At 42.3% G+C, this 72,089-nt stretch overlaps 1 protein-coding gene and 2 pseudogenes across 2 annotated transcripts; 2 read left to right on the forward strand and 1 right to left on the reverse strand.

The window, feature by feature from the left end:
• Window positions 1-16,171: 16,171 nt before the first annotated feature.
• On the forward strand, window positions 16,172-18,575 carry LOC102018046 (annotated as a pseudogene).
• A 1,222-nt stretch (window positions 18,576-19,797) lies between these two features.
• Window positions 19,798-21,694, forward strand: LOC102015680 (annotated as a pseudogene).
• A 2,595-nt stretch (window positions 21,695-24,289) lies between these two features.
• Window positions 24,290-48,898, reverse strand: Nsfl1c (NSFL1 (p97) cofactor (p47)). Of its 2 annotated transcripts, XM_005414707.2 has the most exons (10): window positions 48,708-48,898; window positions 46,462-46,559; window positions 40,669-40,743; window positions 38,643-38,648; window positions 37,906-38,071; window positions 37,248-37,340; window positions 32,351-32,460; window positions 31,832-31,969; window positions 27,112-27,276; window positions 24,290-25,564 (listed from the first exon to the last, which is right to left on the reverse strand). In XM_005414707.2, exons 1-10 carry the CDS (start codon window positions 48,810-48,812, stop codon window positions 25,402-25,404), a joined length of 1,119 nt encoding a protein of 372 aa, XP_005414764.1. In that variant the 5' UTR covers window positions 48,813-48,898; the 3' UTR covers window positions 24,290-25,401. The 2 variants fall into 2 exon arrangements, with proteins under 2 accessions (XP_005414764.1, XP_005414765.1); XM_005414708.2 differs by lacking the exon at window positions 38,643-38,648 and having other exon boundaries at window positions 48,708-48,897.
• Window positions 48,899-72,089: the final 23,191 nt, after the last annotated feature.

Raw genomic sequence — 72,089 nt, forward strand, 5'->3', positions numbered from 1 at the left:
GGATCTCATCCTACTGAGAAGTTTCTGCATATCTAAAGAAATCACCATCAGAGTAAAAAGGAAACCCAGAAACTGGGAAAAAATTTTAGCTAACTGTCCCTCAGACAAAGGGCTTCTATCTAGAACATATAAAGAATTAAAAAACATCAGCTCCCCCCTCAAATTCAGAGACCCAATCCAAAAATGGGCAGTTAAGTTGAACACACACTTCTCAGATGAAGAAATACAAATGGCAAATAAATACATGAGAAAATGTTCAACATCAGTAGTCATTCAAGAAATGCAAATTAAAACAACGTTGAGATTTCATCTTACCCCAGTAAGAATGGCTAGCATTAAGAAATCAACCAATAACAAATGCTGGTGAGGCTGTGGAGAAATATGAACTCTCTTCCAATGCTGGTGGGTATGTAGACTGGTGAAACCACTGTGGAAATCAGTTTGGAGATTCCTCAGCAAACTAGGTCTACACGTCCCATTCAATCCAGCTATTCCCCAGCTGGGTATTTCCCAGAAAATCTGAAAACAGCGTATCACAGCAATATATGTGCACCCATGTTCAATGCAGCACAATGTGTAATTGCTAAATTGTGGAAGCAACCCAAATGTCCATCCACTGAAGAGTGGTTTGAAAAATTGTGGTACTTTTATATAATGGAATATTACTCAGCTATAAAGAAGGATAAACTCCGGCTTTTATAGGTAAATGGTCACAACTAGAGACCATACTCATAAGTGAAATAAATCACACCTGCATGTGTATGCATTGTATTGTCTCACTAGTATAAGACCTGAAAAATTGAATAAAATCTAGGAGATGTGATTGTCATTGTGAAACGAAAGGAAAATGCTCAAAAGTAAAGGGCAATTAGGATGTGGGAAAAGAGAAAGGAAAGAAAGGGAAATTATGTACATATGTATATACAGGATAGCTAACCTAGTTGTACTACTGTCATCTATTGCTCTACAGAAAGGAACAGTTAAGGATTACTTGTTTGATCAATCTTATGTGTATCTGTTTTCCTGAGAAACCACTTGGAAGATATCAATAAGTAATAGAACAACCATTGTTAATTTCCTACAACTTTGTAACACTTTTTTGTTTGTATTGCTCTTATGCTATTTTGTAAATGGGTGTCTGTTAATATGTTTTCCTTCTTTTACTTTTTAAAATAAAATTTAAAAAAGAATATAAGCAGGAAGGAAAGAAGGAAAAAAGGAAGGCAGGCTGTGGGAAGGGATGTTGGAAGAAGAAGGAAACAAAGCTCAGAAGCAATCTTCCAAAATTTGGCAAGATTCCACATTCCTTTTCCCCAGTAGAGAGATTTTTCTGTGTTCTACCCTCTCAAAACAGAGAGACTTCACCTACCACAGCAATGGGAATGCGCTGATATGCCACAGCCCAGCAAAACCATGGTCAGGGCAAAGACCAGGAAGTTTCTTTTCACTAGAACAAGGATGACAAGGCTGGCAATTATGATCTGGAGAAGCATGAATGAACTGGGAAGACAAAATGAACTGGGAACATCAAGGAGATGGTCAGGGTGGTGCCAGTGTACTGTGAGCTAAGGAGCCCCAGTCCTTTCCCTGGCTCTGACACTGGACAAACCTCATGGTATCCTGAGCCTTACCTTTTCCCAGCTATGAAATGGCACCAAGTGTATCTAGCTCCAAAAATAGTGGAATTTCGCAGTTGTCAAAGTAGGCCAAGGACTAATATAGAAGAAGAAATGTTGACATCTGTCAAAATTGTAACAGAGGACACAATAAGAGCAAGACAAAGATTGCACAATATTTTCTATGGTTTCCAAATTTTATGATATTTTTTAATTTTAAAGGGTAAAAGAAGGATAACATAATAATAGGGGGGCTTACCAAATTACAGACAAAGTGGTAGGAAATTATCAATGGTTATTGTTTTACATATTGTTATCTATAAGATAGTTTCTCAGGAAAACAAATAGACAAATAATAGTGAGTTACAGACAAAAGAGGTAGGAGATTATCAATATTTGTTGTATTATACTTTGGTATATGATTGTTTTTATACTTAGGAGAAAACCCACCTCAGAATAGTTAGTTGTTGATAGTAATGTTTTGGGGCTCAGCTGTTTACTTCCTGGGCTCCTTGCAGGTGGACTGACAAAAGAAACCCATTCTGAGATGCTGTTTCCCATGTCAGATTGATACAAATCCAAAGGACTGATAATGCCTTTCCTCCACCCCAACCCCACTGACCAGGCTGAGGGGAAAAGTACACAGATCAATGCAACTGTGGGTGGCAGGAATCAAGAAGTTTAAAGGAGTTGACACAGGAGAAGCACTTAGGATGTCAAATGCCTGGTCCACAGTAAGGGCTGGATGATGCTAGCCAGCATCGTTGTCACTCCTGTATCACCACTTAGCTGATGGGGCACTGATGCTCAAAGAAGGAGTGTGGGTAGAGCCAGGATTATTTCCGGTTTGTTTAATACCAAGTCTATGCTGCTTCCAACTGCTGGATGAGGCCTTACAGACCTCCTAGGTGGCCCTGGGCAAGTTTGTGAGAGGATAAACATGAGCATGCCCTAAGGTCTGCCCTGGTCCTTTGCCTGTGGAGGAGTAGTGAGGGAAACAAGTGTTCCTGGGGACCCCAGCAGGTGCACTCACCAAGAATCCCACCAGTATGGTAGTTCTCTTTCCAAACTTGACCAGGAACTACTGCCAGAGGGGGATGGAGAGGGAAGCCATGATCTATAAAGGAAAGAGGGGCAGATCCTGGGTGCACATGCCCCTGAGGAGGCAGCTTTATCAAGGTCCGGTGTGAGTCCTTAATTTTCTGCTAACTTCCTGGGTGGCTGTGGCTAACACATGCACTGTATTCCCCCCTCCTTAGTTTGCACTTGGGGAAACATGCCTCCCTCCTTTGGTGAAATTTAGATGTCAGTATGTAAAGGGCTGGGTTAGTTCCCAATCTCTACCATGATTCCTCGGCCCTTTCTTCTTATGGCAGCCACAGGGGCCGTTTGAAATAAGTTGACTTGTGTTGCTCCTTTGCCCAAACCCTCAGAACTTACTATTTTATGTCCAGCAAAGACCAAAGCCCTCACCATGGTCCACAAGACCTATTATATCTAGCTGCTACCTACTCTCCATGTGAACTGTCTGATCTTAGGGCCTTTGCTTGACAGGCTTTCCCCTGTATATGCACATGAATTATCCAAAATATATTTACTGATAGCCCCTGCATGGCTAGCCCTGTTCTAAGCTCAGGGGATGATCAGAGGTTACTTTCATGGAGCTTCTGGAGAAAGACGTGAATATATGTATTATGCCAAGTGAATTACAGCCTACAAAGGAAAAGAAGGCAGGGTGAAGGAAAGCAAAAGATGAACGGCCTTAGTTTCAGAGAAGGTCTCTCCAAGGAGAAGGCATTCAGCAGTGAACTTAATGAGGTCAATGGAGGCTGCCACGAAACAGACACTTGGAAAACCATTCTTGGTAGAGAGAACAGTAGGTGCCAGGGCCCTGAGGTAGAAGCTTGTTGCATTAGTCTAAGACCAGCCTGAAGATCAGGATTCCTAAATAGTGGGATAGGGTGGGTCTGGCTGAAGTTTTCCAGTGAGACCTTTGGCTTTAAATCTAATGTGATGGGAGCATGGAGCCAGGGAGAGCCAAGATTTGATTTTTTAAAAAAGTTTTGAGAGCCTTTCTCACATTTTAACAACATGAATTTTTTGAAAGGTGGGGTTATTACTTCCATTTTAAAGAGAAGGAAACTGAACCCCAGAGAGAGATAGTGGTACTCTCAGTGGGATCAGCTTAGCCAGGATTGGATCTGGGGCTCCTGGCTCTCCTGAGGCAGTACGAGTCCTTTCAAAAAGTATCTGCATCTACCCCCACCTCCTACCCTAAGCAATCATGGCAATAATCACCAATAATCTGCAAGAATCCTCATGCCTTGGACCTGAGGCCACTCCTGAAGCTGTCATTGTGGCCAAGAGCCTGAAGTTTCCTAACACTTCCTACTACCAAAAGTACCACCTCCCCTTTTACAGATACCCCTGAAAGCCAAAGGAAACAAGCTCATTTCAGGCCTGTTCTGTGCTGTGCACTGCCTAGCTTATCTTCTCCAGGTTTACCACAGCCCAGGGGAGTGGGAATTTGGGGAGAAGGCTTAAACTCTGAGAGAAGACACCTGCTGAGATCACCAAGCTGAGAAAGGCCCACTAGACTTTGCCCCTGGTATTCTGGCCCCAAGGCTGGTGGCCCAGTACCCAGCTTGCTTTCCCTAGATGTACCAGTAAGATGATCACCAGGTGCTAGAAGCTTCCATTTAGTCCTGCAGCATGAGTACAGAAAAAGGCAAAGATCCCTTGAATCAGTTGGATGAGGAAAGGCAGAGAATGATAGACATAATGACATTGCTGGTGATGGCCATGTATAGGTGGAGCTCAGCTGTAAAATTTGGGGGTGGGCCCTGGAGAGAAAGAAATCTGGAGAATATTGGAGAGGTGGGGAAACTCCCAGAAGACCTCCATGGACCCTGCCCATACCAGGGCTCCAAGCCATCTTACCTTCCTGAGGTTGAAGTGGCCAAAGAGGGGTGAAGACCTGTCTCAGTTTCTCCTCATGTAAAACAGAAGTTGCTCCCTGCCCACGTGGAGACCCTCTTGAGATTAAAAGATTGAAAGAAGGGATTATTGAGTCATTACCAATTGGTCCCAGGGACCCAGAGAGTGATGGGAAGTAGCCCAAGTCACACAGGGATGATTGGCTGAGTCAGAGTTGTTGGCAGGGCCTCTCTTTTTCACCTAGAAAGCCAAGGTAAGGAAGAAGCTGCAGAGCAGCAGGGTATGAGGGTGATGGCGGAGGATATGCTGCAGGCTGAGCAACAAGGACAGCTGAGATGCCACCAGGGGGCTGAGAAGCCCTGGGAGGGGAGAACTGCACCGATTTGGCAACAGTGTCCAGGCTCCTGTGGTCTTATTTGCATTCCCTCCTCTTGTAGGAATAACAACCAGATTTTACTTTGGGGATTCCCTCTCACCCATCACCCCCCGAAGCTTCCAAGGCCCGGACAGTCAGTGAACCTCATCGCCCTGGCTACAGTGTTTGGTTCGGGAAAGGTCACATGATGCAATCTGAGCAATGAGTACCATCCCTCAGATTCTTGTTGGAAACTCTGTGAAAGAGCTAGGCTGAAGCATGCAGATAGTAGGTACTGGTGCACATCTTGTCACCACAGGGGAAAACTTGCAAAGAGGCCTCTATGACCATAGCAGGTCTGAAAGCTTGAGGAAGGACAGATTTCTGAGGATGCTGCCTGATCATCTGGACCCAGCCATGTCTAAATGCCTCTCAGTAAAGGAAAATGTTCTCATTTTGGTTAAGCCTGCCTGAATTGGAATCAAAAGATTTCTGCCACAAAGCCCTCATGGATCAGCATTCTTTTCTCATAGGTGTCTTTCACTATTAGAGAGTCTAGGTTTTTCAGGAAGATAAAGGAGGTAAAAATGCAATTCCTTTTTTCATTCAATCTCTATTTATTGATTACTTGCTATGATTTGTGCTCTAATTGTTCCACTTGGAGCACATGAGAAGGTTCCACCTATGCTTATCTTAAAAAAACAACATGACAAAAACAAATAAGCAAGCTAGTGCATAATGATTACAAAATGACATGAAGAACAAATTGTTAAAAAGAACAAGGTGGGGGGTTACTTCAGATCAGATAGTCAAGCTGAGATTTGAGGAAGAGAAAGAGCAGCTAGGGAGGTGTCTGGATGAAGTGTGTTCAAAGAGGCAGAAACAGCATAAACGAAGAACTTGAGGCAGGAATGGATGATACATTGAAGAAATAGAAGGAAAATCAGTGAGGCTGGGGAGGGTGGGGAAGGGAGGAGACTACAGTAGAGAGAAGGCAGGAGAAAACCTGGCAGGGACTTGTGTGTGGCATTAGATATAATTTGGTTAGGGCAAGCCATCATTCTTACCTGATTTCTACCCAGGCACTTGGGGCCTCTGATTAGGGACGTTACTTTCCTAGACTCCCTTGCAGCTAATGGGGTCCATGTGACTAAATTCTGGTGTAATGTGTGCAGTGTCCAGGTTCTTCCTCTAAAGGGCAGGGAGATACCCTCCTCATCCCCTTTTCTTTCAGAGATGATTGGCATGTGGGCTGGGTCCGGAGCTGTTCTTGGACTTTGGCAGGAAGGCAACACCTTAAGGACAGCAGAGCAAAAAGCCAGATAGAGCCTGAGCTCCAATAACTTCATGAAAGTTGTACTATGGGTTGACTTTTTTTTTTTTGAGAGAAAGAAACATCTTGACTAGTCCACTGTTAATTTGGGGCCTACTGATACACTTGAATGTGGCCTGAGGAGGAGGAGGGGAATACTTAGCATAGTGGCCTCAAGGAGTGGGCTGGAGAGGGGACCCTGCGGGACTGTGGGGGTTCTTGAGATGGTTTAAGAGAGCTGTGAGGCCAAAGCTATCTGCATACTAATATTGCAAAGCCATTTTCCCTTTCCCTTCTCATTCTCTCAACAGTGTGTACTGGCATTTTTTTAAATTAAAAGATTTGTTTTTGAGACAGGATTTTGCTATGTTCCAGGCTGGCCTCAAACTCAGCCTCCTAGGTTGCTCGGTGCTGGGATTACAGTTGTGTGCCATGACACCGAGCTATTTTTTAAATTTCTAAATGAATGAGTATTTAATTTTTCTTATTTTAATTTCTAACATACAAACATGAAGAGATAAACCTACATCAACAAGATGCTCTTTTGTATCTTTAATAACATGTGCATGAAAAGGGTCATGAGGGGGAACAACTGATATTCTAGGTTGCAGGAATTCAGTTCATTTTTTTATTTAGGAGATTTTCTATTTATGTTGGGCTTACTTAGGGAGCAGCCCCATCATAAGTAGAAACATTATATTAATTTTTTTTCTTCCACACAGCAAACATATACATTCAACAGACTAATGACCCCAATCTACAGAAGCACTGGTCTCTTCAGGAAACCATGGCACTCAGAAGCCAAACAGCTCACCCCATTATTCACTATTCAGTTAGTTGGGGGTTTGAACTCCAGCTTTTTGGCCCCTGAGTGCTCTTCTAGAAGCCAACAGATCTGCAAGCTTATGTTCACAAGCCCTCATCTACCTTTCAAACATGTAATATATGTGGCAGATAGTTTCTTATTTTATATAATTCTACTTTTTATAAATGCTGGCCATGACTCAGTACATGGTCCCTTGACCTGCTCATGGGTTGTGACCTGCTATTTGAAAAGCACGGGATGGAAATAAGTTTGCCTACAATGAGACCTAATATCTACTTACTAAGTACTCTTCTAAGTGCCTTAAATGATCTCATTTTCTCCTTCCTGATGCACAGCACACCTATGAGCCTATTCGACATCTCACAGTTGATAGAGACAGCATGTGAACCATGCAGTCCATGCACATCATCGTCATCGCACTGGGCAGCCTTTTTATGTAGGGTCAGTTGTGCAAGGAAAATGACAGACACATGGGAAGAGACAGCAGGTAGCATGGGCGGTGTCTGAGGCAAGGCAGAACACCTGTGACTCTTTTAAATGGGGAGGAACCACTCCTCTGTTCTGGATTTTTCTGCCTGTGAGAAGGCAGGGCTGCTGGTGCAAGAACTCCTGATTACTGGTTGGTTTATTTATTTCTGAGGCAGGATCTGGTTCTGTGGTTCAGTCTGACCTGAGACTTGCTATGCAGCTCAGGCTAGCCTTGAACTTATGATCTTCCTGCTTCAACCTCCGGAGTGCTGGGTTTACAGCCTTGTACCACTACTTTTGGCTCGTGTGTATATTTTGTGATAAAAGGTAGATTCACATACCATAACTTCTGGGCTTATATCCAAAATTAAAAACATGTCAGAGCTGGAAGAGACATCTGCAGTCCCATGTTCACCGCAGGATTATTCACAATAGCCAAGAGGTGGAATCAACCTAATGACCATCAACAGATGAATGGATAGTTGTGGTGCGGATAGATAGATTAGCATTATTCAGTCACAAAAGAAGGGAATCCTACCATCTGCTACATGGATGAAACCGGAGAACATTCTGCTATGTAAAATAAGTCAGACAAAGAGAAATACTTTGTGATTTCATTTATATATGGAACCTAGGAAAGTCAAGCTCACAGACAATAAGAGAGAGGCTGCTGGGGGATGGCGGGAAAATAGGAAGATGTGGGTCGAAGGTTATAAACTTTCAATCATAAGACGAATAAATTCTGGGGAACTAATGTACAGCATAGTGATTATAGTCAGCAATTATGTACTGCATACTTGAAATATGCTAGGAGAACAGATCTTAAATATTCTTAACACATTCACACACAACGTAGTAACTAGTTGAGATATAGATGTGTTAACTAACCTGATTGTGGTAATCACATTATCACATTGTATACGTTAAATTATAAAATTTTATTTACCAATTATACCTCAATGAAGCTGGGGAAAAATAATTCACATACCATGGCCATACTTTAAAAATGTGTAATTTATTGGTTTTTAGTATATTTGCAGGGTTATGCAACTATCACCATACTAATTCTAGTATATTTTAATCATCTCAAAAAGAAATCCTCATTCCTCTTTCCCTCTAGTCCACTATAACCATTAATCCTCTCTGTCTCTGTCTGTCTCTGTCTCTGTCTTTTTCTCTTTTTTTCTTTATCTCCTTGGTACTGGGTATTGAACCCAAAACCTTTGCCCTAGGATACAACCCCAGCCTTTTGTATTTTTTATTTTGAGACAGGGTATCACTAAGTTGCCCTGACGGGGCTTGAGCTTGCTATCATCTTGCTTCAGCCTCTTGGAGTGCTGGGATTACTGGCATGCAACCACCATTCCTGGCTACCACTAATTTACTTTCTGTGTTCATAGATTTACTGATTCTGAAAATTTCATACCAATAGAATTATAAAATATGTGACCTTTGGTGTTTGGCTCCTTTCACTTAATGTTTTCAATATCCACCCAAGTTGGAGCACGTATCAGGACTTCATTTCTTTATGGCTGAATATTCCCTCGTATGGATTTATCTCATTTTGTTTATTCATCTATCAGTTGATGTACATTGTTTCCACCTTTTGACCACTGGAAATCATGTTACTATGAACAGTCATGGATAAACTTTTGTTTGGATACTTATTTTCCATTCTTTTGGGTATACAGCTAAAAGTGGTATTGCTACATAGTGATGACTCTATCTTAACTTTTTGAGGACCTGGAAAACAGTTTTCCAAAGGGGTCACGGGCAGCAATCCATGAGATCTGACTACTCCCCTTTCTTACCAGCCCTTGTTATTGTCTGTCTTTTTAATTATAGCAGGAGGGCCTGGAAGCAAAGGCAAGTTCCGTGCACCACAACAGGTTTATGGGGAATAAAAACTGGCTCTGTCCTTGGGGTCTGAGAGGGTGGAGTGCAGGGGGTGGCAGAGTCCAGCTGTGAGTGTGGACATAATCTTGCATAGGATGGTGGAGGGACATGGGGTTGGAAACTTAGGGGTGGCTTCAGGCTCCAACAGAGAAAGATAATGTCTAGAACCCCCAGCAACTCACAGATAATGAGGGCTTGCTCTGTGCTAAGCACTCTCCCACAGCATCATATTTCATCTTAGCATGAAGTTGTATCCAAGAAGCAGAGGAGCTGGGATGAAAAACAAAATGATTCAGCCCCAAAGTCCATGTTCCCAGGCTTAATGCTGTGCTGCCTTCTGTGCAGGGGCAAGTGCCCAATACTGACTGAAGGGATGGACCCACCCCCTAGGTGTGTGTGCCACCCAGACAGGTTGTACTGTGAGAAGTGTGAGGATGAAGTTGTGCTCTCATTGTCCTGGAGACGGAGGTAGCTGATGCCTTAGCACTTTATGACTCTGGGATTGTTTCCCAACCTCTTTGAGCTTCAATTTCTTCAGCTGTAAAGGAGGATGAGTCTTTATCTCATTGGGTATTCAATAAGAGGAGGAAATGTGTGAAGGTTAGTGCAAAATAAGAAGCACTGGGCAATGTCAGCTGAAGGTTTCTGTCCTCATTCCACTGATGGGGACACAGAGAGGGTAAGTGACTTGCCCAAAGTCAGGCCAAGAGTTGATGAAACTGAGTAGGTCCTCAGCACCCCTGGAGATGGGAGTAGACTTTGCACAGGGAGTAGAAGAGTCAGTCAGAGGCCAGGCACCCTCTAAGTGCATGGTGTTAGTATTCTCAAGGCTACACTGCACCCCAAGTAACAGCCTAGCCTGCAGTGCTTGGTCCTATGTAGCCACATCAATCTTTCAAAGAACCCCAGCTCTTTCCTGCCCATTATATCATATACACAAGTTCTCCTGGGAGCTGGGGGAAGCCCCACTGTGCGGTGCGCAGCCTCAGGCTCCCCGGCTCTCCTCTCCCTTTCCTGGGTATAGGAGAGACATAAGACCCTGCTCCCTCACAGGGCCACCTAAGGCAACAAAACAGAATCTCATGAAATGCTATAATTTGGATCTAGAATGACCCCAAAGGCCCATGTGTGAAAGGCTTGTTCCTGAGGGTGGGGCTGTTGGAAGGTGGTGAAACCATAAGTGGTCTCAAGGGGGAGATCTTAGGCCACTGCAGATGTGCCCTCAAAGGGGACACTGGGACCCAGATGCTCTTTTCTCTCTCTTTACTTCTGGGTCATGAGGCCATGTGCTCCTGCCATGACATTCCTTTTCACAGGTCCAAAAACATTGATGCTTGGCTGGTAACCCTGATATGTCAACCTCATTGGATTAAGAAATGCATAGCAGATCAGTAGTACATGCTCCTGGATGTTTTGGCATGGGTCATGGAGGCATGGCCTTGGATACAATATATGGTCCCTCATCCATTCTTCTCTGTCACTGTCCCCTGTTCTGTTCCCCAGCTGTTATGAACCAAGCAGCTTTGCTCTGCCATGCCCTCTGCCATGATATTTCCACCTTGGAGCCAGCAGACTATGGACTGAATCCCCTCAAACTGGGAGCTAAATGAAGCCTTTCCTACTTTAAGTGGTGAGTATCAAGTATTGTGTCCCAGCAAGCTGTGGGCTTGTGTGGGCAAGCTGACTGATATAAGTGTTAACTAACCACGGACTGAAATTTTAAAAACTGAGCTAAGTAGACCTTTCCTCCTTTAAAATTACTCTTTCAGGTATTTTGTTTCAGTAACAGAAAGCTACTAACAGCAGGGAAAAAGTTGTAGGAAGAGTTGGCTAGAGCATCCAACAAAGGCAGGGAATTATTGCTAAATGGAAATTGCAGAGGGCATCACCACATGAAATACACTAAGGATACTACATATAATGACATTTGTGTGTAAAACCCAACAGGACACCATAGACATTTCATGCCTCTCAACCATTGTTCTCTGCTATGGCTGCACATTAGAATCACCCAGAGAATTTCTTTTTAAACTTTTTGCTATGGAAAATTTTAAACATATTTCCAAATAATGAGACCACAAACATCTAGGTATCCACCCGAAGCTCTATCCATCTTGTGTCATTTATTTACACTTTCCTGGTTGTTATCCTAGATTATTTTAAAGCAAATACTAGGTATGGTGTCAGTTGTCTCATGAAAGGGTCAGTGTTCTCTTACTGATGATCTGCCAATATCAAACTCATCAAACTTAGTAATTCCACAGTGTCATCCAATTCAGCTGACACTCAGATTCTCTTTAGGCTGCAGTTCTGCTATTGAACAGTGGGTTGGTATGAATTCATCTAAAACCCCAGGCTGCATATGTGGTTTATGCTGTCCTATGCTTCCCTCCTCTTTGCCTCCCTTCCTCCCTTCTTGTCTTCCCTTTCACCATTGTTTTGTCTGAGAAAGTGGGCCATCTGTCTTGGAGAGTGGCCTCTTCCCAGTGTCCTCTTGTCCCCTCTTGTCCCCTGTCATCCTACACACTGATGTGAGATGGAAGGCTTGGCCAGATTCAATAGCAATGTTCTTGGGACAGCACATCTGTGAGACAGTGTCTTTTCCTACTGCACTGGTTGTCGTAGCCAGTGTTACCTCCATCACGAAGTTCCCAAGTTTTCTCAAGTGCACATACTCATTATCACCCCAGCCTGAGCCAAAATGTCTGGGGCAGGGCTCACAAATCAGGTTTTTGTAAACACTTCCCAAGCAGTCATAAGGCACAGCCAGGAATGAAAATGGCCCAAGATAGAAATTCAGCTGTGACATGCTTTGATTTCATTCTGCCATTCTCTACTGGTATGGTCAGGAAAGGGATGCCCATTTCGGGCCTCAGTTTCCTACTTTCTTGAGGTGGGTGCATGTACCATCTAAAGGCCTCAGAGAGATTCCTTCCACTTACTGGATGCCAGTGTGAATCATCACCCAGTGAACACTTGTCATCTTTGCCTTTGTGGGCTCACTGTCAGGCAGATCAGCACCATGGCCCAAAGAAGTGGAGTAACTTGCCAGAACTAATGAAGTCGGAGCAGGAGTTCTACACAGGTCCTCCTGCCTGGTGCTGCTGGGGTAGCTGAGGTAGTAATCACCTGAAAGCTACCTAGGCCAACGAGCTGGTCTTTGATTTCTCTTACCTCATTCTGGCTTAGATGGGAAGCTGTCTCAGATGCTTGGTTCATTTCCTAGACAGGACTTGCAGCTTTAACCTCAGCACCTCTAAGTCATCTGAGGGATGGTGATTCCCAAACTATTTTTTAGTTACAAAGGTGTTTTCCTAAGGAAATTTTATGAAAAGAGTTAGAACACAGAATGAAAATTGGTAAATTTTCATGAGAAAGCAAATGCATGGATCTACAGAGGCCAGGGGAGTGAACTCTTAAATTCCTGGTCCAGAGGGGCCAGCTACTACTATCACAGTCCCAGCGCCTAGGCTAACAGGGCCCAGCCAAGGCCTGTGGCTGGAGGTAGTGGCAGAATGTGTCCAATATTTTTAAGTCTTTGTACACCAGACCTTCTGCCTTTGGTCATATAAATGAACACTATTAAGAAATAGAGCAACAAGGAGCTGTGGCCTTGAAGGTGGGAAAGCCGAGGACCACCAAAAGTCAGTCCTGTGTCCCTCAGAATGTAAAAGGCTCCTGGGCCAGCTCAGGTACCATTTCAAGGAGCTGTTTGGAGCATTCTGGGACAGGAAATAAATAGGCCTATCTTTGCTTTTAAAAATTACAAGAATAAAACTAGCTACTATTTCTCAAGAACTTAATATATCTGTAACCATCTCTACAACAACACCTCATTTTACAGATGAGAAGACTGAGGTTCAGGAGGTTAAGTCAGTGCTCAAGGTCACACAGCAAATCAGGGGTGGAGTTAACATTGAAACCTTATAATACTGGTGTCCTCTGTCCCATGTTCTGGACACAGTCATGCAAATGCAGACAAGCTTGACTCTCTCTGGGCCTATCTCCTATATGAGGAGAGAGTGAGGCAGAAGTCCAGGTGTTATTGACCTGGCCCTACCTCAGATTCCATCCAGAATCTTCCCCACAGTTAGTTACATCACCATCAGCACCACCACCATTATCTTTATCAGTATCACCACTGAGTCTCCCTGAGTCGCAGACTAGCCCTGGGCCATTCTGCACAGGTGTGGAGGTGGGCCGGTCTGACAACAGTTCTTGCCTGGGGTTCCTTGAATCCCCAGCCCCACTACTGTCCCCCAGCAACTGGCTGGACCTTAGCATCTGCCTTGCTCTGCAGTCAGGTGTCTTACTCCGCTGGCTCTGCTGTCACCAACTCGCATTCACTCTCCTGGTCTGGGTGGGTGGTGGGTTGCACGGGCTACAATTAGCTGCCTTTGGGGAATCACTCAGCAGTGCCTGGCACTGGCTCCAGGACTTACCTGGCGCTCACTGATGTGGCTGCAGGACTCGGGGTCCCTGGCTGCAGGACACGGGGTCTTTGGCTGCAGGATGTGGGGTCCTTGGCTACAGTGGCCACAGGGTTGGAAGCCCGGACACCCTCCATGGTATTTCCTTGGTGGGGCACAGGTGAGCTAATCTCCCCAGATGGGGCCGTGGCACCCCTGCACTCTCTAGCAGTCCTCCCACTCTACCACTGCCCTAGAGGAAGAGGTACCCTTGGCCAGTTCCAGGCCTTTTACCTCTAAGCAGTGTCCCACCCCACGAGGCCCAGTTTTGTTGTTCATTGTGTTATCACCTCAGTGGCTGATACACAGTACTGTAACTGCTTTGGAGATATCTGGTGAACAGGTGAATAAATAAGTAAATAAATAGAAAATCTAGATACTGATTGAAATTGGATGTTTAATTGATGAATTCTTGAGTTCTGTATGTTTTATCAATTTAACAATTAGTCAACAATTGTGACCTCTGTTCCACATGATAAGCCAAAAGCCATCTGGCAGTGTGACGATGGATGAGCTTGCCCACTGCCATCCCTAGTTATATACTGCTGACCAGGCTGCCCCGGCAGGCAGGCAGGCAGGCAGACACACACACACACACACACACACACACACACTCTACCTCCACTAACATCAGACTCTTTGATCCTAAATAGTATTTCTCCTGCCTCCAAATTGTTATCCATGCTGTTCTCTCTGTGCTGTCTCCCTGTTCCCTGCCACCAGGTACTTACATATTCTGATATATCAGCTATGAATGCCTCTGTCAGTGTTGTATTACTTCTGCTCCAGCCCCACATCCTCTGTGAAAGGGACTCTCGCCTACTATGTGCTCCTATAGGTGCCTGGGCTACTCTCACTCCAACTGTCTGGACATCCTACTTCAGTTCCCCTAGGTTTTTCCAGGGCCAAAGCAGTCCCTGGATGCCAACCTGGCTGGCACGTTTTAAATAAAAGGATGATACTTGACAAGGGTAATGGAGATCACTCTAGGTGAGCAGCTCATAAGACCTAAGAAGTCCAGCACAGAGAGTAGAAGAGAAGCTGACCTGGAGGCGGTAGAGGGGCTGAACTCAAAGGATAGTATTCTACTTTCCCCACCCATCCGTCTCTGTCCTGCTGGGGCCTACAGCAAATCCTTCCTTCCTTTTTTGTCCCTATTCCCCCAGCCCTGGTGCCTTACCCATGAGCCCCTCCTTTCTGCTGTCCCTCTAGTTCTCCACTTGTCAGCCTCCAGCTCATATTTCCACCATCTGGTGCTGATATCTTCAGTGGGCTGTTTTCCCAGGAGTTCTCACCTTATGACATAGGCCAGTGGTGTTGAACTTATGAAACGTGTGCTACAGTGGGCCAGTTATATCATTGAAAGCTCTAAAAGGTTTGCCATCCTGACATAGGCTATTGACTCTTTGAGCCACAGCTGTGTGCCAAATCCTGTTCTCATCAATTAATTCCTTACACTTTTACAACATCTGGAATATTAGGTGCTGCTAATCCCATTTACAGGCTGGGGAAATTGAGGCACAGAACAATTAAGCAATATATCTGAAGTGTTGGGACTCTGGCTGATTCCAGAGTCTACATTAACTGTTGTCCATAAGTACTTCTGAGCAAGGGCTGGGTGTCACCAAAGAAATGGTCTAACAGTACCAGGAAAGGGTCATAGCTTTCTTGGTCCAGATCTAAATCCCAACTCTACCACAGGCTGGCCGCATGCCCCAAGTAGGACATGACTGTGTGACAGCTTGCTTCTTCATCTGTAAAATGGGATTACCTCTCCTATCTCTGGGACCATTATCAGGATGAAATGAGGTAATGCATGTGACATACAAATCCGGGTCTGGCACTTAGCCCTGTCTAATGAACAGCAGCTAGCATTGCCCTTGTTAGCTATTAGCAACACACTTGTTCATATATTTAGTCTCAATGGGTGCACACAAGCATTTATTGAATAAACAGATGAATGGCTAATAGTTCTTAGTAATAGCTACTAGTTATTGAGCACCTGCAATGTGCCAGGCACTGTGCCAGGTGCTGTCCATCAGAGCTCCCCTGGCCCCTCTTTTAGTCTCCAAGAGCTTGGAGCTGCTGCTGACAGAACCAAGAGCTCTGCATGCTAATGTGTCCTTATTGCCAAGAGTGTTCTTCTGGAGTGATGGCCTCTCTGGACCTCCAGTATGCTCTTCTCACAGCTGTAGATAAAAGCTGAATTTAGTGAGACCATAGATACATCAATTTATAAAAGAAACCTAAAGTAACAAAGGTTTAAATGCCCTCTCATGTAAGAGGCCAGTCTACGATAGTATCTCTGCTCTATAAAGTTGTGGCAAGCACACTCCATCCCCAGGGAGCAGCACTTTTCTCTGTGGATGCTTCCCTATTATGTCTGCCTCCCAGCCAGAGGAAAAGAAGAAAAGAGTTGGCCAGAATGTCACCATATGGCTATTTCTAGCCATAAAGGAGGCTGGGAAATGTAGTCTTTGATTTAGGTTAAAAATTGGAGTTGAAATTCATAGAATTACTCACAACATAATCAATTTGGCCGTGTGATAATTTAAAAAGTAAAATTACTTAGAGGCTGACAAATAATACTCATATGGGTAGTTAGTTATTTATTATTCTGATGTCCCCATTTTGCAGATGAGGAAAAGGAAGCCCAATGGGCTTGTGTGACTTGCCTCAAGTCTCAGGGCTACCAAAGGCAGAGCTGAGATCCTGATCTTGGCAGTCTGTCCCAAGTTCATTCTGCATAACCTCTTCACTGACTCAAACAGGGGGCATGAGATCAGATACTTCTGAGTTGTCAGGCAATGATTGTTTTCCTTAAATTTCCTAGGAGTTTTAGAAATTATGTATTTCTACATATTGTAATGAGAAAATATAATTTTTAAAATTCAGAATTTCAAAAGGTGAATTTCTTAAAATACAAGGGGGTTGATTCTAAGTATCTTCAGAGAGAGAGATGTTTTAGAACTGTAATGAACAGGAGTCCACAAGGAGCTGTGACCCATGTTCCTAGCCAGGACTCCCGCCCTTCCACCTGCAAGCTGCCAGGTCACATCTGTGTCCCCATTAGCTGCCAGGCTTGGGGCTGCCAGTGTGGACCCTGAAGTTCTTAAGATAGCCTCTCCCACTGCAGCAGCACCTGCCTGACTGCCCTGCTTCTCCACACCAGATTTCCTGTACCTCATTTTCTGAGTCTGAGGTGAACTGTCTTTGATGAAAATAAGCTGTTGTGTAGTCATTGATATCTGTGTTGGGGAAACACAGCACACAAGCAAGAAGATTACAGCTTCAGTAGTAAAAAATTTTTCAGGTCAGAGACCAAGAAATCTTGTAGTTGCTTATGTCATTCCTTCTTCAGACAGAAAAATACCAAAAAGTTGCAAAGATCTCTTCATCTTACTAATAAAGCCACTAACAAACTAAAATGTCTGTCAACATCAACCACAGTATTTTAGACTAGTTCTATTGCTGCAAGATGCCTCATCTGATTGCCAAGGTTTAGGTCAAGGGACATGGAATCAAAACAGTTATATAGTCAGCATCGTTGATGTTGTAGAAGCACTTAATTGGCCTCCAGAATAACCCACCAAATACTCTTGCTGTGAGCTGGGAGAGTGGACCTAGTTTGATGTAAAGAATGACCAGTATATTGTCAATCCATCTAATGAGGTGAATTATCTGCAAGATATATTGGATCGATTCATTAAAAAAAATGTGTTGTCTATCCTGAGTGTGAGAGCCCTAAAACAGATCTGCATGTGAATCTGAAGAAACAAATGATAAGGTAATTCTTATAAAGCCTGTGGTTATCAAGGCATGCTTGACACACATCATAAGCTCTGTACATTCATTCTCAAAAGCCCACCTGAGAACAGTGACAATGGTACACAAAAGAAAAAAAGGAAAAGAGAAACAGGTCAAGGCAAGAAAATGGCTCTGTCTCCAGCAGTAAGACACCACCATTATCACCATCACCACCAAATGAAATCAGTCCTCCCTAACATGCTGTGGAAGAAGAGGATGATGACTGGGGGGAAGACAAAAACTGAGGAAGCTCAGAGGCCCAGAATGAATGAAATAAGTGACCATGCCGAAGTCTTGACACTCAGTGATGATTTGGAAAGGACTGTAGAAAAGCATGTGAATATCCTGTTTGATTTAGCTAACGAAAAGAAGTAAGAGGATATTATTGATTCATCTGACAAGTTATTGCTGAAGCAGAAAGACTAGATGTAAAAGCCACTGATCTTGTTGAGAATGAAGTTCTTTTAAATTAGAGAACAGACTGAGAAATACAGGTGCCTTTTCCCAAGATTCTGTCACAACAGAAAAGCTCAGTGGTATTCTCTTCATGTTTTCAAGTGTGTGCTAGCAATGCACTGAGCTCAGTTCCTCTCCAAGATTACACATATCTTGAAAAGGTGTATGTGCAGACCTTTTAGAAGAGAAGTTAATCTCAGCTGGTTGAAAAAGGTCTCTAGGAAGTATTTTTGAAAAGAATTTGGCAAAGACATTCATGTCAAAGCAGAGCCATTTATAAAATGGTTGAAGGAGACGAAGAATCTTTTGGTGGCAAATAAGATGAAGGTGAGAACACTGGGATGGTGTATTTGAAGACTACTAGTGTACCAAAAGTTGAAACTGTGAAGTCTGACAAGGACAATAACACTGACATTGATGCCACTTAAAAAGATGGGTGCCACCTAGCTTAACAGTGTAATGCTGTGAACTTTTCTCCATTATCAGGCAGAAGTGCAACATATATGTGCAAAAGCTAAAATGGCTTAACATTGTTCTACACTTTGTCTATTATTATATGTCTATATTAAATGGTCTATAAATAGTAATTAAGCCCAATGAGACATCAAAGAGTATACACACCCATCAGTGAACAGATGTGGTTCGCTTATTTACAGCATGTTTCTTTTGGAAAAACTAGTGGACATATTTGAGTTACATTTATACAGTTATAAAAATAAAGATTTGACTTTGGTCATTCCAAAAAAAGAATTTTAATAAATAAAGTAAGAGAAAGTTATGTTACTTGGGCCATTCTATCAGTAAGGATAAAAGAGCTAAGACAGCTTAAAACCTGTCCCATTGATGAAGAGAACTGTTTATACCACGCAACGGATCCCAGGCATCTCCAAAATACCTCAACAAGGAGTACACCCAGCAGTGAAGATGCTATGCTCATCAGAAAAGTCAGTGCTGTCTACTGGATAGAAGGAAGGAAGGAGTACTCTAAAGAGTGTGTTTTTCTTTGAACACATGAATAACAATATCCATTAATTTCTGATACCCACAAAACATATTAAGAAACATAAAAAATAAGATAGAAAAGCAGTGACCACACCAATAATCTCAAAGAAACATCATCAGCTCATATGCCTGAGATTTAAAAGGCAAAATATTTTACCAGCTCACAAGATTGATCATATGGGGTTAAGAATGTGAATATCCTGTAGCTCAGAATAACCATAATTTGCATGGATATGATGACTAGTTACACAAACATACAAAATGAATATGAAGCTGATATTGGAAACATTTTGACACTATATGCACAAGTAAACGTTGGGGAGTACAAGCTTTGAAATAAAATATAGTGTGCTCAAGTTTATTGCAAAATTATGGCTGTGTATTTGCTGATTGTGCACAATAGACATGTTGCTTAACTTCTCTGACTCTCATCTATAAAATGAAACTAAAAATAGTACCTGAGTCTCAAGTCTGTCAGAAAGATGGGGTCACTACATTAGTTGGGAAGATGGCAGTGGCAGTGATAGTAGAAAGTGCCTGAAGATTCGAAAGTTGCCAGATCAGATCATTGTGAGAACCAGGAGCTCAAGGGTCCTGAAGGAATTGCTACATCCTTAGTGCATGACAAACATCTAGCTTTGTATTTGCTCTATCTATAATGTATGATGACATGAACAATGCAACCTATCTTTGGAAAAGAATACCACCAGCAAAATCTGCTAATTCGGAACTTGGGAGAATGTGGTCAGTAGGAAAAAGTACCTGCAGAGAAATTTTTGTGGGATTTTTTAAAAGATAGATCTCATTGTATAGTTCAAGCTTGCCTTGAACTCATGGTGAGTGATTCTCCTGCCTCAGGTTCCTGAGTGCTGAGATTACAGGCATGCCCCACCACACCTGTCTGTCATGGGATGATATGACATTCAATGCTCATTAGTGGCCAGAGATGGTCCAGCCAAGTCATGAAGCACTTAGAAATGCAACACGCAGATGACCCTTTGCCCTGGTCTCTTAAGCATGTATCTCAGTAACGGCTGAGTTTGAGTTCCTTGCAGCCTTCATTGGATTTCCTGTGGAAGAGGCTATGAAAGGCATAGCAGAGCCAGTTTGGCAAGCCAACTCCATTGCCAGAATGGTTCTACCAAGAAAGCCAGTTGCAGGGGCCCAGGTTGTTTCCCGTAAGTTTATTCCCTTATCAGAGCCAGACTGAGTTACACTCATCCCCAGTGAACAGCAGTTAGCCAGCCTGAGCAATTACAAGGCTTTCTTTGAAAACTGATTTACCATCCTGAATTCAAGATTCATCTTTAGAAGCTTATCTACTGACAGAAATGTAAAATTTTCATTTTAAATTTAATGGATGAAGTATCTCAGCATTCCTTATTATGTGATAAAATACACAATACAGGGTCCTCAAACACCATTCTCAACAGTTGTTGAAACACATCTTTCACTGTAATATTTAACAATTTGGAGCTTAGCAGTATTATGTGGCTTAGACTTCCCAGTGACTCATAAAATAACTTTCCTGTTTCATGTAGAACAGTGGTTGTCAAGTCCCTTTTCCCTGCCCCTGCACATACTAACATACCCACCTGGGCCACTGGATGACCACTGTAGTGATTCACTTGGGGTCTGAGGACTGTCCTGGAGGCAGTACCTGAACTGCTGTGGATTGTGATCCAGTCTCTGGAAAATACACTCTCTTCTCTCCCCATGGAGAATCATCAATGCAGAGTACAGAAATACAGTTGAACTAATAGATCATTTCCTTAGTAACCTAGCTTGTTAACTTTGTATTTTTTTCCCTCAAGAAGCCTCATCATCAAAATGTGACTTAAACTTAACACATTCATAAGAAGCATCAAGTTGTAATATTTCCTTTCAGAAGGATTAGATATGAAAAGGTAAGTATGGAATGTTTTGTACGGGGGAAAAAAGCTACTAAAATAAGTGAACAATCCCACAGGCTATTTTTTGCTTGTATTTATCCCTTGTTTCATGAGATCAACCTTTTGGAGAAATACTGGACAAGTCTCATGTTTTGTGTGACAGCTCTCTGAATATTTGAGGTTATCTGCAAGGTTGAAACATCCTTATTTCATTTCTTCAAAAAATATTTGAGTTCTTTAAAAAATGGCACCTGCCTCTTTAAGATGTGCCCGCTTCAATGTTATGAGGATTAAGTAGATAATACATGGAAAGGATTTAGAAAGAACTAAATAATAAATGGTAGCCATTATTAACATATACACCTACTACACAGGAGGAATCTATTGCTCATTTACCTAGTTAGTTTGTTGGTGAACTCCCACAGTGCACCCTGCTGGAAAATCTAAGAAAAAAGCTGTGGCATCCACTGTAGGAGAGTAAATTGGTCAACCCTAATTCCACTGTCCTACTTCTAGGAATTTACTTTGTTTATGCATTTGCAGGCAGAAGCTGTCCTAATGCAGCACTGTTTGTAATAGTAAAATACTAGGGACGGGGCTGGGGATTTAGCTCAGCGGCAAAAGCGCCTGCCTGGCAAGCGCAAGGTCGTGAGTTCGGTTCCCGGTACCGGAGAAAAACCAAAAAAAAAAAAAAAAAAAAAAAAAAAAAAAAAAAAAAAAACTAGGGACATCTGTAGGTTCTTCCCAATGAATGACCTCCCAAATGGAAAAGATGTAGACAACGGTGGGCAGGCTGCCTTTGTGAACAAGAATCATTGCAGATTCTCTGACTCCAAGACGCCAGAGATGACAAAGACATCATTAATTTATGTGTCCCTAAGAAAGGCTGACTACTGCTGATTAAACTGGCACACTGCTCAGAACATTTTGAGAATTCACCTACTTAGACATGAATTTCTATCATGTATCAACTTTGGACATAAATTAAAAAGGAGAAATATAGTTAAAATCAATGTTAGTTTTTGGTGATGCTAGGTAAGCCTACTTATATTCTGATTCAAGGTGTTAAATATGGAAAAGTAGTGTCTTAAACTGCACAAAGTATTAATTTGGACTCAGGAACCCTAGAATGAAACCCGAAAAACTCACTGTGGAGGGAATTTCTCAAGTAAGGATGAGTTAGAAGGGAAGAATCTGAAACTTAAAAATTTTTTTGAATACCTACTTTTTAAAAAGCCATTCCACTGTTGAAGTCAAGACTTTGAACTTAAAGGCACAGTTTCTCCCATCTTCAGGGACAGGGTCGCAGGAGAGACACGGAAAGGGCCGGCTGGCTTCCTGTGGCCAGGGCAAATGGTGTAAAACCCTCTCTAGAGTGCATTTTATGGGTTTGTCAGAGTTGGTCCAGTCAGGAACTCTTGCCCAGACTTTTGTGGAGGTCAAAGGAGAGTCTTTGGCTGGGTGCTTCTCATACCTTGGTCCTGGAATCCATGTCTATGTTCCACCCGGTTTCCTCTATCCTTGCAGAGAATCTGACAGTCTGATTTGGCTGTCTCTTGGGGCCCACTTCTAACTTCTGGGAGATGCTGTGTTCCCACACCTCACAGACTCCTAGGGTCCAGTATCCTCTACCATGATGGAAGCTAGCCTAGATCACTTGGGAAGGATGACAAGATTTGGGATGCATCTCAAGTGATGACTTGCTGCTGGAATAAACATGGCATGAGGGATGAGGAAACAGAGAGGTAAGGTCACATACAGTAGGAACTGGCTCAGACTGAGACTTGGTTCAGATGCTACAAGTCAAGGCCATGTTTTCTACTCTGCTTTTCTGGCCTGGGAGAGGGAGCTAGGAGGCCAAAGCAGGACATGAGGCCGAGCCAGGACACAACCAAAACCATTTCAAAGAAAGACCTTTTATTTGGGCCTGGGAAAGGGTCCTGAGGCAGCAGTTCCTTTAAAATGGCTGGAGTTTAGGATACAGGAAGCAGTAGACTGCATTTATTATCAGCTACTTCCCTTGAATGAGCTCCAGGTCTTTAAGTTACAGGCTGGGAAGGGTACGGTTGGTGGGCAGGAATGTGCCTGCTGGCCCTCTGAAGGCATTTTGGCAATGCCATCCAGTGTAAAGATGTGTCTAGCTCCTGCCCCCAAAACCTGCTTTCTCCCAAGGCTATCTCTGGAGGAAGCAACTAGGTACACAAAACTTTACCTACAGGGTTGTTTGGCATGGTAATCACACGTCTTAGAAAGGGCATCGTGACAGCTAATTTGCCTTTTTCAGTGATGAATTTGGGACATCCTTCCACCAGTACATGTCCCAGTCATTGCAGTACACCCTTAGTGAGGCCCTTTAATACCAGATGGTTCCCATAGTCACCAACTAGTGCTGGGGATGTCCCAAAATCCTCCAGTTGAGAACTGTCCTGAATTTAGAAGCCTGGGGACTGGTAGCTGAATATCCTATGAAAGCTCATCTAGGCCACCAGAACAAAAGAATGGGGCCTGGAGCCAGATCAATGCAATTTTTCTTATATTAGGTCAGGCACTGGGACTGTCTCAACTGCAACCACAGGGCAAGCTACATCAGCTGTCATGCTCCCTTCCCAGAGTGGGTGGAACAAGAGGCCTCTGCAAACCATTCTAGATGATGCAGGTGTAATTGGCAGGTTTAGGATCTCTTCTGATATGTGACTAATATAAGCAGAAACCAGGAGGAGGGGTAGGGCGGGGACTCAAGAGTGTGGAAGCAGGACCTAGGGGTGGGTGGAGTGCATGTACCTGACCACGGGTTCTGGAAGCTGAAGTCACCATGTACCACTTACCAGCTGTTACATGGGCTTAGGTTCTTGCAGTAAAACATGGAACCTGTGCAAAGCACTACAGTACTTATAGTGGCTGCTGTCAATCTCCTTCCAAGCAACTCATTAAAAAGTACAAAACTCTGCCGTCTTCATTCTGATTTTTAATGGTCAAGGTGGCAATAATTTTGTTTTCTAGATCTGTACTTACCTCCCAATTATTGCCACCTGCTACAGAAAACACTGGGGCAGGTACTACAGCTCTAGCAGGCTGCTGCCAGTTTGGCAAGTTTGGGATCGAAGCACCAAGCCAAGTTGAAACTACCATCTCCCATGGCTATAGGTGGATGCAGCACTGGTTCCTGGCTTGTAACAGAGTGAAGCCGGAAAGTGAGTGTCTGGTGGTGACTACTTGCAAAGAGAGTTGAGGCGCAAGATGGCTCAAAACCAGGTTGAATCTAAGTCTGTGGTTCATTTAATAGGGCAGTAGGAAACGTTCCATTCAAACATCAAAGGTCCTTCTTGCAACGAAGCCAGCTTAGGGGTCTGAAGGGTTTTTATCAGGCTATGACTACAACCTTAACTGCTGCAAGTCAGAAAGCTGAGCAAAGATGTGAAGTGAAACTTGCAACCCAAAGCTACATTCTGATATTACACTCAATCTCAAAAACTGCCAGAAGCCTCTCACAAACAACACAATAAAAGGCACCCACAGCACAGGACAGTACTGATCTCTTCAGCATCTTATTTGCCACATACTTCCAGTGAATAATTTACCCACCTCTTAGGTCCCCTCAGACTTCTGCCTATGGAATAAATAAAGCAACGGCAGCAACTGAGAACCACCAGGGGATAGCATCCTTGGATGATGGGAAGGGAAAGGGCTCGGCAGGTGTAGTAGAACCTCAGAGGGCCACAGCCTAGGAGTGTGGATATACCAGGCAGGGCTGAGTGAAAGGTGTATGGGGAAGCATTTATTTTCACTCAAAGAGGCTGTATCCATTCAGCTCTGACCTCTTCAGGGGACTTTTGGCACTGCCAATTTTTGTTAGGGCAAGTGACATATTCATATGGGAGCAAGTGGCTGCAAAGCCTCTTTCCATACATCTCATCTTCCTTCCCTTCAAAGAGAGCATCCTCCAGTCACTTTTTGGGGTTACAGAAGGGACATGTTAGTGGGTGAGGGTTGTGTGTGTGACAGTAGTTTTTATGCAGAGAGGATGGAAGAACAGCTCCCCACCATGCTCCCAAGGTAAATAACATTTTGTAGCAATCAAGATTTGCTCCAGTGGGAGTGTTCCCATACACATGCTGGTGATGTTTCTTCAATTTTTTTTTTTTAAATTTTTATTTTTTTTAAAGTCCACTGATCCTCACAAAAACCCAGGAAATGCAACTAAAGAAAAACTAATGTCCAACCAAAATCTAGGAACCCAGAGCTATGGAGGAGACATGGCACTGGAGCATGGCCCTGGGTATGCACAGGGGCAGGAGGGGTGATCCCCATGGGGCATGGCTGCCAACTGCAGGAGACACAGGAAGGAAGGGGCCCGAGGCTGAGCGGTTATGTTAACCGCTGCACGATGACAGCATTGAGTAGGTTGGCTTCCTTCAGTGTTTGGCTCTCATCAGCCAGCTCTTTGTTCGGAAAGGTAGTCATGAGGACAAAGCTGGTGGCAGCCATGGCCGGCCGGGCATCCACGATGAAAAGTCGGATGTCGCTGATCCTGAAGGAGTGGGGAGCAGGTGAGCAGTTCCATCTCTGGTGCCCACAACCCCCACCCCTGGAAGGATGAACAAGAGTCTCTTCCCTGCCCAGCTTCACCATGAACAGCCAAAGCAATCATTTAGAAGCACATCAGACCAGTCCTTCCCCTGCTGATATCTCCATTTTCTTTACTGTGGTCCCAAGGCCTACCTAATTTTGTCCTCCTTCCCTTTATTCTCTTTTTTCTCCTTTTAGTTTCTCATTAGGCCATACTCCCGTCCCAGCCCTCTTTTCACACACTCTCTTGCCTCCCTTCCATAATCCTAGCCACGCTTCAGGCTGGACTGACAATTTCCTCTGCAACCTTACCCTGCTCCTAGTTGTTCTTTGACCTTCCTTTTGTAGCACCAGTAAAGTGTGTAAGCACACAATTCTAGGATGACCTGATTACTGCCCCCTACAGACCACAAATTCCTCTGGGGAAGATAATATCTCTTTTCTATGCCATAGGAGGCACTCAAATTATGTCATCAATCCTCAGTTCCAGGAATCCCCTGTCTAGATGTTGCTTATGCCTTGAACCTGGTGATCATGAGAATGGAGTCATCTGAAACTATTTGTCCCTAGAGTGCTTGAACAGAAGTTTCCTTCTGCTTGCAAGCCCCAGGACCTATGCCATCTACAGTGTGGTCCTTGTGCAAGATACATGCAGCCTGAGATGGAGCAGACCAGGCCCTCTCACCCACACTCTGCATGGGCTATGCTCCCTAGGCTGAGCAGCAGTTCTGCTGGGGTTGACAAGAGAAATAAAACTGAAGTGAGTAACTCTGGCCAGTAAGATGGGTCACTCCATCTCAGAGAAGTACAAGGAAGGATCCAGATATTCCTCACACTGGCGGCTCGATGCACACCTCTATGAGGAACCCAGTCAACATCCAATGAGTGCCAAACCATTCACTGGCCCCACAAGTAGATCTTGGCTTGGTTGGCCCACTACAGATAAAACTTAAACACCCCTGCTCTACAGAAAGGAGTTGTCAAGTATCTTTATTAGCTACAATCCTCCAGCACCTCTCCCATTAGTCTCTTCTTGTGGCGCCTCAGTTTCCCCATCTTTGAAATAGAGGCAGCAGTTTGCTCTGATCCAGTCCAGACAGTCTCAGAGAGTAGAGCAGATCTCAAAGACCAGACCAACAAAAACCTTAACAGCCTTGTGGTTTTCAGAGACCCCTGGAGGGAGTGAGGTGGAGGAGGCCAGGTAGGTGGGGTGTGAACACTGCACCTTCTCTTTGCCATTAACCACAGCAGTTCTAATTTGACCTCTTTTACACCTAGGCTTTAGCAGAAGACTGCCTTTGAACAGAGTCTAGTGGTTTAAAAAAACCAAGGATGAGGAAGGGGACCATAGGAGAGATACGAGCAGTCCTCAGTCATACTAACAGAGAGCGGGAACAGGACCCAAAGGCACCAGACTTGCAAACTCTCTACCCTTTCCTCCAGAAGGGCTGCAGGTGTGCAGGTGTCTGGGATACTGCTAGAAAATCTAGACCAGATGATACAAGGTACCTGTGGCTGTGGTTAAATTTCTGTACCAGCCTCCCACCATCGGCAAGTCGTATTTGGATGTTGGTAGTAGGCTCTGACTCGTTGATTAAGACAGAAGAGCTGGCTTTGGCTTCATTTTCTGCTTGCTGGGCTGGAGAGCTGGTACTCAACACCTGGGGGGCCGTGCTGAAGAGAGAGAACATTAGGGTTGTGTAGCAGGGAATTCCTTCTCACATTTTTACTGAGCATCTGCTGTGTGCCTGGCTCATGTCTGGTGTTGCTGATGCAGTGATCAGGATAGACTGAAACCTGCCCTTGTGGGACTTACAGGTCCTGAAGAATTCACTTCAGACCCCAAGTGTGGATGCTCGCTCCCTCACTCCCCAAGAAGCCTTGGGTCAGGGACTCACTCACTCTTCTTCCTCAAGTGCTCACCTGAATAAGTATTGTACGCAGGAAGCCTGAGGCTGGAGAAACAGAGAATAGGACTGCGGGGCTCAACAGCAAGGCTAAGTATCAACTTCTATGAAGTGCTGAGGGTAGCACTCCCAAGTTTACAGCCAAGAATCCTGGATACAACCTGGCAGGCTACCAGTTGTGGTGGACTCTTCAAACCTACATCCCCATGTACACGTGGGTATGTCTCATATTCATGTGCCAACTATGGGTGTGTGTGTGTGTGTGTGTGTGTGTGTGTGTGTGTGTTGTATGTGGGAGCGCGATGGCAAGATTTCTTAAAGGGCAAAAAAAATGGACTCGTGCAGTGAAGAGGACATGAAGTCTGCTAGTGGTTGGAGCTTGATCTTAAGAATCATATAGGCCAGGATTGTGTGGCCTTGCACAAATCAGTCAGGTTCCCTTAGTTTTAACAAGGGTAATAACAAGGACTTTTAAAAGGATTAAGGCTACCTGCCTTGCCTCAGTCAGCTTTTGTGAGGACTAAAGGGGAAAATTCCATCAAGTACTGAGGGTGGTGGACAAATACAAAGTGAACATAAACTCTCAATTCACAACAGTGAATTGAAGCCTTCTCTCTTCTAAACACCCATTCACCTCATTCTTATCTTTTCTCTTAGCAGACCTGGCCTACACCTTCACAGGAGAGAGGAAGCATTAGTCTGACTTTTCCCTCAAGCCCCTAATTTTATCAGCCTCGCTGCCTCACCCTTGCCCTGATCTTTATAATCTAAAAAGTGCACATGCAGCAAATCCAACTGAAAATGCTCTCTGGAATGTTTCATAGAATCCTAGTTCCTTGAGGCTGGCAGAGGACTAAGAAATGCCACGTAATATTTTAGTAGCACCATCGAGTATTAAAGGTTTCAAGAGATTGTGCAGTGAAGGCAAACAGTGAACCACCAGGTCCTGCACTTTACACTTGTTAACATCTTGCAGAAATAGTATTTCAAGGATCCTAGTTTGTGAAATGTTGCCTAGAAAACATAAAAAGCAAAGTAAATATCCTTTTCTGTGAATGTGAATAATATGAGCTGAGGGAACTAGGAAATGGAATGCAGAGAATGCTGGCCACATCAGTGTGTTGAGAGAAGCTGCTCTGTACATCAGCCTCACAGGATGAGGACTCAAATGTAGGCTGGCACACACAGGCAAATTATGTGCTCACAGCCTTGTTTGGAAACAGTGGAAAGTTACAGATTACACATGTAAATGTTTTACAGCTACTAATACTGTTTGTTTAGTAGTTTTATGGGCATAAGGTCCACTCTTCAATTAGATTACAGGGAGCCAGTCTGATCCCTCAACAGTTTGTAACAATTCTAAGTATGTAACAGGTACTCATTGAAGCTATTGCCTACCAGAAAGAGATGACCACATTTTCAGTGAGACTTAAAATGAGGAAGCTGTTATATTCAAGTAGCAGACATCTGTTCAGGTAGAGTAAAGGAAGGGGAAAATAGGTGTGACATCTATACCTACTTTGTTCAGGTGTTGTATAGGGGGCTTTATATTAGCCTCCCTGAATCATCATGACCACCCTTTCAGATAGGGATTATCTCCATTTTACAGATGAGAAAAGAGAACCACATGCTATAGATCAGTTCTAAAAATTTTACTTATCCAACAAACAACTTTCTCCCTTTATGTATTTTTCTATATATTCCCCCTAGCCAAGACTCTGTTGAGATTTACTTTATGGAACTAATATTTGTATTGAAAACACATCCTCAATCTCCTCCCCTGCTCCTGGGGGAATCTAATGCACTCATCAGTTAGGAACTTATGACCTTTAGCATGTCACTAAAGATCTTGATGTCTCCATCTACTTCTCTGAAAATGGGAGATCCTGTCCTTACCCTCTCCTACTTTTTAGTGTATGGCACCCATTATTACTAAGGACAGTAGGTGGACAGAAACTTTTCAGGAGTACTACAAGCCATCTTGTCCCAGCTCTATTAACCTATGGCCTTGAGAACAGGCTCACTTTCTAGGGAGTTAGTGTCTTTGTGTAAAACAAAGAGCTGTTTGCATGGGGATGCACACCTGTAATCCCAGCAAATAGGAGACTGAGGCAAGAGGATCATGAGAGCTACACAGTGGGAGTCAGTTGTGAACTTTCCCTTATAACTGATGTGGAGGTAAAAACTAGATACCGTACCACATTTTTAGAGGGCAATTTGACATCTTATAAATATGATGATCTTTTGAGCCAGCAATTTTATCTCTAGCCCAAGATTATAGGATATACAAAGATTTAATTACAGAGATATTCACTGCAATGTTCATGGTACTGGCAGTCTGCTTATGTATTTCAGCAATGACTGGTGAATTATAGCACATCTCTGTAAGAAACAAAACCACATAAGCATAGAAATGAAAGTACAGAAATACATGTACTTAATGAAATGACATCTATACTTCACTGATTAGGCAAAAAGCAGGGGACAAAACAGCATGCACATCAGTCAGCTTCCTATGATTATAACAAAATACTTGAGCTATCTATAAAAACTATATTTGGGCCACAGTTTTGGAGGTTCCAGTGCAAAATAGGGCAGACCTACTGTCTCTGGGCCTTTGGTAGGCACGCCACGTGGTAATACTGGGGAGAGCCTGGCAGAGCAAACTGCTTACCTCATGGCCAGGAAGCAAAAAAGAAAACAAGAGGAGCATAATCCCCTTTGAAGGTATGTCCCCAGTGACCTAAGGACCTTCTACTAGGCCCCAGCCTCAAGGGTTCCAAAACCTCCCAATGGTGCCACCCTGGGGGCCAAGGCTCTTAAGAGTGGGCTTTTGAAGGACATGTACCCAAATCACATAGCAGCATGTTTACAAACATGCACACATGTATAAAACTAGAAGGATATGTTCTCAGAGACTAACTAAATATTTCTGGGTGTTATGATGTTTAGAAACAATTTATTCTTTATCTGGATTTCCTATTATTTTACATTTATAAAACAAAATAAAACAAAAAAACAGGTGTCTACAAAGCTCACTGAGGCTGACAGGGACACTAACTTTGAGCATGGCTATTCTGGGCCAGCCAACAACCCCCATTTGGCAGGTGAGATGATGAAAGCAGGCTGACACAGCTATGTTGGTTCTGCTAAGTCACAATCTCTTGGTCTCGAATGCTCTGAGCTCTGACCCTTGCTCTGAGGAGGTGTGAATGGACAACAAGGAGGTAGGAGATTTCTGGAGAGAATCACCCATAAGAGAAGTCTGAGCTGCTGACAGACCAAGCACTGATCCCTGAGGAGTACTGAGGAGAGCAAGGGCTGTTGCTAGCTTGAGAGCTGCCAGCCTGAGGGCAGAAGTGTGGGAAAGAATGCTAATCAGAAAGCCTAGGTTCTGCCAGTCTACCATATGAGCTATGTGCTCAAGGGGCAGTCCTCAAAGCCTAAACAGGCTCAGCTTTTCCTCTAAAATCAGGACTTTCTTGGCAAGGAATTCCATGCTAAATATCTGTCATATACATGGTTCCCTCTGAAGAATACTAACTACTGACCCCATGGCCATGGTCAAAGATGGAGGAACCCTGAGAGAAGGCAGCCTACCCCTGGATGGCCAAGGTCCTAGTGGAAGAATTCTGCTCATCATGGTTTATCAGTGACTATTAACTAATCAGATCCAGCTGGAGTTTGAATACAAGATAAGAATGACTTGGCAGAGGGTTAAGAAGTGGGAAGATAGGACAATGGTAGAGGACATTGGCAAAGACTGTCAGGCGGGACCAAATAATAAAGAGCTGGTGGGCTGCTACAGTGGTGGAACACTTACCTGCACGAACAAGTGTCTTCGACTCCTGATCCTAAGCAATGCTACTAGGTGGCCTGGCTGGGTGGGAAAACCTGCAATTCCTTATCCCTGAGTCCCAGTTTAGACCTGAAGTCATCAAGGAGATCAAACTTTCCCCAACACTTTTGATAACTGAGCCAAAGCACCAATTGTGTTACTGGTCACCAAGGGCAGTATTCTATATGCATCAGTTCTTTTATTTCTTGCAACAACAATCCTAGCAGGTAGGGACTCTTTTAATCCCAACTGATAGCTGAGGAAACAGACTATCAGGTCCAAAGTCACACAACTACAAAATGAAGGAGGGTCTTTACTTTGAACTTTTAAACTCCAAAATTCACATCCTCCATATTCTTCTTTCCATAAAAATAAAATTTGAACTACTCTGTAAACAGGTATCCCCACTGCTCTAGTGAGAACACAAGGTCTGCTGGGCCCTGTCTATTGGGACTGTCTGGGGACTACTGGTGCTGCTTCTTACCTGCCAAGTTTCTGGCCTTCACCAGTGAAGGCTTTGAAAGCTCCCTTGGGCTTTACAAAGTCCTCGTCCCGATGGTCTTCCATATCCAAGTTCACCTGCCCACCATGAGCTAACCTCCTCAGCTCTGCTGGCACCTCCCTGTGAGGGAAAAGGCAGTATTGGGGTTCACAGCAAGTAGGATATTTGCCAGGGATGTGGTGAGAGAAGAAGCCTCTCAGTTCCAATGCTGAAAACTACTAGGCGCTGGCTACTCCAGTGGCTACCTCTGCTTTCTTTCTTACCTGCTTAGTCACAGTAGACACCTACTTATTTGGCCACTTAGCTCTGCCCCAGGCTAAAAAGGGAAAAATGAATAAAGTTTTTAGAGCAGAACTGTGAACCTGTGTCTCAATCTGTCTCATCTGTGCTAACTCTGCTTCAAAAATTTTATTTCTCACATAATAAAATGCTCTGTCTCTTCCTTTTTAACTTGGCATCTTATTCACTAATTTGGGACTCAAAGAGGGCTTTTCTGCTCACCCTCTGCGGATAGACTCTAGAAACTGGGCATTGGATGGGTCTTGGTAGCTTCTGAGCTCGCCATTGTCCAGGCTGAATCCACTTTTCCAGAGCTTCAGAACAACATGAACCTATGATGACAGGAGGCAAGCAGTTAATATAGCCATAAACTTGTAGAGTACACCAACCTGAATTTGCAAGATAGTGAGCTTTTACTATGTCACCACATTGCTATTATTAAAACACAGACAGGCACACACATATATACACACATGCATGCAAAGGGAACTCAATTAACAACCAACCAAGAATTCATTAACCTAAAATAGGATGGTGATATGGCAGAGGCTAGTAGCATGGGCAGTGTTTTAAGGAGAGCTAGGTTTGTATCTTGACATTGCCATTCATGAGCTGGGTAGCTCTCAGCAGGTGACTCAATTGAGGTTAAGACTCCCTTATCTGTATGGCTGCAAGTATCTCTGGTATATAGCTAGTGTTCTCGCTCATCTATTCATGAATACTTTGCACTCATTAAACATGGTATCTACAGCTGGGTGTATGGTATTATGTGTCTGTAGTCCCAGCTACTTGGGAGGCTATGGCGGGAGGATCACTTGAGCCCAGGTGTGCAAGACTAACCTATTTGAGATAATGAGACTCTGTCTCAAAAATAAACAAAAGCCCACTCCGCTGATTCTAGCCTCTGTGAGGCTGAGGCAAGAGGAATGCAATCTGGATCCCAGCCTGGGCAACTCTGGGCAATACTTAGCAACTCTGTCTCAAAATAAAAAGTAGTAAAACATGGGCTGGGGATATAGCCCAGTGAGAAGCCCTGGGTTTAATTCTCAGCACTGAAGAAACAAGAAAGAAAAGGGCTAAGAAGGCTAAAACAAGGAATGTAAACATGTACTACAAATGTGTACTAACAAAAAAAAAACAATACAGTCTGTTTAAAAAGTGAAATATACAGAAAACAAATATGTCAACTGAAATTAAGAAAAAATTTTAAGTTGTTCATTTTTATTAACAAGTAAGTTTGACTGCATCATACCAAATGCGGAAAACCTAAAAGCACTCCCCCTAATATCAGGAACAAGATAAAGATGTCCACTATCACTTCTACTCAACACAGTACTTGAAACATCAGCCAGAGCAATTAGGCAAGGAAAGAAATGAAAGATATACATACAGGAAAGAAAGAACTCAAACTATCATTATTTGCAAATGACATAATGTGCTACATAGAAGACCCAAAGAACTCCACCAAAAAATTCTTAGAATAACCAATTTCAGCAAAAAAGCAGGATACAAAACTAACACACAAAAATCACTAGCATTTGTGTACAATGAATGGGATGAGAAGCAAATCATGAAAACAATACCATTCACAGTAGCCTCAAGAAAAAAATAAAAAAAGAAATATCTAGGAATTAATCTAACCAAAGAAGTGAAAGACCCCTACAAAGAAAACTACAGTAACCTGAAAAGGAGACTGGAGAGGACATCCAAGACGTCCCCTGATCTTGCGTAAGCAGAACAAATATAGTCAAAATGGCCATATTTCCAAAAGTGTTACACAGATACATGCAGTTTTAATCAAAATACCAATAGCATACTTTATAGATCTAGAGAACACAACCCTGAAATTCATATAAAACCAGAAGAGACCCAGAATAGCAAAAGTAACTGTCTTAGTTACTTTATTGTTGCTGAGACAAAATACCTGACACCCAAAGTTAAAGGGGGAAAGGTTTAATTAGCTCAGTTTGTAGAAGTTTCAGTCCATAATTGCTGGCTCCAAGGCAGGGTGGTTTGGCAGACAGGCACCACAGAGGAGGAAATATTTCATGGTAGAAGACAGCAAAAGCAAGTAAGCAAAGGGATCCACAGTCCTTTCCCTTATATCTTATCGAGGGTACTTGGGGGAGTGAGGCGGTAAGCCCTCACAACCTTTATCCTAGTGCCCTTGACCCTAACACTGCACCATGAATCAATTCTAGGTGTCACACACACTAGATCCAACCACCTCTGGAAAAGCTCTACCTATGATTGGATGAAGCTTTGGGGGAACATCTACATATAGCCATAACAGTAACTGTGGCAGTAAGAGCAAAGCAGGCAGCATAGCAATACCTTACTTCAAGCTATACTACAAAGCAATAGAGAAGCTGGGCGTGGTGGTGCACGCCTGTAATCCCAGCACTGGGGGGGATTGTTGGGAGGATTGTTGAGAGTTCAAGGCCACCCTGGGGTACAATGTAAGCTCAAGGCCAGGCTGAATTGCATAGTGAGACCCTGTCTCAAAAAGAAAAACAAAAGACAAAGCAATAGTGATAAAAGTGGTATGGTACTGAAACAGAAACAAACACGTGGATCAGTGGAACACAATCGAGGATACAGAAACCTCACCAGACATACTCAACTATCTGATCTTTGACAAAGGAGCCAAAAACATATGCTGGAGGAAAGACAGCCTATTCAACAAGTGGTGTTGGGAAAACTGGTTTATCTATTTGCAGAAGAATGAAACTAGACCCTTATCTCTCATCATATACTAAAGTAAACATGGATTAAAGATTAAAACAGAAACATTAAACCTTCTGGAAGATAAAATAGGTAAAACATCTGAAGACATAGGTGTAGAAAAGGATTTTCTAAATACAATATCAATCATACAAGAAATAGCAAGAATCAACAAATGGGACTATATCATACTAAAAATCTTCTACAGTAAAAGAATCAGTAGAGTGAAGAGATAACCTATAGAAGGAGAAAAACTTTTGCCAGCTACTCCTCAGGCAGAGGACTAATATTTAAAGTAGGGAAAGAATGCAAAAAAAAAAAAAAACACCTAAAATTAAAGACCCGGTCAAGAAATGGGCATGAGCAATGAATACATACCTCACAGAGGAAGAATTACAAATGGTCAAAAGATATATTAAAAAATGCTCAACATCTCTAGCCATTAGAAAAATAATGTAAATAAAACTAAGATCCCACCTTACTTTGCAAGAATGGCAATCATGAGGAAATCAAACAATAACAACTGCTAGCATGGTCATGGTAAAAAAGGAACCCTCCTCCATAGTTGGTTGGAATGTAAACTAGTACATCCATTATGGAGAGTAGTATGGAGATTTCTTAAAGAACCGAAATTAGAAATTCCATACAACCCAGCTATCCCCCTGCTAGGTTACCTTCCCTAGAGCATAAGTTATACTGCAGTGTTACTTACATACCAATGTTTATAGCAGCACAATTTGTAACAGCTAAATCCTGGAAGCAACCTGTATACCCATCAACAGATGACTGGATAAAGAAAATGTGGTATCTATATATATAATGGAATACTACTAGACCATAAAAAATGACAATTCGAGATATCTGAAGGAAAATGAATGCACCTGGAAAAATATAATGTTGAGTGAAATAAATCAGACACACAAACTTAAGTACTGTATGGTTTCTCTCAGTTAAGTGAGGCAAAGTACAAACAAAGAAAATGATATAGGATAGATAGAAAGGGACAAGGCGATGGGCCTCTTGCCATAGGGAAGTGAGGAGTGAGGACGGGAAGGGGAAATAATAATAAAAAAGATATGCCATGTACAGGACCCTAATAACCCCAATTAATGCAAACATTACATACCACAACATGAACTAAGACAAATAAAAGGTTTTTTTTCTTTTGGAGTCAGGGTCTCACTATATAGCTCAGGCTGGCCTTGAACATGTGGTGATCCTCCTGCTTCAGCCTCTCAAGTGCTGGGATTAAAGGCGTGTGCTACCACACCTGGCTGCTAAGACAATATCAGCAAGTATGAAAAAGAGAGAGGATCAGGTGGGGGAGGAGGAGAAGAGAAGGGGAAGAGGATTAAAAAAAAAACCAAACATATGCACATGTAACCACTTCCAAGAAGACTATAAACTGCATGAACTGCAAACATATATTAATAAAATATAAATTAAAAAAGCAAATAAAGTACATATATTCACAATATGTAAAAAGATAGATAATAGGAAATAGGCAGATAGGTGTTTTTCAAGTGGGAAGAGGATCAAGAGATGGAGGGAGGGCAGAGGAAGAGGGTGAAAAATAATTAAAATGTATTATGTACATGTACCAACTCTTCATAAGGGATATAATCAGTATGTACTATAAACACGTACTAATAAAAAAAAAAACACACAAAAAAGAAGGCTGAAAGCTAATGCATTAGTAACTGCTGCCACAAGTAGACAGGATTTTTATTTTCTTTCTGTTTGACTTTACTTTGGAATAAGACCCAAAGTAATTTAAAAGATACGGGGGCTGGGGATTTAGCTCAGCAGCACAGTGCCTGCCCGGCAAGCACAAAGTCGTGAATTCGATCCCCAGCACCAGAAAAAAAAACAAAAAAAATTTAAAAGATACATTATTATAGAAATAAATGGTCACAGGCCTACCTGAAAATGTTTGTGGCATATTAAAAATTTAAAAACATTCAAAATTATCCATTAAGTGTGACTGCACCCTATATACACAGAAGAAGTACTAAAGAATAATAAGGAAAACTAAACATGAGTTGTGTTTCAGGCCTTCTCTGGTGGTCTGAAAAGCAAATTCTTTAGCCACACCCACTTCACTAGAGAATCTAGATACACTATCCCTCTGCCTGAGATCCACAGAATGCTCAGAAACCTTCACCTGTCCATCCATCCCTTCCTCTACCCCTTCTCATCAGCTCCTGCCCAATGAGATGAAAGCTGCCTCTCATATCCCTGTAAGGCCCCTGTTCAGCCCACAGCAAGGGCAGTGTCTCTGCAGACCTCTCTCACACAGACTGCTGGTTCATGCACAACATGTGATCAATCCCTTCTGAAAAAGGGTGGGCTCACAATTCACAAGCTTCTGTAAAGAAGGCAGCAACATACTCACATCCTGGCTGGAATGCTGCCTCCTTTCTCCTGCCACATAGGCAGACTCTTCCTCCGGTGCTGCCCCAAGGCGGTAGCCACCTCCTGCAAAGGGCTATAAAACACAAGTTCATAAACACTTGGTGGTAGAGTCACTCAGGTACAATGATGCATCTTAGGTACATGAAAGAGGACAGGGTTCCTGATCAAGCCAGTACTTAGATGTACTTTCTCTGAGTATCAAACTTGGTGTCCATAAAGACGAGCATCAAGGTAAATAAATCAAATGGCCAAGATGGCAGTGAAACTTGGAAGGCACAGTATACCCAGCCAAAGAGAAGAGAAGCTACTAAAATCTAAGTAAGTGTGGCCATGTAAAAATTTGGATGCAGGATTAATACAAAAGACTTTCTGATTTCCCCTAAGACAGAAACTCAAATTTGGGATCTAGGCTGTAGGCCATATGTTTGAGGACTCTGTCCTCAATCATGGTTTCATGTTGAAGGTAAGAGAAACTACACTTTAGAAAAAAAAAAGAAAAAAAAGAAACTACACTAGTTTTCTGTACAGGTGACCAAGTGAGCAAATGAGAAAAACAGTCACCAGTAAAGTAAAAGAGGACCCCTCTCCACTGTGGAACCTGAGCACTACAGGCACAGGCAATGACCCTTAATGCTCACTCTTGGTTTACTGGTCTCTCCAGGGCTCTTGGTCACTCGCTCCACAGCTACAGCTCCGTGCTCCTTAGCACCTTTAAAGAGATCATCCACCAGCTCGTTGGGACTTTTCTTCCTGGGAGGGCCAACAATCTGTTGTCCACTTCTCTCTGAGCCCCCAGCATAAAACCTGTGCAGAAAACATACTTCTAACACCAAATGCACTTGGAAAACAAACAAAGCATGCCACAGGCTCTGGGCACAATGAAGCAAAGGATACAGTGTCTACTTTTAAAGAGCTTACTGGCTACTTGTGGACACATATAAGAAGGCAGGCAGGTACAATGCAATGTGAGAAGCTATGAAGACAGTAATGGGCCTCTGGGTACAATGAGCTGGGGAGGACACCAAGGGCTTCCTAGGAATATGCATCTGGGCTGAGTCTGGAGGATGAAGTTATCAAATGAACAGACTGGGGAAGGGTATTCCAGGCATGCACAACAGCTTGTCAGTGCAGGAGAGCACCAGAACTGTGACTGTCCATCTGCAAGCCAGCAACTCTCTGAGATAAGGACTAGGATTCCAGTCATTAGCTGCTACCTCTAGTAGTTCTGAGTTAATGATGGCTGTGGCGTGGTTAGTACAAGCAGCTAGGCTCCAGTCCTGGCCCTGTCACTGTGTGATCTGGGTAAACTGGTGCACTATTCTGTATACTGTCCTTGTCTCTGAAATGGGAGGGAGGGACCACATGCCCTACCTACCTGCTCCTTAAGTCAGGGCCGTGAGGTTCAAATCAGCAGATGTATGCAAAAGAACAAGCACAGTAATGCACATATGTGAGGTGGTGTGACACAACACCAAGAGCTCCCCCAAGACTCACTTCACCTTGTCATTCTTGTGACATACACTGGGGGCCCTGAGGAGATGATACTAGAGAAGGCCGGGGAAGCTCCAATCTCAAATACAAGCTCCAATATATCCATACCAGGCTTTATAATGAGTGAGGACTGGCTTCAGTATAAGTTAGTACTTTTTTTTTTACGTTGGCCTGAAAACCAGTTGTCACATAGCTGATTACTCCTATTCATAGTTAAGAAATAGTATGTCCCCAGATTGGGAGATGAAGACTAGTATAAATTACATTCAACCCTCAATCCTGCATTTTTTCTTTTTTTTGTTTTTTTTTCTGGTACCAGGAATCAAACTCACGACCTTGTGCTTGCCAGGCAGGCACTGTGCCGCTGAGCTAAATCCCCAGCCCAATCCTGCATTCACTATGAAATATGACACAAAGCATAGGTCCTGGCAGGGACAAGGTGGTAGTGTTGTTTTAGGTCTGAAATGCTAAGGCCAAGAAAGTTGTGGGCATATGAATAATGCAAGGTCATAGTTTGGAGGACATGACTGGGCAGAAAGTGGAGAAGGCTGGCATTTACATACTGGATGACACTACCTCAAAGATGTAAAACTCTGTCAGTAACACAGAACCTTCAGTCTATGTAGAAGGAAGGTTCTGACAGCAAACAAGGGCTGGGCATGGTGGGATATGTCTGTAATCCCAGCACTTGGGAAGCTACACAGGAGGACAAGACCAGCCTGAAATACACAGCAAAACCCTGTCTCAAAACAAACAAACACCAAAACAACAAACATATGTAATTTCTCAGTTCACTTCCCAGAGACTAACCATTGTTAGGTAGCTGCATTTTCATAATGGTTACTATATGTTTCTTAGGAATGTTCAACAGGCTGACACAGACCCATGAGGAACTAAAACCAGTGACATGGGGCTGTGGCCAATTCATTCTTTTTTGACTCAGGTAGGTAAGTGTCTACTCAGTGTACTGCAAAGTCTTTATTGAGGGATCTCTAAGCCGGGCTTAAGAGCTAGGAGGCTGTGATCAACAGCCTTAAAAATATTCAAGGCCTTGACTTGACAGTTTCATTTCTAAGAATGACTGTAAGAAAATAATCTGAAATGTGGTCAAAGATTAATATACAAAGATATTTACAGCACTGATACTTACAATAGTAAAAAACTAGAAACAACTGAAATGTTGGACATCCATATGATGGGTTATTATTATAGGCTCTAAAAATGCTTATGAAGAATTTTAACAATATGGAGAATTTTTTAAGACTTACCATTAATCCAACAAAAGCAAAATTATCTGCGCTTCATTGTGTAAAATATAATATAAAGTATATTTATGTTTAATTTATAGACTGAATAATATACCAAAATATTAACTGTAGTTACCAAAGGATAAATAAGTACTTTTTCATTACACTAGTTCATATTTTCCATAATGCACGTTATCTTTACTATACCATTCCTAAAACTTAAAAACAGTGTATGTATGTGTGGACTGGGAGAATATACATCCATAAGCCTATTATTCTACATATTGCTTATGTATTGCTTTTTCCTATAAAAAGCTAGAAAGAAATAAACTAAAAATATTGATACCTAGTTGTGCCTTGCCTATGATATTATAAATGACTTTCTCCTTCTTACTGGTTTGTTTCCCTCCCCCTAATATTCCTCAAAAAATATATACTGTTTTAATAGTCAAAAAACCCCCAAACAAACCCAGAATACCACAAAAGAAAAAAAAAAAGCAAGGGAGAATGATGACTTCTCAACTACAGGGAACAGGCTATGTTCTCAGAATAAAACCCCATGAACAGTAATGGTTAACAATAATCAAGCATATTTCTTGTGCCAGGTGATTCGTGCATTACTGTGAACTTCTCTTAGGCTCTGCCCCCACATCAAAGACTTACCTTTGGCCCTCTTCCTCCTCGTCATCCTCATCTTGGTCATGAATGAGGTCTCTGAAGGATGTCACCCTATTATCACTAGAGACACAGAAACAAGTAAAATGATTTCAGGGAGAGTTGAAGAAGGTAATTCCCATCATCAGCTGCTAAGCTGAGGAACTGGAATTAGATTTTTTTTTTAGTGAGGTGAGAAGAGGATACCTGTGGACGAAGGCCAATCCTGCATTCACTATGCACACTACCTCAAAGATGTAAAACTCTGTCAGTAACACAGAACCTTCAGTCTATGTAGAAGGAAGGTTCTGACAGCAAACAAGGGCTGGGCATGGTGGGACATGTCTGTAATCCCAGCATTTGGGAAGCTACACAGGAGGACAAGATAATGTAGCATTTATTTCAGCAATGTTACACAGGAGTAAGGCTAAATTAGAAAGTGATATTGTGAGGTAAATATAATCTAATTTAAGCTGTCCTGGAAGTGGGATAATGGAGGTCTTTACTACCTTAAATACTTACCAGGTTTTACTGGCTAACTAATTTTATCATTTAATTCTCAAAAACTTATGGAATGCCTATGCCAGACACTATATTGGACACCAGATGTAAAGATAATCAGAGTCAGTTCTTACAGGCTAGTGGGATACATGGTCCAGGCAATCATTCACTAGATCCTGTGTGGCAGAGGAAATCCAGGGGCCTTAAGAGTACAGAGCCTTTTGCTCTGAGTGAGGGAATGTCAAGAAGGACTTCCCATAAAAACACTACATTTTAACCACTGCTAATGAACTGGAAGATAGTAATCAGGTAGATAAAAGTGGTGGGGCTGGAGGAGAAAAGGCACGGATATAGCATTTCACGCAAGCCACATGTGCAAATGCACAAAGACAAGAGTCATATACTTAAGGAAAGACAAGAAGTGAATATGGGGGTAGCAGCACTGAAGGAGGAAAGGGCCCCACCTACTTCTGCTACCGGTCAGTCAAGAAAAGGTATTAGTATTTACAGGAAAAGAGCGCCACGTGGTGTGGGGTGCAGGTAGGGAGGGCACTACTAAACAAAGGTGCGAGAAGAGTTTATTCCCTCTTCTAACATTCTTACATTGCCACTTTCTTTCTAGTTTAGACATGCTCTCAAGGAACAAGCTTAGTTTTTTAAGGCCCATATGAGATAAGTTTTGTAAAGATAAAAAACAATTCTCTCTATCTCAGGGGGAAAAATAGCTTTCTTACAGAATGGGAGTGGTGGCTGAGTAAGTTTCCTGAGGTCAAACTAAGAGGAAGAGGTTATTTACTAGGGAAAATGTTCCAGCTCAGTCTTGGAAGATTTATTTCGAGGAGATAATCGGGGGACAAGAGAAGCTATGGAGTTCCAAAAACTAGCAACAAGAAGACACAGTCCCTGCTTGAGTAGATGAGGACAACATCCTGAGCATTCCTTGAGCTAGATATAATATAGTTCAAAAGGATCTACTTGATGACATTTGCACTAGCACATGTTAAATCTACTTACTCACCTTCTCACGGCAAGTTTTCCAGCTAAAGTCTCTGAATAATGAGTATCCATGGAAAAACAATCTCCTTGCTGTTAAACTCTTTTCCATATACACATGTATACCTTCTTGAGCAAAGTATTTGCTCCGGCTATGCATTTCTTTCCTTCCCACAAAAACCTATACATCTAGATTCTCACATAAACCTATGTCATATCAACCCCAACTCTGTCCCCTACCCTGGGATCTTGGGCATGCTATTAAAATTCTTTAAACCTTCATTTTTTCACATGTAAATGCAGGCAATCCCAGCACCAGCCTCCAGGGCTTTCTGTGTACAGCTGAGATACTGATGCATGTAGAGCTGTTTACATGCTGCAGTGCATTTAAATATTACTCATGAGCAGCAATTTTTGAAGTATGGTTCTTGGATTAGGAACATCAGTGTTACCTGTGAACCTCTGAGAAATGCAAATCCTTAAGGTCCACCTCCAGAAACTCTGGAAGGGGTGCCTAGCATCCCAGTTTTAAAGAGCCTTAAAGGTCATTTTGAGACAGCCTCAAGTTTAAGAAACACTGCTCTGGAGTAATGCTCTGAGAGTCAGTCACCTTATAGTACTGATGTCTTGGGGACATTACCAATTTCAGAAGCCTTTATCCTATGCGCTTTATAAATTGTACAAAGTCTTGGAAATTTCCATTTTTTGGCAATAAAATCCTATCCCAGGTCACTTTGGCAACTTCAAGTAGCACAAAAGTTCTTTATTAAATCTCACCTGCATTTAATCCGGTCATCTTGGTTCTGTGGCAGCATCTTTTTTGTGATGATGAAAATATTTTATCTGTACTGTCCAAACAGAAAGTCACTAGCCACATGTGGTTACTAACCATCTGAAATGCAGTTAGTGCAAACAAATGAGTATTTGTTTTATTCAATTTTAATTAACTTAAAATAGCTACATGAGGCTAGTGGCTAACTTACTGGATAGTGCAAAGAACTAGACAATGGTAGTTCCTGACATTCTAACAAAGCACAGCTTTTGTTAGATGAAAAAGAAAAATAAAGGAACAGATGGTCACTTCTTGCTTGATCTGTAACCAGGGGATAAGGGTGGGAGGTGTTGCTCAGGGAAGCAGCATGTTGTAGTAAAAGCAGCAATGGATTTAGAAAGCCTTGGCTGTCAATCTGTGGGCACAGCAGCTGAGTTACTCAAACTTTCTAAGACTCAGAATCCTACCCATGTTGGTGAGTACTCAAGCTATTTCCAAAGCTGTTGAAAGGTATAGGAGAACACAGGAGAGATAATATGGCAGAGTTAGACATTTGGTTAGCATTACTGAAATATTACCTCTCTCACTTTGAGACAAAAATTAAAAACAGTTCAAGACAACATATGAGAGATGTATGAAGATATGCTTAAAGTGAAAGAATTAGAGTTGTGACCAGAGTTCTGAGGACTAGGACTACGCGCTGCTCAACAGAGTGGGGATGGAGGCAAATGTGGGAAGAGCGCGCACAGGGATGGGACAGGAAGAGAGCAATAGAACAGGTACAACTACTCAAGTAAGATACTCAGATGAATGTAGAACCAAAAAATCAGTAGAGCTGGGCTACCAAAGGACTCAATTTGGCTTGCACAAAGGATTAAAGAAATGAGAAGTGGGTAAGACCAGGAAGGCAGACTCAGCATAAACTCTCCAGGCCTTTGAGTGTCTGTAGGGAGAGGTACTATGTTATCTGTGGATGAGAGTTAAGATGCTAAACACAGGACAGTCTTGCCCTTAAATTCTTGTTTTACTGTGACCTTGGGAAGAAGCCCAGCCTTCATGTTTTCATCTATAAAATGGGAACAGTAACAGTATTCACCTTACAGGTTGTGAGAACTAAAAAGATGTTAAAAAAAAAAGGCTTAACTCAGTGCTGGTACATACTAAATGCTCAATAAATGATAGCTGTCATTATTGAGGAGTTTAGACTTCTTCCCATAGCAATGGTTAACTTTTTTATGTCCCATACCCCTTTGAAAATCTAATCAAAGCTATGGACTCTTTTGCCAGAAAAGATACCTGCCAACATACATACAAACTTGTGCCTACAATTTCAGGTAATTTATAGACCTTCTCTCATCCATTCCAAAGATTCTTCCTAAGGGTTCAGGGTCTTCACACCCAACACCTCTGTTCTAGTCACTGAGTGCTGCTCCAAGAGAGCAGTGGCAACATGAAAGGTAGGTAAGAAGATGACGTGAGGAATGGGGAGAGGTTAGCAGCAGGCTAAAGTGTCCTGTGACAGCCAGGGGAAGTGGGGATGCAGGTCTCTCACAAAATTTTCATCTGGGTTGCAAGTACTGTTTTGCCTTTTCCAAAAATACAGTCAGTATTTTCCTGCAAGACTAGGACAATGAAGGAACAAACTGTGCCTTTCTTCCTCCTTTTTCTTGGCTTTACCCTGCCCATTACCAAGTCTGAGATTTAACCAAATCAAAGAGGCAAGGCTTCTGGGCTCAAATGTGTGTCTAGCCTTTTACTTCTTTCAGGCTTGATGTTAAACTCCATTTCTTTGAGTATTTTGCTTCTATGCTTATGTTTTCCAAGCCAGTGTAGCTGTCTATTTTTTGGTACCAGGAACTGAACTCAGGACCTTACGCTTGCCAGTCAGGCCCTGTGCTGCTAAACTATATCCTCGGCCCCTATGTTTATGTTTTAATATATGTCCTTGCTGTGGAATGAGGCAGGGGACAAAGAATAAGGGAGTATAGACACTAAAAATAATATAAAAAATAACAATAGCAGATATTTTGTTCTAAGTGCTATGTAAGTATTAATTCATTAATTCATTTAAGTACTATGTAAGTATTAACTTATGAAGAGGCAGACACTACTATTAATCCCATTTGACATACAAGGAAAATTAAGGGACTGAAATAAGTAATCTGCCCAAGGTTACAAAAGTCTGAAGTGGTAGGGCTGGGCTTTGAACCTATGCAGTTAAGCTCCTGCGCCTCTGATTTAATAAGCCACTGCCCTGACTGGAGTTCAGGACTGCTGAAAAAAGACAATATGATGGCATTAGAAACTAACTTGGAACTTCTCCCCACTGGTAATTCTGACATGCCAACATCCCAATAGTGTCCTCAGGTGGCTGTCAAAGACTAGGACCCCAGGAAATCAGCCACTTCTACCAGCAGCTGCAAGAACAGCCCTCACCCTAACAACCATGTCCCAAGCAGTAACAATCTCATGTGCCATCACCAACACTTCATATCTTAGCAGTGGCCTGTGAAATGATCACAAGAAAATAACTGAAAGACTGCTTATCTCCTTTCTCTGCAGATGAGAGGCAGGGAAAGATGTGAAGGGAGCAATGAAATTTGGTGCTAGTTTTCCTTCAAAGGAAGAAAATATATCTTAAACCTTAAATTCCCTGAGAGAGATAATTTGCCACTTCATGGCAAAGAAACATTCTTTTCTGTTTTCTGGGGTTCAATTCAAACTCAAATACAGTTTTCTGATGAAAACACATATCAGGGATGAAGCTAAAGCAGTGAGGAAAGCCAGAGTTCAAACACTTCTGTATGAAGAGGCCCTGCCTATCTCCCGGAAGACTACATTGTCACATCCTGTGGATTCCAACTGTCATCTGCCATGGGAGCTGAGAAAAGGGGCCAGGAAAGGTGGTACAAATGGGACTCAAAGGATTAATATTGTTTCTCCTAATAACTAAAGGGTAGGTTACACAGGCTTATTTTCTATAAGACTTAATAGGGTACTAGGCATCCTGTATTATCAAAGCAGCATTCCTGAAGTCGTCTAGCTTAAATTTCCACATCTATCAACCATCATCTAGCAACCCTGAAAGGAAGGCTTTTTGTTTTTGTTTTTTTTTTTTGGTTTTTCTCCAGTACCGGGAACCGAACTCATGACCTTGCGCTTGCCAGGCAGGTGCTTTGCCACTGAGCTAAATCCCCAGCCCTCAAAGGCTTTTAGATTTTACTTAAAAATTTCCAGATACTGAGCAGTTCCTCATGTTCCATAAATAAAAGGTTCTCAAAAATCTTAAAAAGTAGGTTCTGCTATTTCTCCCAGAATTGAACCATAACCACACTCAGATAAAAGTCATACATATCTCCATGTAGGAAAGGAGTGACACATAAAGGGAATTATTCCCCACCACTTGTTCTAACTTTATTTTCTCATTCAAGCCCCCTAGTCCACATATTGAGGCCTAAACCGTCTCTCAACTCAGAAAACAGCTCCTCCTCATTGCTGGAACCACTCAGGTAGCAATAACTGAAGTGAGCCCTTACCTTGGGGCTGTGCCTCTGGACACTGAACTGGGGGTTGCCTGTGAAATGGTCACAATGTCTTCGTCCCCTCCGTCCTCATAAAAGCTCGCTAGTGCGATCTGAAACAGAGAAGCAGTACCTTGGGACCTTGAAAGAGTCCTTTACCTAATACCTCCTCTTAACACAAAGGAATAAAAACATCAAGACATGATCCACACAAGACAGAAAATTTGACTGAAAGGTAACAGACCAACTGTTAGTCTTCATTTTACCTGAAACAAATTTCACCCATCAAGAGAAAAGAAAAAAGAACACCGGGTGGAAGATACTCTTTTGAAGTAAAAGCAGCATGTATTTATTGAGCATTTATTTATGTGCCAGGTTGTTCTGAGTCCTCTGCATGTGTTATTTAATCCTCACAGAATTACATGCAATTAGTCCTATTATTGTCTCATTTTACAGGTGATACGGAAGCACTGCAAAGTTAAGACTACTGCTCATAGTTAATTACACAGTTGGTAAGGAGTAGAGCCATGCTCAATTCTAGGCAATGTGCTCATGCCCTCAATCTTCAGTTATTCTCAATCTGTGAAACGTGGCACCCGTCCCCTCAACTCTAAAGAACAGATGATCCATTAAGACTTACCCACAGTCATATCTTAACCCTACATATACAGAAGGAATATAGGAGTCCTTTGGCCACCTGTGACTCTGTTTCCCTCACCAACTCAGTGGATACCTCATCACATATACTATGCACAAAGAAAGGAGAAAGAGCACGGAGGTCTACAGCGATGAAAAAGACAGCTTCGGTCTCAAGGTGACCAGCCACACTGAAGGCAGTAAGCTGTCACGGGACATAACTGGTCTGAACATGCGTAACGAGAAACAAGTAGCCTGATGGGGGTATTAGTGAGCTACCTTGGCACTTGCACTGAATGACAAGACTATATTTAAATCCTGGTCCTGACACTTTTATGAACCTCAGTTTCTCTATGTGCAGTGTGAGGAGACCGGGAGAGATGACCCAGTGACAATAATACTATGTATTTTTGGAAAAACACTTCTGCTTTATAATTCTGTCCAGCACAGGGGCTTCACACTGTGTCCACAGAGGCATGTGATGGTTTATCTAACACACCTGAGAAGCAATGCAAATCGTGGAATCAGCAGACCCAGTTCAAACTCCAGTCCCACTACTTACTAGCTGTGTGACTTTGGGCACATTCCTTGCCCTCTGAGCCTCCAATTTCTCATCCATAAAATGGGGCTTAGGCAGACAGGCACCATCATGGGAACAAGAGACAGAATTCTTAGGCCTTAATCAGTGTGGTGGAAATGTCTTTCCCCCTATTTTTATGTACCTATCAGGGCTAGTCCTTATTTTCTCATAAAGTGAGCTAGAACTGAGTTCTAATTCTCTCTTACCCTTGGTGGTAGCTAGTAAGGCCTTAAGCGTGTTAGTTTCCTTACACCTTTGCTGCAAAACTGTAAAGTTAAGTGACATAAGACGTGTAAAGCTGTTAGAACAGTGCTTGGCTTGTTGAATCTCCTCAGTATTCTCACCATCATTATCTACTACGATGTAGGCTGGCCAAGAATATTTATGCAAGTTTTCTTCCACTGAAAAACTGAACCAATGACTGAATGCTTACGTAGCAGGCATTGTTCTAGGCACTGGGGATTCATTCTTTGTGCAAAAATCTCTCCCCAGGGACGCTTATCTTAATTGAACACTTAGAACCCGCCAGTGAACTGCCAGTAAATTCCACGCGACTCCCACTGCACACATCGGTTAACTAAGCAAAGGTAAGAGGCCTGGGCCAGCTCCGGGGTCGGATTCCTTTCTCCCCCGCCGCCAGGCTGCGGACAGGAACGGGAGCGACCACCGTGCGCCGAGCCTCGCCCCAGCCCGGCGCTGGTCAGCGGGCCGCAGGCGGCCTCCAGCGGGCAGGCGGGCCGCAGCCACGCCCCCCGGCGACCCCGCTCCACGCGGCCGCCCACCGCGCCCGAGGTCTCGCCGACGCGCGGAGCCGGCGAGCCGTGGGGGAACTGGGGCCCTGCACGGCAGGCCTGCGTTGGCCCGCTCCCTCGCTCCCAAACTGAGCCGGCGACGTGTGGCAAGCGGCCCCGGGCCCACGAGGCCTCTCTTGGGCTGCGGTCGGGCAGGGATGACGGTGCGCTTCGGGCGCCTCAGGCTTGAAGGGTCGGGCGCCCGCGCCCCGCAGCCCCCAGACCGCCCGATGAGGCCCGCCTCGCGGAATTACCTGCAGGTCCCAGCCGGCCGACTCGAGGAAGAAGCGGGCCCGGTCCTCCTCGGCGCCCGTCACCGCCACAAACTCCCTCAGAGAGTCCTGCCGTTCCGCCGCCATCTTCGCTCCGTGCGCGTCCCAAACCACTCCGGCTGCCGCCGCACAACCACAGCCCGGCTGCCGCGTTCCGCCAGCCGGGCCACCCGGTCTAGCCGCTGGGCGCCACCCGCATGCCCCGCCCCGCGCGGTGCCTCACTCAAAATCCTCCGTGCGAGAACCACCCCGCCCCCGTTCCGCGACCCCTGGAGGCCGCGGTGGGGACCGCAGCCTAACGGCCGGCATGGATGTGGGCGGAGGATCAGAAGGGAGTTTTCCACAAACTTGTAGGATGAAACACAGAACCTGAAGAAATCAGATTCACAGTTATACATCGATTCATCCCAAAATTCGTTAATTATCATTTGTTTATTCACTTGCTTGAAACATTTCTTAAGAACTTTCCAAGGCCAGATGCTCTTCCAGGACTGTGAGCATGGTAGGGACCAAGATAAAGTTCCTGTCCTCTGTTGCTTACGTTCTAAGGAGAAAACCCAAGGCCCTGCCGAACTCGTCATTCCTCTGCTCACAGCCATTCCGTGGGTCCCTATCTCACGCTACATAAAACATGTGTGTGGCCAACAAGCCACACATACAACACGTGAGTCCCTATCTCACCCTACATGAAACAAATGTCATGGCCCACAAACCCAAAGTAAAATTGGCCAGCTCCTTTATCTCATCTCCTAGTGTTCCCACTAGCTTCCACTGCTCCAGGCATGGTGCCCTTCTTCCTGGTCCTGAAATATGCCAGCTATGCACTGACCTCAGGGCCTTTGCATTTGCTGCAAGCTTACTGACCCTAAAACACTTTCCCCTCTTGGATGGGTAAGAGGCTGCCTCATTTTCCTCAGGCCTCTGGTCCAAGGGCCACTTCTCAGATGTAATGCTGTCTCTTAGGTCCTCAGTTTCTTTGTTCTCTTTGCTCTTCCCACATTGTCTGGGCCACTTTCCCCTTTCTTTTCCTTTGGTAAGGTTCTGCTTGTTCTTGAGATCTCAGTTTGGGTGTACCTTACTCAAGGAGGCCTTGATATTCTAGGCAGTTGAGTTAGATAGAAATATTATAGGCAGTCAGACAGGGACAAGCTCCTGAAGAAGCCAACATGAAAGACAAGATACCTTGTGAACAGAGAGGTATTTGCTGTGGGCCAGACCTCAAAGCAAAGGACTAAACAAATGTACCCACATACCTCCTTAGGTGTAAACATCAGGGATTGATAGTCTATTGTTTTTTGTTTGTTTGTTTGTTTGTTTTTGTCTTATTTGAGACAGGGTCTCACTGCATTTCAGGCTGGCCTTGAACTCACTTTGCAGCCCAGGCTGGTCTCAAACTTGCAGTGATCCTCCCACCTCAGCCTCGAGTGCTGGAATTACAGGCGTGTGCCACCACACCCGGCTAGGGATTGATATTCTAAATAGGTAGCAAACACCTTCAAAAAGCCAGAAAGAGTCACTAGCCCAACCCCCTACAGAAAAAGCCCCTGTTCTGCATTCATACCTGCTTGCTACATGACTCACTTCCCCATTTGATCCCAGTTTACTCAATTTTACCTGAACAATTACACTTGTAATCTTATTGGCTGACCATAGTTTTGTCCCACCTCATGCACACCTTGTAATTTCCCATTTCCCCTCTATCTTGGACCCGCCTCACCTTGTGGTTTTGCCCTATAAAGTCCCCAGAAAAGGCAGGGTCTTTGGCAACCCACTTGGGCCCTCTTCTGTCCCTCTCTTGAGAAGCTTTCTTTTCCTCAATAAATATATTCTGCTCTTAACCTCTGTTGTTCCTAAAATTCGTTTTTTAGGAATTCATTTTTTGAAATCAAAATTGAAAAATGAAAATCAAAATTTTTGATTTCAAAAATGAAATCAAAGTTCATTGTTTCATTTTAGACAACATGAACTCATCCCAGATATCATTCAGGTTGGGAGTTTTTATTTTCATGTATCATTGAGACTCTCCCCAGGCTCAGTCTAAACTTTATTGAGTTCAACTTTATAACTCCAATCTTAATAAAATTATGAACAGCACAAATACCACCTTTCCTTCTTTGGAACAACTGTCTTTTTGGAAAATCTGATATATATTAAAACTGTATGGAGATGGGAAGGGAGTATTAGGATGGGGATGTAGGAGAAGGGAAGGGGAAGTAAAAATGATTAAGAAATGATATGCATATGTACCAGTTCACCAAGATGAACATAGTTGTTATACATTGCAAACTTGACTAATAAAAAAGAAAATAAATACCTCTAAAAACCTTTTATGTTATACTGTCAAATGAGTTAGGCTCTAGTTTCAGGTTATTTTGAGTGGGTTTTTAGCTACACTGGATCCTGACAGAATGTGTAGGAGGATGGTGTACTTTGTGGTGTAAGCAAGTCTCTCGTGTCCACTGTCCTAATCCCCAGATCCTGCCCCTTCATTGGTGTGTCAACTTGAAGTCTCTTTTGCCTGCACAGGAAGTCCAGGACCATGTACATACTTGGTGGCTAACAAGGTCTTTCCAGCTGGAAGCTGGCAATGATCTACCCCAGTTTAAAGATCTATGGGTGATCAGGTCCCAAAGATGTAGCTACTGAGCTGGTCTTTGCATCACTGGACTGGATTATCACCCACTCTTCACTTTTGTGCTACTGGAGAAAGCCCTTTCTACTGCCTGATCTAGAGGTCTTAGACATTTTTCCTCTAATACTACAAAGGTAGCTAATGTTTTCTAAGCATTTAATGTGACTCAGATACTTTTAAAAGGATTTTAATTATACTAACCCATTCATTCTCATGACAGTCCTATAAAGTAAGTTCTATTATTGTCATTTCCATTTAGACTCCTAAAAGTATCTAAACCCGGTTGTCTGACTGCTGGCTAGTCTGTGTTTGTAACCACTGCACTACACTGCCTCTTCTTGGCCTTTAGCATTATGCTGGTTAATTCACATGCATAGTATCTGGAGGCAGCTATAGATAATCTGACTGGAGGAGTTTAGGGCAGTAGTTTTATCAAAGGGGATGTGAATTTGAAACTATAATTATGTGAAATATATCTAAGTGTCCTTAACAAAACCGGCAGGGGAGATGTTTTTGAAGGTCCAGATCCAGCCCCACCCTTTCACCCAAGTTCTACCACCCCTGCCACTTTGTTTTACCCCTACTTTGTATATCTACCACCATCACCTCCTGACTCATCCAACTCCACACTACACTCAACCACAGCACTACAACCCTCTCATTCTCTGCTTCATTCCACAATCCACCCCAAGTCCCCCAGACTCATTTCTACTTTCCTTTCCACGTTGGCCTCCTCTCCAGCCCCACGTGTTATCTCCACCCTGCACCACATCCAGCCCTATACCAGCCTTCCTTTGCCACTTTCTCGGTGGTCTCCTCACTCTTGATGACTTTATTTTGGACAGGGCTGTGTGTCCCCCAGGTTAAGGTCTCCTCTGATCTTCTTTGCCAGTCCCCCAAGCACTCTACCCTCGATATCTTAGCAGTTCAGTGAAGGCTGCTGGGTAGAGCAAGATATTGATTTAAACTGACATTCAAACCTTCCAGTGGCTCCTACACAGAAGCTACAGGACCTCTCACCCTATTGTAGTACCACTGCCTCAGCAAAGTTGGGACTACTCCTCGCTTTTCATAGCTTCCCATACCAACTGTCTTAGTTTCTTTTCTCTTATTGCTGAGACAAAATACCTGACACTCCAGGTGGCATCACAATCTCTGACTTGAAAGTGTACTACAAGGCTACTGTGATAAAATCAGCCTGGTATTGGCAAGAAAACAGACCCAAGGATCAATGGAACAGACTGGAAGTTGCAGCCATGATCACAGACATACTCAGCCAACTTATTTTTGACAAAGGGGCCAAACAAGTTCATTGGAAGAAAGATTGCCTCTTTCACAAATGATGCTGGAAAAACTGGCTCACCACATGAAAGACTGAATCTAGAACCATGTCTTTCACCATGCACCAAACTCAAATCAAAATGGATCAAAGATTTATTTTTTTTGATCAAAGATTTAAATATTAAAACAGAAGCATTAAATCTACTGGAAGAAAAAGTAGGTAAAAATCTTGAAGACATAGGGGTAGGCAGAGACTTCATGAACAAAAATCAAACTGCACAGGAAATACTTCAAAGAATCCACAACTTGGATCTCATCTTATTGAAAAGTTTTTGCACATCTAGAGAAATCACCAACAGAGTAAAAAGAAAACCCACAAGTTGGGAAAAAATTTTAGCCGACTGTCTCTCAGACAAAGGACTTCTATTCAGAATACATGAAGAACTAAAAAAAATCAGCCCCCCTCATTTAAAGACCCAATCCAAAAAATGGGCATCTGAGATGAATACATACTTCACACATGAAGAAATACAAATGGTAAATAAATACATGAAAAAATGTTCAATATCCTTAGTCATTCGAGAAATGCAAATTAAAACAACATTGAGATTCCATCTCACCCCAGTAAGAATGGCTAGCATTAAGAAACCAATCAATAACAAATGCTGGCAGGGGCTGGGGATTTAGCTCAGTGGCAAAGCGCCTGCCTGGCAAGCGCAAGGTCATGAGTTCGGTTCCCGGTACCGGAGAAAAACCAAAAAAAAACAAAACAAAACAAAACAAAATAACAAATGCTGGCAATGACAACCTATAAAAACGTCTTACAAGCCTATTCTTATGGAGCATTGGCAGGAATGTGAGCAACAAGAATTGTCCAGTGTCTCCCACTCTCCAGTGGGAGAGTATGTGGGCTCTCTAGGGTTGGAAAGTAACTTGGCAAAAGTGGCAGAATTGACAAAGCATCAAACCCATACAACCTGCCAGTTCTACTTTTGGGTATACACACTCTGTAAACTCTTGCATTCCTATAGCAGGAGACACAGTGAAAGTCTCAGTGCTAGTTGGTAACTGCAACATCTTGGGTTTCCATCCAGTGGAGGAATTCACAAATGTACTACTACTACAGTGGAACAGTATACACCTGTAAAAATAAATAGATTAGAGCTACAGCAATCAACCTAAGATAGATCTCAAATGTGGAGCCAAAAGGCAGTGCTGCGTATTTGGAAAGTGCCATTCTATACGGATATTCATATAGGATTTAGAAATGGAAAGGCCATATTTGAGCAGGACTGGTGTCCATCACTGTCCTAATCATGACATATGGCTGCTGTCTTGGCCACAACTGACACCTCCTCTCACTCCCTCCCAACACTGACCCCTCAGAGTTGCCCCATCAGGATACAGAAAGTCCCTGTGGAGTAGTCTTTGCCTCTCACTTTTTTCAGATCTAGGTCTTACCTGCAGGAGGATCTGAAGGCTCTCCAAGTGGGAGGAGTGCAAAAGTGAATTGACCCATCACTCACAAGCAGCTGCTACAGAGGGCAGGCCCTGGGCACCTTAGAATAAGAGTCCTTGGGAAGGATGAGGAGGGCCAAGGACCACAGGAGAGAAAGGAAGGCAATGATGAGCTGCAGGAAAAGAGTAGAAAAGAAGAGGAGATGCTGGGATTCAGGGAGGCTTGGATTGTAGCTGTTAACCTCTCCTGTGTTCAGATCCCAGGACCTATGCAGGACATGTGAAAATATGGCCTTCCTATGACTTGGCCCCTTTTCTGTCTTTGGTGAACCATCTTACTCATGCAGCGACCCAGGTACCAATGTAACCAACTGGGGGACTTGCCTCTCTTTCCCTCCCCAGGCTTTCAGTCTGTAGGTGGCAGGTTTTCCCAGGTGCTCACCATGGGCCCTGAATTACCTACCTTTGCTTTATTTTCTGGCATTTACTCCATGCCCTCCCCATTGTCATATCCTTGTGAGTCACATTTCTCTGGGATTTTCCAGGTGGATCTGAGGAGAGTCAGGGCTCTCAAGTGGCTAAAGTCATGAGATGAGGGGCCCAGGGACTGGGGGCTGCACATTGCCGGCTATGTGGAAGATGGTGGCTGGATTTTGTAGCTGTAACAGTCATAACTGCATAGTTTAATCACATCAGCAATATTTAGTGCTTGCCTTGTGCCAGGTATAGCTGATGCTTCACATGCACCAGTGCATCTGAGTCTCATAACTGCCTAATGTGGGAGACACTAATGTTATTTGCAATTTACAGATTAGAAAACCAAGGGAAACAAGCTCACCCAAGACATTAATGGGACAATTAGAAATTTGCAACTGTGCTGCCTGATTCCCAAGATCACAAACTTCACCTCTACTTGTATACCCTTTTTGATGTTCACAGGGGACCTCTCTGCTTGGTGTCTGGTACTAGAGTGCCAAGTAAAGGACATACTTGCCTTAGAGCCTTTGCACTTGTGGCTCTTTGTGCCAATTAAGCTTTTTCCATGGTCTACAGGACTCTCTCCCTCACTTCCTTCATGTCTCATCCTAAACATAACTTAATGAGTCCTCTCCTGAACATTCCACATAAAATAGTATCACTTCCCCTTTGCCCCAGCACCCTCAATCATTCTCAGCCTTATTATTGGACTCTGCATCACCATGATGTGATGTACTATATCTACATGTCTGTCTCCAGTAGAAGATAAGCTTTGAAAGCAGATTTTCTTATCACTTATCAGCATGCTGATTAGTGCTTGGTAGATAGTCTACCTTAACCAGTTTACAGGACAGCATTAAGTACTATGAATAAAACTCAAGTGGCATGGGGGAAATGGGCGTTATGGAGGTGCCATTAGAAATAGAATGGTCCATGAAGGACTTACAAAGGAAACAGTTAAGCACAGACTCAGGTGAATGAGGGTGTTTGGGATAGTCAAGACCCAGCAGGTGCTGGGATGAAGTCACCTTAAGAGGTGGTGGGAGATGTAGTCAGAGGGGCAACAGGGACCAGCTCAGGAAGTTGTTCACCTGTAGTTGTTTTGGAGGCCCCACTCTGTGTTTCCCTGATGGATTATCCTCTAGGGATGCTGAAAAAAAACTGCCACAAAGTGGGTGATCTAAAACAACAGAAATTTATTTTCTCATTGTCTTGGGAGGCCAGAAGTCTGAAGTCAAGTTATCAGCAGGGTCTGCTATCTCCAGTGCATCTTGAGTTGAAGCCTGTCTTCTTTCTTCCAAGACCTGATGCTGCTGGCATTCCTTAGTTTGTCACCACATCATTTCAGTCTTGATTTTGTGGTTCTATTGCTCTCTGCCCTTCTGGATTCTTGGCCTATTGCTGTCTCTGTCTCTCTCTATCTCCATGTCTCTGTCTGTCTGTCTCCCTGTATGTCTCTGTCTCTCTCTGTGTTGCTGTCTGTCTCTCTCTTTCTCTCCTCTCTCTGTTTATAAAAAAAAATCAGGCACCACCCCCTGCTGTCACCTTCCAGACAGGCCTTGGACTTGGGAAGCCTCTGTGAGCTGCCTGGGAGCCTGGATCCTCCACCCCACCCCCTGCCACCACAGTGGGAGGGGCCTTGGTTTTGGGAAGCCTGGGTAAGCTGTCTGGGTGCCCAGGTCCTCAGGCTTGGCCCTTCCCCAAAATCACAGGAATGAACCTGAATCCCCAGAAACTGACAAAAAGAAGAAGCAAAATGCAATCTCAGCCAAACACTCCATCCAGAACAAGTCCAGGAAACATCAACATGGAAGAACATGGAAGTCACACGCCTGAAATCACTGAAAGGATAACAACTGAAGTAAAGAACCAACTACATTGGGCAATAAAGGAAATCAGATCGGATACGATTGCTCAGGTAAAAAAAAGAAATGACAACAATAACAAAAGAATTGCTGGGCATATCAAAAGACATAGAGAAAAAAGTAGAGGAGCACAGAAAAATGATGGAAACTTTGAAGGAACAGTATAGGATAGAATTAGAATGCATGAAACATGCAAAGACACATTTGTGAAATTAAAAATTCCATTGAAAACTGGAAGAAACCACTTGAATGAAGTGGAAGATAGACTCTCAGACCTTGAAGATAGCATTACAGCTAGTGATTGTGAAAGAAATGATCTCTTAAAATAACAAAATAACAGCAAATAACAATTCAACAACTGCAAGATGAGGCAAAAAAAAAAAAAAACCAATATAAGGCTGACTGGTGTCAACAAAAGAGCAGGATACAACATGAATGACATAAAGACTATTTGCAGAAGTAATAGCAGAAAATTTCCCAAGCATGGGACAAGAATCTTGTATACACATTAGTGAAGCATATAGAACCCCAATTAACCATAACCAAAATAAATCTATGCCCAAACACATAATAATCAAGATCGCAGAAATTGAACAAAAGAACAGTATATTAAAAGCTGTTAGGGAAAAGAAACAGATCACCTATGAAAAGAAGCTCATCAGAGTCATGGCAGACTTCTCAACACAGGCCATCAAGTCAAGAAGAGCTTGGAGTGAAGTATTTCAGGTCCTGAAAAAAAACAACTTCCAACCCAGATTATTATACCCTGCAAAGCTAGCTTTCAAACTTGATGGAGAAATAAGATACTTCCATGACAAACACCAGCTGAAGAAATTCATGAGTGCCAAATCAATCCTACGAAAAGAACTGAAAGATAGTCTACAAAGAGGTAAAAATGACCACAATCTCAAGACAAACAATAGAAAAGATCTACCAAGCAAGGCAAGCAATTAAACAGAGGATGACAGTACAGAACCAACAGTAATAAAATAACACGACAAGGATAAGTCAATACATATCATTAATAACCATTCATGTAAATGGCCTCAATTCACCAATCAAAAGAAACAGACTGGCAGAGTGGATTAAGAAGCAAAATCCAACAATATGCTGCATACAAGAAACACATTTAACTCAAAAGGAAATCCACAGACTGAAAGTGAAAGGATGGAAAACAATACTCCATGAGAAGGCAACACAGAAAAAAGCAGCATTAGCTATTCTGTTTGCAGAAAAGGTGAATTTCAAACCAACAATGATCAAAAGAGATAAAGAAGATCACTATATTCTTGCTAAGTGCGGGAGGAAGAGATAACAATCATAAACATATATGCACCAAATGTAGGAGCACCCGGTTGTATAAGGCAAATTTTAACAGACATAAAAAAATCAAATAAGTAAAAACACAGTTGTAACAGGGGATTTTAACATCCCATTGTCACAAACAGATAGATCAACTAGACAACAAATCAGCAAAGAAATAACAGAATTAAACCAAATGTTTAAATGAACAAATGGACAGAATTAAACCAAATGTTTAAATGAACAAATGGACTTCATAGACCTTTGCAGAGTATTGCATCCAACATTAGAATACACATTCTTCTCAGCTGCACATGGGACATTCCCTAACATAGACCCCATACTACCACATAGAACATGATTAAGTAAATGCAAAGGAATTGAAATTATCCTGTGCATATTATCAGATCATAGGGCAATGAAACTAGAAATAAATAATAAAAGAAATTGCAAAAGCTTCATAAACACATGGAAATTACATAATACCCTCCAGAACAACCAATGGATCACAGAAGAAATTAAAGTAGAAATTAAACACTATTTACAATCAAACAAAAATGCAGATACAGAATACTGGAACCTGTGGGAAACAATGAAATCAGTCCACAGAGAGAAATTTACAGAAGTAGATTCCCACATCAGAAAAACAGAATGAACACAAATAAACAACCATATGTTACACCTCAAACTTCTAGAAAAAAAGAAGAGAAAACTAACTTCAAAGCCCAAAGAAGGAAGGAAATTATAAAGATCAGAGTGGAAATTAATGCAATTGAAACTAAGAAAATAAAACCATGAATTAAAAAAGAGTTGGTTCTTTGAGAGAATAAATGAAATAGATAAACCTCTAGCCAACCTTATCAAAAAAAAGGAAAGAAAAAACTCAAACCCATGCAATAAGGAATGAAAGGGGTGACCTTACTATAGATCCCTTAGAAATTCAGATCATCAATACCTACTTTAAAAATTTTTACTCTCATCACATGGAAAATGCAGAAGAAATGGACAGATTCCTAGATACATATAAATTATCAGACTGAATCAAGAAGATATAAAAATCTTGAATAACCTAACAGCAGCCAATAAAATTTAAAATGTAATAAAAACCTTACCACCAACAACAAAAAAAGCCCAGGCCCTGAGATGGATTCATAGCTGAATTCTGCAAGTCACACAGAGAACATTTAATACCAGTTCATCTCAAACTCTTTGAAGAAATAGAAAGAGAAGCAATTCTCTCAAATTCATTCCTGGAGGTAAGTATTATCTTGATCCAAAAACCAGAAAAAGACTAACCAAAAGAGAGAACTATAGACCAATCTCACTAATGAACATAGATGCAAAAATTCTCAATAAAATACTAGCTCATAGAATGTAGCAAATCATCAAGAAGATTGTACACCATGACCAAGTGAGATTAATCCCAGGAATGCAGGGATGGTTCAATACATGCAAATCAATCAATATAATACACCATATCAACAGAGCTAAAGACAAGAATCACATGATCATCTCAATAGATGCAGAAAGAGCTTTTGATGAAGTCCAACACTCATTCATGATAAAAACCCTACAGAAAATTGGCATTGATGGACTTTACCTCAATCTGATAAAAGCCATCTATGGCAAACCAATAGCCACATCATACTAAATGAACAAAAACTGAAAGCTTTCACTTTAAAATCAGGAACAAGACAAGGATGTCCACTGTTACCATTCCTATTCAACATGCTTCTGGAGACACTGGCCAGAGCAATTAGAGAAGAGAGAGAAATAAAAGGAATAAGGATAGGAAGGGAAGAAGTGAAATTATCTTTATTCCTAGATGACATGATACTGTACATAGAAGACCCCAAAAACTCCACCACAAGACTCTTAGAGTTAATCAACAAATTCAGTAGCATAGCTGAATCCAAAGTCAACACTCAAAAATCAATAGCATTCCTATTCCACAAACAACAAACATACTGAGAGAGAAATAAGGGAAACCATACCTCTCATAATAGCATCCAAAAATCCAAAATACTTAGGAATTAATCTAACAAAAGAAGTAAAAGATCTATACAATGAAAATTACACTACTATGAAAAAAGAGATTAAAGAAGATTTCAAAAATGGAAAGATATTCCTTGTTCATGGATAGGAAGAATCAACACTGTGAAAATGGCCATACTCCAAAACTTTTATACAGATTCTATGCAATTCCAATGAAAATACCATTGGTATACCTCACATACCTACAGAAAACATTCCTAAAGTTTATCTAGAACCAGAAGAGACCCAGAATAGAAAAAGCAATCCTGTGCAACAAAGGCAAGGCAGGAGGTATCACATTTCTTGGTTTGAAATTATACTACAAAGCTATTGTGATAAAATCAGCATGGAATTGGCAAAAAAACAGACCCAAGGATCAGTGGAACCGACCAGAAGACACAGACACAACCACAGAGACACTCAGCCACCTCATCTTTGCCAAAATGGTCAAACATGTTCACTGGAAGAAAGATAGCCTCTTTGATAAATGATACTGGAAAAACTGGCTTTCCACATGCCAAAGACTAGTATTAGACCCAAGCCTATCACCATGCAGCAAAATAAAGTCAAAATAGCTTAAAGATCTAAATATTAAAACAGAAACACTAGATAGAAACGATGAGAAAGTAAGTGAAGTCTTGAAGACATAGGAGTAGGTAGAAAGTTCATGAACACAAATCCTTTAAAGAATCAACAACTGGGATCTCATCTTACTGAAAAGTTTTTGCACATCAAAAGAAATCACCAACAGGGTGAAAAAGAAAACCAACGATTTGGGAAAAAAATTTAGCCAACTGTCCCTCAGACAAAGAACTCCTGTCTAGAACATATAAAGAATTAAAAAATATCAGCCCCCCTCAAAATTCAAAGACCCAATCCAAAAATGGGCATCTGAGATGAATACACACTTCACACTTGAAGAAACACAAATGGCAAATAAATACATGAAAAAATGTTCAACATCATTAGTCACTTGAGAAATGCAAATTAAAACAACACTGAGATTCCATCTCATCCCAGAAAGAATGGCTATTTCAAGAAATCAACCAATAAGAAATGCTGGTGAGGCTGTGGGGAAAAAGGAAATCTTCTCCATTGTTGGTGGGAGTGTAGACTGGTGCAACTACCGTGGAAATCAGTCTGGAATTCCTCAGTAAACTAGTATTAGAGGTCTCATTCAACCCAGCTATTCACCTCCTGGATATTTTTCCAGAAGAACTGAAAATATCATACCACAGTGATATATGTGCACCCATGTTTATAGCAGCATAATTTGTAATAGCTAAATCATGGAAACAACTCAAATGTCCATCAACTGAGGAATGAATAAAAAAGATTTGGTATTTTTACATAATGGAGTATTACTCAGCTATAAAGGAAGATAAACTAGAGGTTTTTATAAGTAAGTGAATGCAACTAGAGACCATACTCATAAGTGAAATAAATCAGATTCACATGGGTAAACATTGTATTTCCTCCCTACTATAAGAACCTGAAAGAGTAAATAAAATCTGACGGGTACAGTAGATATTGTGAAAGGGAAAAGAAACTGCTCAAATGGAAGGAGCAACTGGGATGAAGGAGGGGAGAGGAAAAGAAGGAAGAGGGAAAAATATGTATATGCATACACAGGATAGCTCGGATTATTTTGCTAGTATCTGTTGGTTTATTGAAAGGAACTGTTAATGTGTAATTGCTGAATCAATCTTGCATGCCTATATCTGGTTGTATGTGCAACCATTCTGAAGGTGATATTATGTAATACAACAATTATTAATACCCTATCACCATGTTTTGAAATCCTGTATCATTTTTATTGTTCTCTATGCTGTTTTGTTTGTGTATTTTTGTTAGTTTGGGGTTTTTTAAAAATGAAAAACAAAATTTATATGTATATATAAAGATAAGTGGAATAGGTATATTGCTGATGTCTGTGGTTTATTGAAAAGAACAGTCAATGCTTAAAATTTTCTTTTTTCTTGACCAATTTTGTGTGCTTGAATTTGATAATCAGAATAACAGATCTGAAAGCAACAATATGCAGTATAAGAACGATTGTTGAACTCCTACCATCTTGTATGGTGAAACTCTGCATCATTTCCAATGTTCTTTCTCTAAAAATTTTTTAAAACTGTTTTTATTATTACTTGTTACTGCCTTTGAGTGTTTGATCAATCTTACATTCTTATGTCTGGTGGACAGAGCATCTTCTCTGAAGATAATAGTATGTAATGTAGTAACCACTGTAAATTCCTATCATTTTGCTTGGAGGTCATGTATCATTTTTGTGTTGTTTTGATTTTGTCTTCATTGTTGTTTTGTTAGTTTTTTAATTTTTAAAATAAAAAAAATTTAAAAATCAAAGAGTCCCGCATCTCCCTACTTCTGTTGCATTCAGAGCACAGCTGGGTAATCCAGGAATTTAATCTACCTGCAAAGTTGCCCTCCTCCCCCCAGTTATGTAAGACAGCACTCACAGGTTCCAGAGCTTAGGATGTGGATACCTCTGGGAGGGGCCAGTATGTAATAAGGATATATACCTATCCTCCTTTATGTCTGGTAATACAATGATTTATTCAGTTTTCAGACTCAATTAATATCCTCTCTGGCTGAATTAGTTCAAACTGTTTTTCCGATGTTAAAAAGACAAACATCCAGCATTTGTCATCCATTTTCCCCCAGAGTATATACTAATGAATGTTTACATGGAAAGGGAAAAGGGAATTCACAGGTGTCAGATAGCCACACTACACACAGACTGATTAGACCCTCAATAACTGTGGAACTTAATCTGTGGTTCTCATACAATGCAGAGAAGTCCATATTATTATCCTTGCCATTTTGTGAGGTGAGGTGACTCATGAGTCACTGAAGTCACATAGTAAGGGCCTGGAGCCTTCACAGTTGCAGGCCAGGCATGTCTGACTCCAGGGATCTCACACGTTCCCCTCCATTTGGGTTTCTAAGACACTTTGGGCAAGATAAGTCTTGTTGGGGGCATCCTGTGTAATAAAGAATGTTTGGCAGCATCTTTGGCACCTACACACTAGATGGCAGTAGCAACATCCAGTTGTGACAATCAGAAATGTCTCTAAACATTGCCAAAGTCCAATGGGAGGAGTGGTGGTGGGAAGGACAAATCATGATTGAGAACCAAGGCAGGAAGGTGAGCTGATATATTCAGTGGGAGTGATGGTGGGAATTAAACCCAGGTCTTCAACATACAAAGAAGGGCCTGCCTTTACTACAGTTGTGATCAATTGTTACCCCTTGATATTTACCCTGGGGTTTTCTAGTGAAAGATTTCAGCTGGAAATATTGATGCCGGAATAAAGACTGCAATTGCTAACGTTCCACGTGCCAGCCGATGATAGGTAAGAGAGGTGGGCAAATTCCTGACTGTGCCTTTTTTGTTTGTTTGCTTAAAACAGAGTCTGCTATATATTCCAGGCTGGCCTTGAGCTCACTATGTAGACCAGGTTGTTCTTGAATTTGCAGTGGTCCTCTTGCTTTGGCAACTGGAGTGCTGGTACTATAGGGATGTACCACTATGTCCAGCATCTGTCTGTGCTATTATTTATTTATTTTTTAATTTTTGAGACAAGATCTTGCTTTGTAGTGCTGTGCTGTGCTGTGCTGTGTAGTGTAGTGTGGTGTAGAATTCACTAGCTGAAGCTGGCCTCGAATTCCTAGCGATCCTCCTGCCTCAGCCTTTGGAGTGTTGCGGTTACAGGTGTGAGCCACCATGCCTGGCTACTGTCTGTGCTTTTAAAGGGTGGAGTATGTCTTCCTGCTCTGCCCTCTTCTTCATTCTCAGTCCTGGTAGTTGGATATTACAAATGAAATCAACTTTCTGCTGGTTTAAATAACTGTTTGTTTTTTAAGAGCTTTGTTATAGTTGCTAAATCTGCATTCTATTACACTGACCCTTGCCAGCTATGTGGGGAAAGAAAGAAGGAAGGACAGGAAGAAAGGGTTGTAAATTGAGGGGCACAGGTGGTCTGGCTGGATGATTTGAGATGCCCAGAGAGACCTGGGAAGAATATTTTTGAGCTGAGTCTGGAGGGTCAAGAAAGCATGGAAAGGCACATAAAGAGGGAGGCACCCTAAAGAGCCTGCAGCAGGGACAAGAGCCTGAAGGACGAGGGCTTGAGCAGGCTGAGAAGAGACATCAGAGGATGGCCCAGTATCAAGAGAGGAATTTTACTAAGTGACCTCAATAAGATGCAAGGGATATGCATGTTTGTCTGAAAGCCTTTGGGGGGACATTTACAGGTTGGGATTAGAGGCAAAGAAAAGGCTGAGGATCCTGGCTTGTCTCCAACTCAGAAGACTGACTAATAGGCTTGCCCTCACTCTTACCTCTTGCCTATTCTAAACTGTGTACAGCTTTGCTGGGCCTGAGGTCTCGAAGTCTTCTTGTCCAGGGCTTCTCCAGCAGGCAGCCAGGGCCAGCAGGAATGCAGCCAAGATCACTGTCTTCAGCCCCAGGACCACAGGTGTGAACACAGATAGGAGGCCTGGGTACACAGGAGAAAGCTTAGGCAGGACCCCTGGTGAGTACCCACAGTACACATCACAGTGCCATTTGTGGATGAGGCTGGACCTAGCTGCTGAATAGTCCCTGATCTGTGTCCTTCCTACACTGGGAGAGGTCACATGTCACCCTTTCCTCTATCCTGGGCTAGAACAATCTTTGCCCTTTACCCTCCCTACACCCTGTCATCTCACCAGCATCCCTAACCTCTGTAGTGAGAGAACATTTGTTGGATGCTCAGCTCCTCTGCTTCAGAGCCTGAGCTGAACACTTCCTAATTTCAAAGGTGAGGAGACAGACTTAGAATGGGAAGTAATTTTCCCAGAGCCACATGTGTTAAAGAAGCAATTATACATTATTCACATGTTTTGAATTTTTATGCTATACCTTATAAACATGTACAATTATCACGTGTCAATTAAAATATTTTTTAACAAAGAAAAGAAGTGATGGAATCCAGGTGGTCTGGCTTCTATGAATGACAGGAACAGGGCCCAATGTCAGGAAGACTAACTGGCTACTTCTATCCCAAACTCTCTCCAGTCACTGAGCAAGCTTGAGTATTAACAGGTGCTTTGCCAGATATGTTCTAGATGTTTGGCAGATTTAGCACCTGTGATCTGATTTCTGATTTTCATCTCCCTCTTCTTCATTCATGGAATTGGATATCAGAGATTCAAGAAGCAGGGTCATCTGCCCACAATCCTAGGAGGACAGGGCTCCATCCAAGAGGCCTGGCTGTAAACTACATCCTCCAGCACTATTATGCATGGCCAGTATAGACTTAGACTCTGAATCATGGAGGCCTCACTACCTCTCCAGCAAAACTTCCCCTGAACAGTGAACTAGTACTGGCTGTTAGAAAGCCCTTTCTCTGAGCTGCTGTAAATGGCTCTCTGAGGTTCCCACTATACAGCACAGCTGGAATACCAGGAATTTTTTTGGTGAAGAGTGGTCCTAGAAACCTGAGATTACTGCTTTCTCGTGGCCAAGCCACCTGTGGCCCTCTATGGGTGACTCATTTGCTCTGCTGGAGGTAGGATCACACCTGTCAGAGCTATCTGAGCTGCAGGTTCATTGGCAAATCCTGCCTCTGGAGAAGTAGGTTTTGCTGTAACGAGAAAGGCTTTTTCACTTTTCCCCTTACCTTTCTGTCCTGCCACTTCTGAGCCCATCTGCTGCTATCATTTCAGAGAGTTCCATTTGTTGGATTCTGATTTCCTGTATCTCTTTGTGTTCTGGACCTGTCCTGGGTGGGTAGGGTGTTTGGCATTGTGTTTTACTTCTTCTTGTCATTTTCTATTTTCTATTTTATTTTGTTTTCTGTGTTAATGCTTGTAGATTTCTTATGTTAGGTAGCCTTATCACTGGTGTTGAGGTGTGGAGAAGGACATTCTATAGATTATCTTTCAACATATTTCCTATTTGGGACTGTGAGCCTGACCAAGTCTTATGATTGTTTGATTCTGGAGGAAGTCTAGCAAAAGCATTAATATAAAAGGAAATGATAGCAAGACCTTAGTCCACTTGGAAAGCCGCTGGGGCAACAATAGATGCTTTGCTGAGATATGCCTGAAGGAATGATAGCATGATAGCTAACTAAGTCAAGTCTCATTCCTATGACGATTAAGTTGTATTGTCCTCACTAATCCTGTTAATTATTTCTCCCCTTTGCCCTGTTGCTGCTTTTGTTAATATTCCAATAAAAGGCTATGGAAAATGGTAATCAAGATGACAGCCCTGGAGGCTGAGGCCTCCTGATCCCATAATTTTGCCTGTCTTGTTTTTCTTTTTATCCATGGCACCTCATTCTTGGGACCTGTCACCCCAGACAGGAACTGACTATACACTGACATTGAAGCTCTCTTAGGAGGTGTCTAGTTCTCTGGATGTCTTCTATATGTAGGTGCTTCTTGATTTTTATGTTTATCCCAAGAACCTAATTCCCCAATATATTAAGACTGAGTTGCTATCTATTTGACTTAAGTCCCATTCCTTTGGTACTGGACTATGGTGGTGGTTATGATCCCTTACAATTGCACTGTTGTCATATGGGAGGTGGGTCTGTTTATAGCATTTATGACATCCTGGTTAAAGTAGTTCAACTGGCAATAACAATAGACTCAAGTATAGCGTGGGAACTGACAAACTGTAGTAACTATTAGCCTGATATCTGTAACTGTAGGAGGGATGTCTACAGAAATATAATATAATCCAACTTATACCAGGAACTTGTATGCAATGATTTTATACTTAGTACAATGGTTTTACCCTGTTGTCAGGGGGTGTTCAGGACAGGGGGTAGGATACTTAGTACAATGGTTTTATCCTGTTGTCAGGGGGTGTTCAGGACAGGGGGTAGGATGGAGAGATGAATGATGTTAAATATAGTAGGAGGAATGTTGGAGGGCACAGGATGATCACCCAGGTTTTGGGAAATATTAGGACACAGGAGGAAAGGATTGGAAGAGAAGACCTGGAAGTTTTGATGTGAACCAGAAAGAGAAGAGATAATGTTTACTCACATGAAAGTATCATAAAGTCAGGTGAGACAGCTGACACAATAGAGGAAGGGGATGAGACGAATAAAACAAAAGGAAGGTTAGAGATCATCTGTTGGTTAGTATTGCTAATTTTGCATGGGTTTATCTTTCTTTATAGCTGAGTAATATTTCATTATATAAAAGTATCACAATTTTCTTATCCAATCCTCAGTGTGTGGACTTTTGGGTTGCTTCCACAATTTAGCAATTACAAATTGTGCTGCTATGAACATAGGTGCACATATATCACTGCGATATGATGTTTTTAGATCTTCTGGGAAAATACCCAGAAGGGCAATAGCAGGGTTGAATGGGACCTCTAGACCTAGTTTTCTGAAGAATCTCCAAACTGATTTCCACAGTACAACAGCATTGTTAATTTCCTACCACTTTGTTTGTAACTCTGTATTGTCTGTACTGTTCTTTTGCTATTTTGTTAAAGGTTGTCTGTCTGTTAATGTTTTCCTCCCTTTATTTTTAAAATAAAATAAAGTTTTGCATGGTTTATTTGCATCCTCTAGTTCCATCTATCCATTGTGTACACCTTAGCTAGGGTCATATTATGTCATTTGTGCTCACGCCCTGAGTTCTGCTAGTGGAGGGAGGGAGGGGTGGATCTCAGACTTCTCTCAGTAGCTGGGCCATTCCAGGTCCATGGAGGAAGGGAGGAGCCCAACTCACATGCCTCTCACAAGCTGCACTGTCCTGGTACAATGGAGTAAGAGAGGACTGTGAACTCAGAAGCTTCTCAGTGACCTTGCCACCCTGGGACAATCCATTCTTTTTCTTTTGCTTGGTGAATTGAGACCACTAATGTAGATGGTTATAACTGATACATTTTGACTTATCTTTGACAAGTTATTTTCCTGTTGCTGGCTGCCCTCTTTTTCCCCCCTTCTGTTTAATTGTTGGCCTTGCCTGGTGAATTCCTTCTACTGGGGTTCATGGAGTTGCAGTCATTGTTATCTCTTTCTAGACTGTCCTTAAAAACATTTTGGAATGCTGGTTTGGGGTTCATGAGTTCCCTCAGATGTTCTTTGTCATTGAAGTATTTTATTTCCCCATCAATTTGAAAGATAATTTTGCAGGAAAAATCAATCTGTGTCTTAGGTTGTTTTCCTTTAGGACTTGAAATACTTCACTCTAAGCTCTCCTTGACTTGAGGGTTTGTGTTGAGAAGTTTGCCATGATTTTGATGGCCTTTCCTTGATAGGTGATTTGTTTCTTTTCTTTAATAGCTTTTAATATTTTATTCTTGTGTTGAATGGGATTTTGACTATTACATGCCTTTCTGTAGATTTTTTTGATCATGGGTAATTGAAGTTGTATATGCCTCATTTATATGTATGTCAAATTCTTTTTCCCTGCCAGATAAGTTTTGTGCCATGATTCTGTGAAGCAGTTTTTTAATGTCATTTGTGTTCTGGACTCAGAACCGAACCAAGGTACCGACTGACAAACACTGGAGCACACAGATCGCCAATTGAGATTTTAGAATGAGCCTTTATTAGCTGGCCAGCGACTGACTGAGAGCCTCCACACAGGGTAGGATCAGGTCAGCAGCAAACTAGGTGTGAGACCAGCTTTTAAACCAAAAAACCACATCCTGCTTGGCAAGCGAACTCTTTGTGAAGCAGTCTTCCGAGACACTATAGAAACTTTAGGAAACTTACAAGAAAGGAACGATACATTTCAGGGAGTTTCAGGGAGTGGCTAGAATGCAGAATGATGCAGGTAGAAAGGACAAGAGGGGGAGTAATCAGTAATTTTTCATGTTCTTTGTGAGGCCATGCATGTCCCTTGTGAGGCCTTTACAATTTGCACTATCTCTTGCTTTTTCATTGACTCCAATCAATCACATGCTATTCTTTGCATCATCTAACAGCTGCTGGACAATTTCTCATGGTCTCTTGCTATTTTTAAGAAATCCTTGTTTTTGTGATGGCTAACCACAATCCTGTCTTCTATATCTGAGATTTTGTCCTCACACTGATTCATTCTGCTCTGTATACTTTCAGTAGAATTTTTAATCTTCTGGATATATGTTTGACTCTGTTTTATGGATTACATTTCTTTCCTATGTTGGGCTTTGTTATGGTTTGTGTTTGGATGTCCCCCCAAAGCCTCATGTAGTCATAGGGTAGGCTTCTAGAGCTTTTGATTGATCTATGGCCCTATGCTGGGATTATGGGTGTGAGAGCTACATCTGCCCTGGGGTGGGCAGTTTACATACAGTATAAGGGAGGGAAAGAGGCTTGCTCTTGCTCTTCCTCACATTTTTCTCTTGCTGCTCTTGTTGTCTTCCACTGCAGTGAACTCTGCCATATGCCACCTTGCCTTGGAGCCAGCCAAGTATGGTCTGAAACCTCCACAAACTGTGACCTAAATAAATTTTTCCTTCCTTAATTCTGGGTGTTAGGTATTTTGTCTCAGCAATTAGAGAAAAGTAACCACGATAGTATTCAGAGTTTCCATTATTTTCCTAAATTCCTCAATTTTTAAAATCTGTATCTGCTCTGAAGACATTAAGTGTGTCTTTGCTAAGGTCACCATTTCTGTAGTTATCTGAAAATTATTTCTGATTTGATTTTTTCTAGAGCATTGTTCATTTGCTTTGTTGTTACCATTTCAGAGTTCAGGTGTGTAGCTTCTGGATTGTTCCACCTCATTGCTCCCTGGGTTTGCCTTTGGTGAGCTGAACATCTGGCACTGCATCTTAAGTGTCTTTTCATTTTGGATTTTTTAAAGTTTAATTCCTGGGTTGATTCTTGTAAGTTGCCTACCATGGTTGTATAACAAAATCTAAAACAAACCAGAAAATTGCATGCCATAAATAAGCTCTCAATATGGCAATTTTACCCTTAGGGGACAAAATTTAAAAGGGGCTGGGGGAAAAATAGAGAAATAGAAGAAAAAGAGAGACTAGAAGCAAGGCTTGAGGATAAAGAAAGATCATGTCAACTTTGCAAAACTGATACAGAAGACAGAATTTAAAAGCAGAAGGAAAACATAAAAAGAACAGAAAAATAGCAACAAAAAACTAGAAACCATGTTCATGTTCATATAAAAAACAAGAACAGGCACCTCCCTGACCAGTGTGCAAGGCAGGCAGGTCCCTGATCACCCTCTGGGGCCTCAGTGGCTACTCCCCAGACCCATAGTGTGTCTTTGGATGCTGGGCTGAATCCCAGATATCTCCAGGAACCCTAGTGAGCTGCTACTGTGATTCCCTGACCATCATGTGAGGCAGGCAGAGCCTCAGGCACCATCTGAGGCCTTGGTGGTCACTCTCTGCACCCCTAGTATGTCTGTGGTCACTGGGCTGAACCCCAAACATCTTTAGGAAACCCGGTGAGCCACTTCTGTGTCTTTCCCACTAGTGTGTGAGGGACCTGGAACCCTGGACAACTTCTGGGGCTCAGTGGTCACTCGCAGAACAACCCACACCCCCGGGAGCCCATCTGAAACCTGGACAGAGTCATTGGCCTTGGGGACTACACCCTCACCCCTCCCCTGCTGATGTGGGAAGCAGGCCTGGTCCTGGGCAATATCTGAAGCCTCAGTAACCATGACCTGCATCCCCCTTACTGTTGTGGAAGCCAGAATGAACCCCAGACAGCTTTAGGAACTCCAGTGAGCCTCCCTTGTCCCTCCCCCAAATGTTTGGGAACCAACTGAATGCAAGAAAGTTTTGGGAGCATCTGGGAACCCACTTTACCACCAATGAACAGCACAGGAACTGCACTGACCACTGGGTATTTTCAGTCACTCACCCTGCCACTCACACACAATCAGGAGAGTGATGCTGCTCTCCAGGAAAACTCTGGATCTTCAAAACTGACAAAACAAAGGAGCAAAATGCAATCTCAGACCTCCACACCACCCAGAACAAGTCCAGGAGACATCAACTCAGAAGAGCCTGGTAGTCATACAACTGAAATTTCTGAAATGATAGCAACTGAAGTAAAGAAGCAACTCCATCAGGCCATAGAAGACATCAGATCAGAAATAATGTCTCAGGTAAAAAAAAGAAATGACAACAACAATGAAAGAATTGTTCAGCATATCCAAGGATGACATTGATAAGAAAACAGAAGACATAGACAACTCATGGAAACCTTGAGTGAACAATATAAAAAACCACTAGAATACACAAAACAGATACAAACAAGTATCCATGGAAATTAAAAATTCCATCAAAAGCTGGCCAAACCACCTGAACAAAGCTGAAAACAGACTGTCAGACCTTGAAGACAGCATTGCCACTAATGAACGTGAAGGTAGGATATCTTAAAAACAACAAGGAACAAGGAAATAACAATTCAACAACTGTAAAACAAAGCAAAGAAAGACAATGTCAGATGAATCGGTATCAATGAAACAGCAGGTGTAAAAAAAAAAATGACATAAAAAGACTATTTGCAGAAATAATAGCAGAAAATTTCCCAGGCATGGAAAAGGAATCAGACATACAGTTAAGAGAAGCATATAGAACTCCAGTTAATCAGAACCAAAATAAATCTACACCCAGACATATAGTGACCAAGATTCCAGAAACTCAACAAAATATCAGAATATTAAAAGCTGTTAGAGAAAGGAACAGATTAGCTATAAAGGAAAGCCCTTTAGAATGATGGCAGATTTCTCAACACAAACCATGAAGTCAAGAAGAGGTTGGAGTGAAGTATTTCAGGTACTGAAAGAAAGCAACTTCCAACCCAGATTGATGTACCCTGCAAAACTATCTTCAAATTTAATGGAGAAATAAAATATTTTCACGATAAAGAACAACTGAAGAAATTCATGAGTGCCACACCACTCCTACAAAGAATGCTAAGACATAGTCTACAAAGAAATAAAACAGACCAAAACTTCAAGAACAACAACATGAAGGAACCACCAAGCAGAGCAAGCAATTAAATAGAGGGAAAAAGGAGGATCCAACAGCAGGAAAATAACATGGCAAAGATTAGCCATTACATATCAGTTTTTTTTTAAATTTTACTTTAAAAGTAAAAGAAGGAAAACATTAACAAACAGACAACCATTTAGAAAATAACAAAAGAACAATACAAACAATATAGAGTTACAAACAAAGTGATAGGAAATTAACAATGCTGTTGTATTACATATTGATATCTTCAAAGTGATTTCTCAGGAAAACAAATAGAGACATACAATATTGATCAATCAAGGAATCGTTAAAAATTTCTTTCAGCAAAGAAATAGAAGACA

The sequence above is a fragment of the Chinchilla lanigera genome, unplaced genomic scaffold, assembly GCF_000276665.1.
Source record: "Chinchilla lanigera isolate Chin_1 unplaced genomic scaffold, ChiLan1.0 scaffold00195, whole genome shotgun sequence".
In the NCBI taxonomy this organism is placed as follows: domain Eukaryota; kingdom Metazoa; phylum Chordata; class Mammalia; order Rodentia; family Chinchillidae; genus Chinchilla; species Chinchilla lanigera.

Bases quoted from the DNA above. Each gene is read 5' to 3' on its own strand.
- Nsfl1c (XM_005414707.2), bottom strand. From the start codon at position 48,812: ATGGCGGCGGAACGGCAGGACTCTCTGAGGGAGTTTGTGGCGGTGACG. The intron at 37,341-37,905 runs GTGAGCATTAAG...TGTGTTTTATAG, and splicing joins GAGAGACCAGTAAACCAAGA to CCCTTTGCAGGAGGTGGCTA. The intron at 32,461-37,247 runs GTGAGTATGTTG...CTGTCATCATAG, and splicing joins GGCAGCATTCCAGCCAGGAT to GTTCATGTTGTTCTGAAGCT.